Source organism: Hyaena hyaena, unplaced genomic scaffold (genome assembly GCF_003009895.1).
Source record: "Hyaena hyaena isolate Hyena2069 unplaced genomic scaffold, ASM300989v1 scaffold_971, whole genome shotgun sequence".
Classification (NCBI taxonomy): domain Eukaryota; kingdom Metazoa; phylum Chordata; class Mammalia; order Carnivora; family Hyaenidae; genus Hyaena; species Hyaena hyaena.
The window spans coordinates 507,519-579,607 of NW_024081604.1; the positions used below are offsets into that span (position 1 = coordinate 507,519).

At 39.5% G+C, this 72,089-nt stretch overlaps 1 protein-coding gene and 2 long non-coding RNA genes across 3 annotated transcripts; 2 read left to right on the forward strand and 1 right to left on the reverse strand.

Moving 5' to 3' along the window:
• Nucleotides 1-242: 242 nt before the first annotated feature.
• CDKN2B (cyclin dependent kinase inhibitor 2B) lies at nucleotides 243-4,989 on the reverse strand. The gene is made up of 2 exons (XM_039221260.1): nucleotides 4,593-4,989; nucleotides 243-2,261 (listed from the first exon to the last, which is right to left on the reverse strand). Exons 1-2 carry the CDS (start codon nucleotides 4,746-4,748, stop codon nucleotides 2,001-2,003), a joined length of 417 nt encoding a protein of 138 aa, XP_039077191.1. The 5' UTR covers nucleotides 4,749-4,989; the 3' UTR covers nucleotides 243-2,000.
• Nucleotides 4,796-31,108, forward strand: LOC120223239. The gene is made up of 3 exons (XR_005526244.1): nucleotides 4,796-4,869; nucleotides 30,318-30,361; nucleotides 31,003-31,108. It is a non-coding gene; the product is annotated as an uncharacterized LOC120223239 (long non-coding RNA).
• Nucleotides 31,109-46,398: 15,290 nt separating this feature from the next.
• Nucleotides 46,399-51,864, forward strand: LOC120223237. Its single transcript, XR_005526243.1, has 4 exons — nucleotides 46,399-46,523; nucleotides 46,946-47,109; nucleotides 48,568-48,739; nucleotides 51,825-51,864. It is a non-coding gene; the product is annotated as an uncharacterized LOC120223237 (long non-coding RNA).
• The last annotated feature ends 20,225 nt before the right edge of the window (nucleotides 51,865-72,089 follow it).

The following is a 72,089-nucleotide window of genomic DNA, read 5'->3' on the forward strand; positions in this document are numbered from 1 at the left end:
ATTTATATTCCTTTTCAGGTCACTAATTCTACTTGCTCTTCTTTTGGTTAAGTGCCAATGTCTTGAACATTGGAAAAATTATACCCTATTATAAAAAATATTTCTCTGTCTTGTTCTCATCTGGGAAATGGTACCTATCTCTCAGGTTTAAGTATTAAATGTACTTCAAAGCATGTCTGGCACAACTTACGTGTCAATAAGTGCTTACATATTATTCCTAGTAAGAAATGCTGATTCTCAACTAGCTTTCCCCAGTAATGTATTTATTGGAGGAATAAAGAATTGATGGGGAAGTTTTTAGCCAGTTCAAAGAAACCCCTTCTATTAGTCTCTCAAATTAGTTTTTTTCTTGTCTGTTTCTCTCATATACACACAGTGTATAAATTTTTTCCTAGTATGTGTAGCAGGTTTTTTAAAAAAAATAAATTGTTGGTATCACTTATCGATAATCATTACAGAGAGTGAGAGAAATGAACATCTTTGAGTCTTTAACACTTCTCAGGAGTTAGTGGTAAGTCCACGCTCATACATTTTTAAACCAAATTAGCCAGGTCTTTGAGTCCAATCTATTGGGGTTTTTTTCTTTATTAAAGCATTGAAGTATCAGTTACTCCAATGCTATAATGAATCAAGCAACACTGGAAATTGAATCCCCAAAGCAGTGCACCTTTAGTCTGTTCAGCAGATATTAAGACATTCCGTGAGCTATCATCATAAATTTTCAACAGTTTGGTACACCGTTTACTATTTCAGCAACTCTTAGGGAAATACCCCGAGATAATTTACTGAGTGGGTGCATCAGTTTCCTAAAAGACATTTGGAATATTTCATAGTTTGACCCCCGGGAAACTCTAGCAAAGGAAAGGGCCAGAAAACTTAAAGAAATAAATAGGTTAAGGACAAATGGGTCTAGGCTTTGGCACTGCGCCAGAGCTTCATTTCAAAGCTGCAGTTCTTCCTCATTTTTTTTTTTTTTTTACCAAGGAGCACGAGTTTCTTTCTTATTTAAAGCCTCCCAAGTAAGTTAAGAGTGTCACTGAAGAACAACTCGAAAGTTCAAAATATCTCGAAATCTTTTCGACTTCCAGGGTTTTTTTGTTTTTGTTTTTTTAACATCCCATCGTATATAGATGAAGCGAATGGTTGGTTAATGGGGACTGTTGCCCTCCCTGCAATCCATCACTTCATCCTGGGGGCTGACTTCTGGACCCCGCAAAGAGTCTCCCCTCCACCGAATAACAGATGGCAAGCGCCAGTCCTTTTCCGAGAGCTCTTCTGAGTCATCATGGCTCCGGGATTTCAGAACCTGTGGAAAAATTCACGGCGGCTCTCGCGTCGTCGTCCATTCCCCGTCAGTATCCGGCGCGCGTCTGCGGGGCTTCCGGGAGCAGCGCTTTCGCGGGTGACTTGCTTGCGGCGCAACAGTGTGGAAAGCCTCGGGCACCTGGTGACGCCCGTGTCTGCGGGCCTCGCAGTCGTCCTCGTCGGCTCTTCAGCCTTCCGGGCTTCCGTTACAGCGTCCGTGTGCCCCACGCCTTACAGTAAGGGCTTCCGGGGCGCTCCTTTAAGGTCAGTGGGGAGGACGGATCAGCCGCCTCCCTCGCAAATGCCAGTGGCCGCCGCCTGCCACTCTGCCACCGGCGTCTTTCCTGGGAGGTTTCGCAGGCACCAGGGATCACTGGAGACTTTACAGGCCACTTTTTTGCCAGAAAACTCTGAAAAGTAAGCAACACCTGGGAGCTTCATATTCAGCTCCTACGTCTCTCTGGAAGTCCGCTTGCACACGGTGAGTGTGAGGACCGGATCCAGAGAAGAAGACAAAAGGGAAAGAAAAAAAAGTTATTCACGGTCCGCTTCTCCTCCCCCACGCTGAGTCAAGTCTCCCGGAAGGCTTTCAGGCTTTCCGCCACTCCACATTTGTAGCCTTCCCTGAACTAAGCTGGGGGTGGGGCACAGGGGAGAAAAGAAATGTCCTGGTGGGCGGCTGGGTGGACCCGCCATCAATCTCCAGCCGCTGCGCGCAGGTACCGGACGACGTCGCGGTGGCCCCGCTCCTCAGCCAGGTCCACGGGCAGGCGGCCCCAGGCATCGCGCACATCCAGCCTCGCCCCGGCCCGGTGCAGCACCACCAGCGTGTCCAGGAACCCCTCCCGGGCGGCGTCGTGCACAGGTCGGGTGAGGGTGGCGGGATCGGCGCAGTTGGGGTCCGCGCCGTGGAGCAGGAGCAGCTCGGCCACGCGAGTGCTGCCCATCATCATGACCTGCGGGAGAGAGCAGAGGGGTCAGGGCGGCAGTGGAAGCGGCGAGACGCAGGCCTGGCCACCACAGGTAGAACCATTTCAAAGAAAATATCTATTCATGAAGTTTCTACCTAACACAAAGGCGCTACGAACCTCGGGTGAGTCTGGTTACGCTTAGCTTGCTGATGCACTCACCGCCCCCTACCCCCCTGCCCCGTTGTACTTTTTACTCAGCCCTAATTGAGTTCCATTTCATTTTTCAAACAAGTAGAGACGAGAGAGCTGATAATAAAGCGCTAATTGTCGTTGTGCGGAAAAAGAAAATTTTGATTTTCGTTGGAACATGGGAGTCTATTTTGTTAAATGATTTATGGGCAGAGTTAAGTGTAGAAGCCTTTAAAGTCTTAAATTATTTCCCTTGATGTCTTTCCTACCCCAGCCATAATCCACCTCTACAAATATTTATTAGGGAGTCAGCTGATATTTTTAGGAGGTAGAGTCATGCTAATTTAGAGGGGAAATAATGCTTTAAGTTGTTTAGTTGTCCTAGTAAAGCCCCTGTCTGAGGTTTTTACTTTTCACTGGCCTGCACGTCTGTGGTCATAAACTGAATATGGTCTGATAATTTGGGTCAATTTGGAGATAGAGAGAAAAAAGAAAATAAAATGATGAAAACAATTTTTTTAAACAAATGATTTACCAGTTTTAATATTTTAAGTTAACGTTATGGGTAAGGTATAAAGTTTAAAGGGTAATATACTTAATGTAACATAAGCATGTAAAATAAACACTATATTTACACTGTACAGGATTTTATAATGTAATAGGATTTTATAATGTTAGATGGTAAATAATTTGCTATATAAAAAGCTTGGATGTTAGTCAAATCAGAGCAATGCATAACTTAGAAAAAAGATGTTTTTAGAGCAATAATCCTGTAGCAGCCATTTGTGTATATGTACATTATGCAAGCATTTACTTTCTTATATGTTACCAATAAAACAGTTTTTTATAACTAAATATCCAAAATGGAGTTATTTGTTCTCGCAAGTTCATGTATTTTAAAATGTACCATGTAATGGAAAGATACTTGCTACAAGCATGCTTTTGTAATCCATTCTGTATGATAATTAAACAAAAATCTATAGAAGCACTTTTATTCTTATGTAATAGTCAGACACTTCTGACATAAAAGGAATTAAGTACTTTTTTTGTTTCATGAATATTAGAAGCATCCATTTCCTCCCTTAACAACCATGATATGTATTTCATACATAGAGGGGAAAAAAGTGGTTTTTGTTATCTCAGAAAATGGTGAATTAAAACTAGAATTAAAATCTTTTTACAATTATTAATATTATTTGAAGTCCAAGAACTACTTTACAATATTTTTGCTGCTTCTTATAACACTTATTCTAAGAATGCAAAAGGAACGAACACATATTTTCTTTAAAAGTCTATACAGTTAACAAGATTCCTTAATAATAGTTTGGTTCTAGAATGTGATATTGAGATGAATACTAATTGTGACCATTATAGTCAACAATAAAGCACAAAATATTACCTTGGGTTTTAAAGAAATTTAAAAAATATGTATGTATTCCTTAAAGCAGGATTAATAAACATAATGAACAAAAGGGTTTTGTCAATGAAGAGGATAATTATTTATGTAGACCCTCTGCCAATTAAAAAGGACCCAACAGTTGCTACGAGCATGCTTTTGTAATCCAATCATTCTGTATGATAATTAAACAAAAATCTATAGAAGCATTTTTTTCCTTATGTAATAGTCAGACACTCTGACATAAAAGGAATTACTTTGGTGGAGGAATGCTGATTTATCTCTTTGTATTCAATTTGCCTCTATGAGAAAAAAACACAAAGAATTTTATATCAACCTGGAAGTTCACGGTGAATTTTTTCATATACTGGTATTCTGCATGATTCCTGAAATTTAATACGGATTGTGTAACTTGTAATTTAATTATCTATCATTGAAAGTTGATCGATATTTGTTTAAAGACAAACAGACAAAAGTTTTTCTCCCCAAATAACCTCTCCTTTTCTTCCTAATTGAATCTATCCCTTGTATCTGTGATCATGAGACGGAAGAGGGAATACTGGCATTTTTTCCACCACTAAAAAGAAAACCAAACTGAAGTAATGTTTTTTTCCAATCCCGTTCTTTAGGATCTTTGGTGCGGGAGAACCTGTTTTACACCTAGGCTCCACACCTCCAGGAAGAGAGAAAAGGGATGTCGGTGAAGTTCTCTGTCCCAGCCGCGTCCCACGGAGGCCGCTCCCCTGCACTCATGCGCCCCCTGTCGGCGAGGCCCCAGGGCCCCAGCTAACCTGGATCGCGCGCCTCCCGAAGCGGTTGACTCCGTTCGGATCCGCACCGGCTTCCAAGAGCTGCTGCACAGTGTCTACTTGCCCCCGCGCGGAGGCGTTTGCCAGGCCCGCGCCGTCGCCGCCACCACGGAGCATGTCCTTGTCCTCCTCGCGCATTTCGCAGTCCGCAGACGCAGACTGGCCCGGATAATCCACCGCTGGCCGTGAGCTTCGCCACACTCCTCCCTTCTTCCCCCACCTCGCCCTGGCGCACTCTCCCCTACGTGGAAGGGCTCAGGTCAGCTTCAGCTCTCTTTCGCTGTGCTTCTGTGGCGTAGGAGGTCCGTGCAATGGCCGAGCCACTCGAAGCTAAAGCGGGCTTTTTCCAGCTCGTTCCCGGGAAAAACCGCTTCGCCTGGCTGCAGCGGTCCGCCTAGGTGGAGAGCCTGCAGGGAATGAATCCGTTTCCAGCTGGGAGGCCGGACAGGGTATTCCCCACCCCCTTAGGCTCCGCCCCCTGCCCGTCTGTCCGGCCCGGGCACGTCCCTACTTTGCTGGCTGGGAGGACCGGCCCTCCTATGACGTTACAGCTGAGGAGGTAGGGGCGGGGGTGGCGGTGGGGGGTGGGAAGCCAGTCAGATAGTGCTGGGACGCATGCGTCAGGCACCAAGCGCGGACAGCCTGTTGTCCTGTTCGCCTAGTGTCCTGCAAGGCCTTAGCTAAGGTTTTGGAAACTTTGAATCAGTGCGCTCAGCTCCTAATCCGCTTCCTCCAGCAGGCGGAGCAGAGGATTTCTATTGCTCAGTCCCGTGCCAGCTGCTTTCACTTTGGAGACGTTAGTCGCTCCTTGTGTAATTGAATGGCTGGCTAAGAAAAAGGCATTTAAAATAACTTCGGCTCTCCTAAGATTTCTGAAAGTGACAGCTTTGCACCTGTCATGCAGGTTAAATTCATCCCAGGCAGTACTTGAACTTCACTAGCTTTACATCTTGCACCAATCTTAGCAATTTTCTTTTGGGTGTGTCTTCCTATTTGAATCTGTCAAAAATCAGCCAATGAAAAATCCTGAGAATCCTGTTTTGAATGTGATTTTCTTTTCATCTTTGAATAATGGATACACAGACACACACACACACACACACACACACAGCTCCAAAAAGCAAACCGAGTTTAAGATTGACAATGGCAAAGTGGTGCACGTGAGACATTAAAAAATATATATATATTTTAAGAATCTGAAATTCCAGTTTCATCATATTTGAACAGTATTATTTTTGTTTGCACTCGTACCTATTTAAGCCCACTTCGCAAGTATTTGATTTTTATTTATCATGAGCAATAAAGGAAATTTATGCAGTAATAATGAAACATAATAAAACAGGGGTGTGGTGCTGGGCCTGTCATTAAACAGGCTGAACCTGTCATTAAATCCTCTTCTGAAGATTTAAAGGCCAGTTGCTTTTCTTTTCTTCCCCATCTTAGTAGGTGAGTTTGAATTAACATATGCATTGCTCTAAAGATTTAAGAAATTACAGCTGATGTTCAGTTGTAATAGGAAGAGAACACAAGTTATGTATCTGTTGTCTGAAAGCTTTGGTGAGGAACCACGTTACACTGAGCTTTTCCTAATATGGAACAGTTCTTATTTACAAGATCTTTTTATTTATTTATTTATTTATTTTGGTTCAGAGGAAGGCAGTTTTTAAGGGAAGGCAATTGCTTGCTTACTCACAAATGAGAGTTTGTTTCACATGTTTCTTCTAGCATACCTTAGCTTGGCTTCCCTTCCCCCCAATCCATTGTAGAGTAAAGAAGAGCTCTTTAAAGACAGGGGAGCCCACGGAAGTGGTAGTTAGGGATGAAGATCTACTAATTGAGACAAAGCTGAAATCCACCTGGATAGAGAAGGGGAGGGGACAGCATTAATAACCATTTTCCCCTCTCTTATCCAACCCCCATTTCTTAGTTTTCAGTCTCTTAATTTCTCTATCTTTTCCGCTTATTTGAACCTCCACACTTACCTGAAAAAGAAAAGTTCTTTTATTTGTTGATGGTGACTCCATTCCTTGGTCTGGCCAGAGGAATAGAAGTCTACTTCTGGATGAAAAAGCATAGATGAGCTTTTTCCCCCGCCAGTCTTTAGGGCCAGTCCCCACCCACAGTGTACTGGGGATTACAGATGTGTAGGTAGAATGGGAGAAGGAAGAGGAAATATGGACAGTGGGAAGTCAGAGTTTTTTCATAGTCACTCTGAGGAGCTGAGTCATCAGTTTCATATAGGTGGATGTGCTAGCAAATGTCTTCATCAGAATAGCCTAGCTACCCTGAAATTTAGTGCACAGCGAAAGGTAACAAGGCAGGTTGCCTTTTAAAGGAGTGTCAGATGTTTTCTCTAATGGATCCAGTAATTAGTTCAACAAAATTTAGCTCAGGGTATCCTATACTCCAGGAGTCCACAATTGAATAAGATATGGGTGCTAGATTTTAAGAAAGTCTCCCTGGTGGCGCTCAAAAGTAACAGAGTTTCAATTTAATGTGATTACTTCACTATGGATGTATACATAGGATATTTTGGGAGTAAGAAGTTGGGGGGGCTTAACTCAAGATGGAGATGCAGGGGATTTCTTAGAGGCATTGCCAGATGAAGAGTCTTTAGAGAATGCATCAGAAATTGTTTCCTGTGTTCTAGCTTTGAGCTTTGGATTTCTCTGAAAATTAACACAAAAAGGGTAGAAAAAGATGGCATGGCCAGTTGAGTCACCTTCTTAAGTGGTAAGCATGGCCAAAGTGAAAAATAAAAACTATTTAAAGTTGATAGGAAGATTGGAGAAAATTGTTTTTAGTCGAAGGGGACATAGATAAAGAGTGGTTAGATAGGGAAAAAGCCAATTAGCGGAATGACAGAATCTTCAGCGAGGCAGCTTTGTGAGATTCACCAAGTAAGTTGACAGGAAAAGAATTTTGGACGGGGGAAATGTTGCCAGCGATGCCTACGATTGCTAGCACCACGGACAGCGCTTTCCTAGTAAGCGTGTGTGGGTGGTCCTCACCCACTCCATAGTGAGAATTGCTGAGATTCACACTTGATCTTTCAAACCCTTTGTCTCCCCTGAAATTCAAAGAAAGCCACATGGAAACTTCATGAACTTCTTTACAAAACATCTTTACAATGAACTACTCAATCTGGTTTCCAAATATTACTGGATTATCTAATATTCTCTATGTAAAGAACATTAAGTATCCTCTATATTTAAAAGAAGAGAGGAGAAATCACAATGTTTGCCCTGTTCCACGTGCTTTACAAGAATTATTTCATTTACCTCTTGTAAAACCCCTATGCAAAATGCATTAGTTTCTCAATTTTACAGGCAAGACAAAAGGCTCAGGGAAAGTAACTTGGATACTAGCTAAGTGTTTTTGGAGGTAGGGCCTGACCTGTGTGGCTTCAGAGACTGTATCCATAACACTACATAGTGTTTTTAGCAGCTGTCATGGTAGGCTTAACTGGGAAAAAAAAGTGCAATTAACTGACTTATAATTATTTTCCAGTCTACATTGTGTTTTCCAGATGGTTCACCTCACAGCACACTCTTAATAGACTTCAAAGATGACATTTCACATGTAATACAATAGCACATTTGTCTTGGACAATAGGGTGAGATAATGAAGCATTTTACCTTTCCCCAAAATCCAGCTGTCTCTAGGATGAAACACAACCTATTGTTAATGCTTTAAACACATTTAGGAGATGAAGTGGATGGGAACATAGTGGGCAGCTGAAACTTAGAATTGTCACAGCTATGCCATTTAATAGGGTGGATAGTTTAAAAGTGAGAAAAGAGAAAGTAAATGGTAAATTGACATAGAATTTCAGAGGTAAATAGAAGGGAATAAGTAGAATCAGTTTCAATATTATAAATAATGTAAGTTTCTAGTGATAATGTTTATATTCTAGTTGGTGAAACTATATATGAATTCACTATGAAGGTGTAGATAGAATTGGTTGAGTGACAAAGAGAGAGAGATAGTAACATAACTTTGCATATGGTTGGATCCAAGCTTTCTAAGTGGAGGGAGAAGGGAATTCAAAATCATTTTGGGGGCTTTTTCAAACTATATATGACCCACCTCCCATCAGGAGGCTTGATTCTCTCCATTTCATCAGTTGAGATTTGTGCTTCAGGATTCATAGTATATCTCTTTCTATAATCCCATATATATTTCTTAACTTTTATTGAACAGTGGACATTTTAGCATCTGTATTAATTTTCCAAGGCTGCCATAGAAAAGTGCCACAGATTAGTTGGCTTAAACAATAGAAATTTATTTTCTCGCAGTTTTGGTCTCTCCTGAGGCATCTCTCCTTGCCTTGGAGGTGGTCACATTCCTGCTGCTTTTTCACATAGTCATCCTGTGCACACGTAAGCTCCTGGTCATCTCTTTTGTGTATTTGAATTCCCTCTTCTTATAAAGACACCAGTCAGATTGGATTAAGACCTAGCCCAAAAGCCTCATTTTAACTTACTCACTTCTTTAAATGCCCTGTCTACTGACATAGTCACAGTCTGAGATAGTGGGGGTTAAAGATTTAGCAATGAATTTTGGAGGGACACAATTCAGTCCATAATGGAATCTTTCTCAATTTTTACACATATCATTTTTGTTAATAATTTATTTATTTGAATAATGTTGAAAATAATATCAACACATTGAAATTTGTTGATATTGATACCAGTCTCTTGTGTCTCTTTTATTATTTATTTATTTATTGGATGATTTTATTTTATTTTATTTCTTAAAACGTTAATTTATTTATTTTGAGAGGGGTAAGGACAGGAAGGGCAGGAAGAGAAAGGGAGAGAGAATCCCAACCAGGGTCTGTGCTGTAAGTGCAGGGCTTGATCTCATGATCTCTTGAACAATGAGATAATGACCTGAGTGGAAATCAAGGGTAGGGTGCTTAACTGACTGAGCCATCCAGACTCCCCACGATTTTATTTTTAAGTAATCTCTACACCCAACATGGGGTCAGACTCACAACCCAGATATCGAAAGTCTCGTGCTTTTTTTACTAACTGAACCAGACTGGCACCCCAACTTTTAATCTTTTAATCTATAGATTCCCTTCTTCATTCCTTTTGTTTTTCTTTTCAATTTATTTGTTGCAGGAACTGGGTTGCTAGTTCTGTAGTTTTCTGAAGTCTGAACTTTGCAGAATGCTTCTTCATGATGACGTTTAACATTTTTCTCTGTCACCTATTTTTTTTTTTTTTTTTTGGTAACTTAGTATTTAGATCCAGAGTCTGGATGTGATTCAGGTTTGATATTTTGGCAAAAATACTTTATAAGTATCATATACCTCTACCAAAAGGCATATAATCTGCTTCTTTGTCTGTAACAGCCATTGATAATTATTTCTTTAATCTATTATTTCCTTAGGGGTTGCAAAATGGTGGCATTCTAATTCTACCTTCCCTTCGTTATTTACTAGCTGAAATATTTCTGTAAAGAGAAAGCTTTCTTTGTTACCTACCTGTTTGCCCTCAGGTACATACACAAAAGACAAGATGAGCACTTTATTTTCAAATGTTTTAAAAGTTTTAAAAATAATGATTTGCGCTTTCAGCATCTTCCAAAGGTGACTGATGATTTTTGAATTATTATGAACTTGTGGATTTGAACTTAATTGATGTGTTTTAATGCACTATAATTATCATTCCTATTGATGCTCAATCCCTGTCTTTGGCTAGTGAGAGCCTTGGCAAGTTGGTTCCTGAGTCTTTTTCACGTGACTCCAGCAGTCTTTGACAGAATCCTTGATTCCTAATGTGACGATGTATTCCAGTTTTTTAAGTGTTTGTTTATCTTTGAGGGGAAGGGGCAGAGAGAGAGGGGACAGAGCATCTGAAGCAGACTCCGCAATGACAGCAGAGAGCCCAATGTGGAGCTGGAACCCACAAACCACAAGATCATGACCTGAACCAAAGTCAGACGCTTAACCTACTAAGCCACCCAGGCACCCCATTCCAGTTTTATCTTGTATATTTCACATGCTATGTATAGTATCAACCATTTCTGAAAGCAGCACTGATTCTTTTAAGTGGGGAATGGTGTTTTAAAAGCACAACCTTGGTACTGGAGACCTTATTCCTACCCAGTTAGCCATTATATTTCTAGGCCTTCATGTTTACATATAAAACATAATTAGCTTCTTTGCTCAGAATATTTACACATATTTTCACCTACATGAATGTCCAGGGGGTTGTTGAAAATGCAGTGGTTTGGGCCTTTTGGCCTATGTTTGAGCCAAGTCAAAAAATGCCACTGAAAAACATCCAAAATACCCCATAGGATGACCCACTTAGAAAAATCACTGATTGGGGCACCAGGGTGGCTCAGTCGGTTAAGTATCTGACTTCAGCTCGGGTCATGATCTCGTGGTTTGTGAGTTTGAGCCCTGTGTGGGGCTCTGTGCTGATAGCTCAGAGCCTGGAGCCTGCTTCGGATTCTGTGTCTCCTCCCTCTCTTTCTGGCCCTCCCCTGCTCACACTGTTTCTCTCTGCCTCTCAAAAATGAATAAACGTTAAAATCGTTTTTTTTTTAAAGAAAAATCACTGATTTAAATGACACATGGATAGAAAGAGATGAGATAAAAGGGGTGATTTAATTATAAAATCAGAAAAAATTCTGCCTGTATGAAGTTCTACCTTCCTTCCATCCTTCTCCCCCACCCCAGCTAACTGAATAAGACTTCTATGTGCTAGGTAAGTTTGAACTTCTTCTGTGTGCACAAGAGGGAATACTGCACTCAGTTCAGGCATAAAATAGTTTATTTCCTCATTTTATCAACTTTTATCTTCCCACTGAAATTTTTTTTTTAAGTTATTTATTTGTTTGTTTGTTTTGAGAGAGAGAGAGAGGAGTAGGGGAGGGGCAGAGAGAGAGAGGGAGAAGGAAAGAATCCCAAACAGGCTCCACCATCTGCTGAGCCCAACACGGCCCAATGTCACGAACCATGAGATCATGACCTAGGCTGAAATCAAGAGTTGGATTCTCAATCGATTGAGCCACCCAGGCACCCCGAAGCTTGTTCTTGAATAAAGTTATCCTAGATTATTTAATCGTGGCAGAGGCCTCACTTAAAAACATTAGGCCAATCTTGGCTCGTGTACCTTATAAAACCAGTAATGTATAGTTCTTATTTGCCAGAATTTCACAATGAATAGCATAGCTAACTTATTAAGTTAATGGATTATACTGATATACTGGTATATCTTTAGCTTATAGGTATTTGTAAAAACAAAAGAGCCTTCTCAAGTTGAAGAGCAAGTTGAACAATCACATGCAAAGGGGGACTGCAGCAGTGTCCAAACTTTAGCTATTGCTGATGTGACTTTATGCTAAAGTTAGAACATGTTGAATAACTCAGTGACATAGTCAGTAATTATTTTTGCAACAACGTTGTGTGTCCAGACTTCTCTATCTCTCTCTCTCATTTTGGAGGTCTAATATTAATGTTGCAATCTAGTGCATCTCACAGTGCATTGTTACTACTGTTGTAGATGGAATAGTGAAGGGGGAGTGAGAGGTTGAGTTAGTTAAAAACATTTTCTCAAAATAGAGAGAGATGCAGGTGCTTCATATTTTGAAAATATGCTGAAAAAGATACAAATTGAGAATTGTACTTTATCTTAATTTTCTTTTGAAGATTGCTATTCAGCATACATTACACATTTAATTTGCTTTTCTCTCTCAGAAATGTGTTTTTTTTTCTGAACTAGGATGAATACTCCTTTATTAGAGATCATTGATACATTTCTGGTAAAGCATATTTTCTTTCCATGGGCTCTTGCATAAACCCATTCTATAAAATTTAGTGATTTTTGAGAGTGTTTTTTAATTTTAGGAGGCGTCTTTGTTAAAAAAAAGATGTATATTACATGCACAAACACATATACACAGAGCAGAATCAATTGGCTTGAAGATTTGATTAATCTAATATGCTGTGGATCCAGTCCTACATTCAACCTTTCATCATTATGAGCCATTGTGAATTAGAATCTGAATTTTTTTCTCATCTGAAATTGTTGCTTTTGTGTAGATATAATCACACACCCCAAACACAGTCAAATAATTGGCTTCTGCATGGCCAGAGAAACTGCATAATCAGAAGTTAAGATCCTTGGAAGAGGAATGTTATCTCTATTTCCATTGGCTCTTCAATCTTCTATAATCTGACTTTCATACAGAATTAGTAACCAATTTCACACAAAATCAAGTAACTGATTGCCAAGATGGCTTTCTTGCTGCTAAATCCAGTAATTTCAGCCATTATCTCCTTGCAGTTTCTTCAGGCCTGCTGAACCCCCCTTTTTTTCCCCTGCTGTTTTTTCACTTTCTTGCCTCTCATGAAGCCATCCTCTCATACATTACTGATGGCATATGCCATGTATGATATAAATAATACCAGCATTGTTACATGTTCCTAATAATATGTTCTTTTTTTAAAATATAATTTATTGTCAAGTTAGCTAACATACAGTGTACACAGTGTGTTCTTAGCTTCAGGAGTAGATTCCCGTGATTCATCGCTTATATACAACACCCAGTGCTCATCCCCATAAGTGTCCTCCTCAATGCTCATCACCCATTCCTACCCCTACATCAACCCTCAGTTTGTTCTATTTAAGAGTCTCTTATGGTTTTCCTCCCTCTCAGTTTGTAACTATTATTTTTTCCCCTTCCCTTTCCCCATGGTCTTCTGTTAACCTTCTTAACTCCACATATGAGTGAAAACATATATCTGTCTTTCTCTGGCTGACTTATTTCACTTAGCATAATACCCTCCAGGTCCATCCATATTGTTGCCAATGGCAAGATTTCATTCTTATTGCTGAGTAGCATTCCATTGTATATATAAACCACATCTTTATCCATTCATTAGTTGTTGGACATTTGGGCTCTTTCCATAATTTGGCTATTGTTGATAGCACTGCTATAAACATTGGGGTACATGTGCCTCTACAGGAATGTACAGCATTCCTGTATCCTTTGGATAAATTCCTAGTAGTGCTATTGCTGGCTTGAAGGGTAATTCTATTTTTAATTTTTGACAAACCTCCACACTTTTCCAGAGTGGCCACACCAATTTGCATTCCCACCAGCAGTGCAAGAGGGTTCCCGTTTCTCCACATCCTTTCCTAACATCCGTTGTTTCCTGAGTTGTTAATTTTAGCGACTCTGACTCTTGTGAGGTGGTATCTCAATGTGACTAAAAATACATTCTTAATCTGCATTTAGCTCATCCATGTTTCTGGTGACAATGCTAAAATAAGATCATATTATTATTACTATTAGCTAGTAAAATACTTATCCATTAAACAATTGGATATTGAGCTCCTTCTAAATATCAGATACTATCTGATAGGTACATGTGATGAGTAAGTCAGAAACTATCAATTACAAAACATAGTAACTGCCATAGAAATAAAGTCCTGGATGCTATGTGAACGCATAGTGAGGGGTCTGATCTAGTCTGGTATGGTCAAAGGTTTCAAGGGAGTTGAGAGCTGCAGGATTATGTTGGTGTTAACCAATCAAAGGTATGGGGCAGTGGTTGCAAGGAGGAACATTCCAGGTTGAAGAAACTGCATGTGGCAAGCTCTGAGGTAGGAGAAAGCATGGCCATACTAAAGGAATTATGGTTGGAGCATAGGGATAGAGTATGGCTGGCTATAGTTGGAGAAATAAGCACTACAAAATCTTGTAGGACTGTATAGCCCATTTTAAACATTTTTATCTTTATCTTAAAAAAAGAGAGAAGCTGGGGCACCTGGGTGGCTCAGTTGGTTGAGCGTCAGACTTTGGCTCAGGCCATGATCTTGCGGTTCATGAGTTTGAGCCCCATGTCAGGCTCTGTGCTGAGAACTCAGAGCCTGGAGTCTGCCTCAGATTCTGTGTCTCCCTCTCTCTCTCTGCCTCTCCCCTGCTGGCTCTGTCTTTCTCTCTCTCTCAAAAAATAAATAAACGTTAAAAAAGTATTAAAGAAAGAGAGAAGCCATTGATGGTTTAAGCAGAGAAGTGATATCATCAGGTCTTCAAACATTTAAAAATCACTTTACATTGTTTACAGCAGCACTATTGACAATAGCCAAAGTATAGAAAGAGCCCAAATGTTTATCGATGGATGAATAGATAAAGATGTGATGTGTATATATACAATGGAGTATTACTCAGCAATAAAAAAGAATGAAATCTTGCCATTTGCAACTATTTGGATGGAACTAGAGGGTATTACGCTAAGTGAAATTAGTCAGAGAAAAGCAAAAATCATATGACTTCACTCATATGAGAACTTGTAGATACAAAACAGATGAACATAAGGGAAGAGAAGCAGAAACAATATCAAAATAGGGAGGGGAACAAAACATAAATAGACTCTTAAATATGGAGAACAAACAGAGAGTTGCTAGAGGGATTGTAGAAGGGGGGATGGGCTAAATGAGTAAGGGGCATTAAGGAATCTACTCCTGAAATCATTGTTACACTATATGCTAAGTACCTTGGATGTAAATTAAAAATAAATTAATTTAAAAAGTTTTTTTAAGAAAGTAAGACAAAAAAAATCACTTTACATGCACTTTGGAGAATGGTTTGGAGGAGAAGCTGGAATGGATACTGGTGGACCGGTAGTTCAGAGGATAGATTATGGTAGTTTAGACCAAAGTATTTGCATCTAAGATGGGAAGAAGGAGAATCCTTTGAGATATATTTAAGAAATAATATCAACAGAGTTTAGCAATAAGCTTGAGATGGCAAATGAGGTAGAAGAAGGTGTTAGGCAGGTTTGTACAACTGGAGAGCTTGATAATTAATTATGGTCACAAAATAGGAAACACTGGATGAGGATGCAGTTTGAGATGAAGGTCATGAGTTCAGGTTCAGAGAGCTTGAACATGAGACATGGTGATATATCAAGATGGAGATGTAATATTGGAAAGATGGGTCTGTAGCTCAGAGAGGAGTGCATATTCCTAATTCAGACTAACTTATACTAATGAAGAAATGAAAATTTCTGGGACAAATTTTAGCGTAGAAGATTAGTTTGATTTTCAATTCTGAAAATTTTCTAGCAAAAAACATTTGATAATATATGTTGATACTGCCTCTTCTGTTTCTTAATTTGGTCAATCATTCTGAAGACATTTCTCATAATCCTTTACATTGTTAATCCTGTTTTATTTTAAAAATTGCAGGTTCATAAGTTTCTTTGATTACTCATATATAAGGACCAGTACCCAAGACATGAACATAATTCATATTCAAACTTAGAATAATCTACTGAAAAAAATTCAGAGAACTACACACACATACACACACACACACACACACACACACACACACACACGCAGAGACCACTAAGAAACAATGCCAGGAGAAGACATTTACTACATAATATTCCTTATAGGAATTTGTTATACGTTTTCTCTCTATATATTCATTCTTAATAAATGAAAAAAAGTGAAGAAAACAATATTATTAGAAAATCACCTAAAAATAACACCTTTTGAAAAACATTTTTAAAGTATTTATTATTGAGAGACAGAGCATGAACAGGGGAGGGGCAGAGAGAGAGGGAGGCACAGAATCTGAAGAAGTCTCCAGGCTCTATGCTCTCAGCACAGAGCCCAACATGGGGCTTGAACTCATAAACCGTTAGATCACGATCTGAGCTGAAGTTGGACACTCAACCAACTGAGCCACCCAGGTGCCCCCAAAATAACACCTTTTCAATGAAGAATTTTTTCATGGCTTTTCTTTTCTCTTACAAGTCTGTGTTGATTATTTCATTCATCTACTAGCCATTTGTCAAATATTTATTGAGCACCTGTTATGTGCCAGGCATTCTTCTAGACCCTTAAGATACATCAGAGACAAAACAGTAGAAGATACCTGTCTTCATGGCTCTTACATTGTAGCATGGGTGGCCATTTCTGTTATAAAGTTAATCATATTACAGACATATCACTTAAAAGAGTGCTTCATGTTTTTATACTACATCATCAAACATACAAGGTCTGACTTATAAGAAATCAATACCCACGTCACACAAGACTTCTAAACTAATTTTTGTTACATGAATGAATCAATGATAAAACCATTTCCTTAACAATCATAAACTGATTGCAAAGTGATTGGTTCATCTGACAGAAACCTTGGGAGAGTTAAAATAAAAGTTTCAAGAAACAGACTTTGGTACCAAAATCAGGCACATTACATTTAGATTTTTAATTTTGCTATTCTCATACTAAATGCATACTCATAATTCAATGCTGAAAAGCTAGACATGGTCATAAACCAAAGCACAGTTGAAATGAAAGTTTAGAAAAATTATCATAAGCCAAGATTTAGTATCATTATGATGACAGCTTCAGAATTTTAGTGTTGACACCCTAGTCTCAAATTGTATTTAATGTGGTCACAAACCTAGGCAGTGTTGAAATGAAAGTTTCAAAACAACGTAAAGAGTTAGGAAAAACGTAATCAATATAAATGCATTATGAGGGGCGCCTGGGTGGCTCAGTCGGTTAAGCGTCCGACTTTCGCTCGGGTCATGATCTCACGGTTCGTGGGTTCGGGCCCCGCGTCGGGCTCTGTGCTGACTGCCAGCTCAGAGCCTGGAGCCTGTTTCAGAGTTTGTATCTCCCTCTCTCTTTGACCCTCCCCTGCTCACGCTCTCTCTCTCTCTCTCTCTCTCTCTCCTAGAAATAAATAAAAAATAAAAATATTAAAAAAAAATAAATGCATTGTATTAATATTCCATGATTTAAATGAGCAAAAAGTTGCTTTTTGTTACAAAATGGATAGTAGATAGTCTGAGTACAGAAAGTAATATTTCCTATATGGGACCATTCCACTTTCTGCAATTCTATTGAATTATAGTGAGCTATAACCCTCACAGTCAGTTTTTTTTAAATAAATTTTTAGGTCTATTTTTCTGGATCTAAAGACATAAAGCTCAAAGCTCTTCTTGAAAGAGAATTAAACACATTTCAGTCACCCTTATCACCTGGAATATCTGGTTTCAGTCAAAACTTACATGTCATTCTGAAAAAAGCAAAAGTAAAGTATTGTCTTCTTTCGAGGAGAGACTGTGCTGTTAAACAGCTCACCGGGTGTTTAGAGCCCATGGGTAGTGCACTTCTTCTTTATGTATAGAATTGTCCTTGGCTAGGAGGTCATACAGGAGAAGTAGTGAGTGCCACATCTCTGCCTGGGAAGGAGCCCTTCCTTACCTTTCTGTTTGTTCCTTTGCCCCTGGGAATGAGTTGGGTGAGAGTTTGGGCCAGTAGGTAGTTGCTTCTATTATTCTGTTTAGTGTATATTTAGTGTCTGGGTATTTGGCACAAGGTGACTCATTCTCTGACCTTGTTTTCAATGCTCTGGTGTGGATGTATTTTCCTACGTTCCAGAGAAAAAAATATTGCAATGCACAAATGTAAAAATGTAAGAAGTAGAAAAGGGGAAGTGTGGGCGTAGTGAGTAGAAGTCCAGTCCTTTTAAACTTTACTGGCAGAGTAACATTAACATGGGCTTTGGAGTTAGATAAACCTGAGTTTAAATTCTAGCTCTGTTACTTTCCAGCTGAGTGATTTTGGCCAAGTTATTTAACCTCTTTAGGTTTCAGTTTCCTTATTTATAAGCTGTAACACGACCTTCCTCATAGGAGAAGTATTAATTGGAATAGTATATGTATATGTGGCATATATATACGGTAAGCCCCTAATAAATTCAAATTATTATTAATACATTGCCAGGAAAGAAAATGCATCAGGGAACAAATGATATAAATGTTGTATTAATACCATGGAAAGGATTCTTTGTGGGCAAAGCACTTAGGACTGGATTTTCAAGTGGTCCTCTCTTTCACCATTGTATTTAGGCTTACTCTGCTGGTAGTAAAGAATGTATCTGGTTTCCTTCTTAAACCAGAGTCATGGAGTGCAGGATTGGATGCATTTGTGGAGCATTTTACATTTTATGCAGTCATTTGTATGTCACCTTCATAATGTGTGCCCCATTCTTAGACCATCTATCATTATCTTCTTAATAGTTTTCTTCAAATTGACTCGCCTTTTACCCAGCTTCTTTGAAGTCTCATTTAAGCAACATCAGCTATAAAGTCATGCATTTTCTGTGCAAGTTATATTTTTCTAATGCACTCTAAAAACAAATATCTTAAAAAAGTTCCACCTCCAGTCCATACACCACCTAGAGACATCGGAAGTACTTCCTGCACTCTGTTACTGCATTTTGGAAAACACTGACACACAGGATATGCTTTGGCCCTCGTAATCATTATGTGAAATGAGCAGAGAAAACATAATTATCCCCATTTCAAAGATGAAGAAATGAGATTCACAGATAAAATCTTACATCCAGTATATTTCCGGAACTGGGCCTGGTACTCATGCTTTCTTCTTATCAACCTACTGCTTCTATACTACTGGCACTTCTAGGGAATGCAAATTTAGAACTAAAATAAACTTTTATCCATTTAGACCTGACTATTTTGAAGTTTTGTGGTAGTCTGAATAGAGATAAGACAGAAAAAAATTAGTAAACAAAGGAAAGGGGAGTAGATTGCCGAGTTGTGGCAGGCAGCCTCTGAGATAGTCCCTGGTTATCTTACCTTCCAGCATTCGTACCTTGTGTAATCCCCTCCACTTGTGAAACTACTTTCTAACCAATAGGATATGGCGGCTTAGAGGGGGTGACACTTCCTTGCTTAGTTTGCAAAGCATTGTGACTTCTGTCTTGCTAGAAGTCTCTCTCTCTCTCTCTCTCTCACTGATTTTGATGAAGTAAGCTGCCACTGGAGGGAGGCCCTCCCACCCTAGGAGAGAAGACCTGAGGGCAGCAGGGAACTGAAGCCCTCAGTTCCACATTCCTCAAGGAACTGAATCCTGCCCACTATCCCATGTGTTAGTTGGGAAGCAGGTCCTTCCCTAGACGAGCCTTCAGATGAGATCCAGACTTGATGGACGCCTTGCCTAGAGTCTTGTGGGAGACTATGAAGCAGAAGACCCAGTTAAGCCATCTCCAGAGCCGTGACCACAAGCATTTTAAGCTATTCATTTTTGGGGAGTGAGTTAATCTGTTATTCAGCAATATATAAGACAAGTCCACAGGACTCATTTCCAGAAGTGATTCAGCAGAAGTGGAACCAAATTATCATTGCTGTGCATGGGCCCCAAGTGTTTGCGGTTCTGATGAACTGTGATATCTAACACTGGAGACAGTTTTTCTTTCTCTCATTTTCCTATTCTTTCTTCCCCTCCTTCTCTCTTTCCCTTCATTTCTCCTACTCTTTCATACTTAAATTTTTTTAAATTTTTATTTATTTATTTTGAGAGAGAGAGAGAGGGATAGAGAGTGTATAGGGGAGGAACAGAGAGAGAGAGGGAGAAAGAGGATCCTAAGCAGGCTCTGCACTGTCAGTGCAGAGTCCCATGCAGGGCTCAAACCCATGAACCATGAGATCATGACCTGAGCTGAAACCAAGAGTCATACGCTTAACCCACTGAGCTACCCAGGCGCCCCCTTCATACTTTTAATTAACAGAGGAGTTGAAAACGTAAAAGTCAGTAGCAACACAAAAGAGAAGGCCTGCATCTGCAAAATGTTATTATTTACATCTTTCCACGATGCTCTGTGCCAGGCTTCATATGTAGGCTTCACAGTGCATATGTAGGAGTTACCTGACAAAGGTTCGGCTGTTGGTATTGTTGAGTCCCCATAGAGTTGATTCAGTGCTGTCCTTTCCATTTTGTTTTCATTTTTCCACTTGTGCCAATGTCTTTAATCTTTTATAGGCTTTGTGTACTCATGTTCTGTGTCTTTTCCTTTGTAGGCCACTTATAGCACTGATCTATCAGTGCCTCTCACTGACTTCGATGTGAAGATGGTTTTTCCTGCAGAAAACTACAGAATTAAAAACATAGAACATAAAGAAATAACATTCATGCTTTACACTGTCTTACAGATTTCCTCCAGTTTTTCTATCCACCACACTACCTGAAAAGATTTTCACTTTTGAGCAGTCTTTGCTTCTATTTGATATGCACGAATAGCTAGAGGGAATTAGGCAAGGACCATTCCAAGTGAGGTTATCTGTATGAAACCTTGAAAATAATTTGTAGCTAGCCTTGATAAATGGGGGAGGGGTGGGGCATGTGAAGGGATAGAGTAGGTGGTGGGGAGGTACATATGGACAAATTTGAATCACAGATTTCTTACTATATGCCAGCAACATTTAATAATAGCAGTCCTAAACACACACACACACACACACACACACACACACACACACAAATGAGTCACACTATAAAAACTTGTAACAAGTGCTGGCAAGTCAGATGGCAGACTCACCCCGAAACCTGTCTCTCCAATAAAAACCTCATAATTAAAAACAAGGCTGTCCATAAATCATAACATATAATAACAATTATGTGCAACTGGTACAAGACTTGATTAGAAAATTAACATTTAGCTTTCAGGTGAAAATTCTGAATTTCCCTCAGAGTGAAAATACCTCTATAGTATATGGCCAGCAGGTTATCACCTATACCTGAGCTGAGAAGTGCTTTTTTGTCCAACTGTTAATACCTACTGACCTTGGTCCAATAAAAGACCAAGGTGATGGATGCAGTCTTACTTGTCTTTTAAGAACAATACTAGCATTTGCCACATATTGAGAAAGTGCCTACAATGTGCTCAATACTTCGTTAGGCACTGGCTGTTCCATTTTCTCTTCTTTACACTCACGGAACAATGAACCATACTTTACTTCTATAAAACTGAGGCTTAAACTGGTTTTCTGACCTTCCCAAATTTATATAAATAGTAAGTGACCAAAACAGGATTTGAACCTGAATCAGCTGATTCACCTTTCTATTACAGGTGTGGCCTTGATAAAGGACAGGAACTTAATGTATACATCGAACCTGGTGAATAGGATACAGTGGTGGCTTTCAACTGGATTCTGTTGAATGTGTGGTAGAATGGATGAGAAGCCTCTTGTCTGTTGCTACTTCTTTAACCTGGGAGAAATCTGTCACCCAGCTTTGCTAGTTCTTGTTTTTTGTTGTTTGTGTTGCTGTTTGCTTGCTTTTAGTTGATAAACTGAATCATCTCAATTGGTTACTATCTGATGTGTCTTCTGTGTTAAAATTATATTATTCATCTGGTTTATATCAATCGGACAAATCTACACCAAGTAAACCCTAATATTTGTCACGTTTCCTTCAGATTTCCCCTATGGCATGTGAGCAGGGTCTGAAAATGGAATAGAAGCTCCATGAAGCCATAGAAACACTTTTTCATTGTGTTCTTCTCTCTCCTTTTCTCTTCTGTACATAGTTGGATGGGATGTCCTGTGAGAAGGTGAGCTAAGGAGAAGCTGGACTGAGAAGACAGGAATGAATTCATCAGTGAAATTCAGATTCTCTTTTTCCAGTACTCTTTCCCAACTAAATTTCTAGGGAGTAGAAGAAAGCTCTATGCAGAGGCGGAATGTCTTGGGTGTAGCTGTTCACAAAGAAATTAATGATTAATTGCAGTGAACACCTGCTTCTTAGAATTTCCTAATTCTTGGAAAATATTTTTTATAGTCAATGATTTAAAAATGCTTAATGGCACACTGAAGAACAGAGGTTGGCAAAGTTTTTCTCTAAAGGGCCTGGTAGTCAATTGTTTAGCTTTTGTGAACCATATGGTTTCTGTCACAACTACTTAACTCTGCCGTTCCAGCACCAAAGCAGCCACAGATGACACATACATGGAAGTGAATGTCTGAATCCCAGTGCAATTTTATTTACCAAAACAACCGGGAAGACGACTATGACACAAGGGTCGCAGTCTGCTGACCCCTGGTACAGTGGGAAAAATTCCGTTGGAGTTTGATTATGGCACTTTCACTCTAGCTGGGTGTTTTGGGAAAAGGTATTTATTTGAGATGGGATATAGTTTCATTATCTGTATAATGGGGATAATAGAACCCGCCTCACAAGACTGTTATGAAGATTAAGCCATGCAGCTAAAATATCGCAAACTGGCACCTAATGAGTGTTTGGTAAATGGTAACTGTAATTATTATTGTCATCATTACAACACTATTATTTTAATTTCTCTTAAGTTTTTTGGTAGGTTATTTAGTGTAACTAATGTATTTACAGTAAACCAAAAAGTGCTGTTGAGGGCAGTTGAAACTGTGTTTTGCTGGTTCATCACTGAAGATTGTTCTGCTGGGATTAGAAAATTGTTTTAGAGAGTGTTGGTGCTATTTCATACTTACTGAGCTAATACCACTCTCTTTTTGTGTTAGCTTTTGTATTTCAAGTCCTCTTTAAAAGAATTGTATAGGTATGGGTGCCTATGTTTGCTTTACTTCTTTATTTTCCTTGTTGGGCAATCATGCATATGTTGATTGGCATCAAACCTAGATCTCACCTATCCCCATGGCAATGAGCTTCTACTGACTTGAATTCAGACAAGCCCGGGTGGCCCCATGAGTGGGAGAGTCTGGGCATGTCCAGCTGTGGCACCAGGAGGGCGTGGATGCACCTGCTATGCTTGTGTAATGCTGGCATTACAATGTGGTGGTGCTTCTCTGTGTGTTTGTCTTCTTATGAAAGGTCACTGGCTGATTGGAGCAGTGGGCTGTGCCCCGCATCCTCAGCAGGCCACACAGGCTTTCTTTCTGTGACTTTCGGCCTCATTTCTAGAGGGGAGTTTGGCTTAAAGAAGGAAGACTCTGGCTTTTGTATTCGAAAATTTCCTTGTGGGAGGAAGCTATTGCCATGTCTAGAGGGCTTGAGTCATTGAAGAGAACTTACTCAAAGAGAATTTTTTACTAAGGGAAACAATGGTACAATCACAATAAAGCAGAAGCCACAGGGCCTGGATTATTGTCTTACCATAAACCTAAAGGTTACAGTTAACAGACGACTTTCAGTTCCTGCTGCCGGAAGGGGTGGTCAGTCCCTTTCGTGCTTTTACTGAGCCGCTTTCCAACTTTTCTCCTTTTCTTTTTCTTTTCTGAAAATGAAAAGTAATGAAGAGTAAAAGACGAATGATAACAGATATACCTTGGGCTGATATGGAGATAGGCTGTCAACTTAATAACAGATGTTGGGTCAAAATGTACTTCTCTCTCTTTGAATTGATACTGAAATGTGCATGGGCTATTTGGACTGAAGACTTTAAATATGTGTTAGCTTGCAAAAGTGGCTGTAGAGAAAGTGCCAAAACCTAGTAATATGTAGGGACAATATTAAAAACCTTCACAAACCTTCATCTATAAAAAGACAAAATGTTTTTTATAGGTACAATGACAATCCAAATACCAAAAAAAATTTTAAATAAAAAATTCACTTTAAATCATAATTCTGGAGGCATAACATAAAAGTGATAAGTAAAGAGTACATCATATTCATACTTTATTAACATGTTTGTGCCATTTTCTGCTTTTATTTAACCTTTAGAAAAAGTCTTTAAATTGTATCAAGTCACAAGGCAAGTTTATAGCCTAAATTGTCTCCTTCTGGCTGTTTTCTTTAATTTTTGTACATATGGAGATGTTTCTAGTCTAGAGCTACATCGTTTTAAAAAAAATTACTATATGAGATATTCTATGATTCATTTATACTCCTCTATTAATGATTATACTTATTTTACTTAGAAAGATTTAGGGTTGCATGCTCACGATAAAGTTAGGAATAATACGTTGATTTAATGGATGTTGTTTTCTTCTGTAACTCTTCTGGCTTCTTGCATACCTTTGGGAATGATCTTATGAAACAAGCCCACAATGCCTTTGGAAAGGCTTTTTAGGTGCTTATATCTCCTTGTTTCCAGGTCTATTTCCATGGCTTTAGCTGCATCAGAGTCCCAGAAGAACGGGTTTAATTAGAAATTCAGCAAAAACTACTGCTATGTTTGGATTCTGGTTAGACAAGTTGATACTAACCCAACTGTGGGATGGGACCTTCCATACTCTCACATCGGCATAAGAGTTTGGCCTTAGCTCCTTTTTTTTTTTTCCTCTCTCCCTTGATTAATCTCATATAATTATTTGTGTACATGTCTGAGGGCAGGGACCATGCCTTATTCATCTTTGTATTATTCAAGGGCCTGGCCCAGAGCTGTTGCTTAAGAAATGTGTGTTAGAGAAATATTTACAATAAGGTACAAATTCTCACTCAGATTCCAGTATCTGAACAAACTGGCTTTCAGCTTTGTGAATAGGGTAAAAAAGAAATATGGGCCTTACATATTATACCACCTTTTAAGAGCTGCAAGTTCAGAATCCCCTGTAACTGTCCAGTATTAACCTCATTTCTGTCAGTAGCCATGTCTCAATGCGAGGTACAATGCGACTCTTCTCCTGGCATGTTTTGGCAAGAAAGAACTCTTTACCTGGTTTGCCTAATCTACATTGGCTTCTAGTTCCAACAAGAATTGTTTACATGCATTTAATTTTAGCTCTTGGGCTATAACATGTCATTGTTCTTTTTACTCACCTCCTCCCCTTGCTTTTGGAAACAGGACAGGCACCTTCAATTCTTGTTGTTCCTGTTTGGTGCACCCTTTGGTGGATTTTAGCTTTGTCCTTCAGCTTTCATGGCACTCCAAGATATTTTCAGGTCATGTTTCCTGTATAAGAAAATATAGACTATATCATCACACAGGAACATGGGATTGGGGGGCATTATTTAAATCATTCAGGGAACTCATATCCTGACCTGAAGGAAAATTAAAGCAATGTATTTGGATTAATTTATCTCATTTGATTGTGCTTCTCTATTCAATTTACAGAATAATGCATTCAGCTCTGATTCAATTTTATCTGTCACTGTCACAATGAATCTAAAAGGGAAAAAATACATACTTGAGACTTAGTTTTAAAAAAGTAATTGTTAGGAGATTTACTCTAATTCTTCCTCATATTTAGAAGAGAATGAACATCCTAGGAAAATAACCAACTTTGGACAAAACAGTGTTTTCCTAAGAGTACGCCACAAAATGGAAAGTACTCACAGCAAGCTTGCAGAAGTGCTTTGAAAAGTCTATTGCACAATTCAGTTTCTTTAGAGTACTTACACAATCATATTTCTTAATGACTTTCTATAAACAAATTTTTGGACAAGAAGCATAAAGACGTAAAAATAAAGAGAAATAAAGAGATAACATTGGGAGAAAATACATTAGTGATTTCTTACTTTTTTACCATGACAGACATAGAATCATAGATTTTTTTAGTAAAATTTTTGTGTCAGTTATGGAAGACACAAGGAAACGCAATATACTGTAGGAAGTTTCAGTTCGCCACCTAGAGGATACATATGAAATTGAACTTTTTTCCCAAATAACTTCAGTAGAATTCATTCTTTCATTTATTCACTCACTCATTCATTCAATTATTTACTTTTTTAATTATAAAAATAATTAAGTACTTGTTAGGCTTAATTATTGTACCACTGCAGATTTGATCATCTATTCAAGGGCTGTGAGCTCAAAGAAAGCACAAGGTGTGTCTTAATTGCACAGTTGCCTTTCTTTAAAATCTTTTATTTAAAAAATTTTAAAATTATTTTTATTTATTTTTGAGAGAGAGAGAGAGACAGAGTGTGAATGGGAGCCCTCCACCACCTTTTGAGAGAGAGAGGGAGACACAGAATCTGAAGCAGGCTCTAGGCTCTTGGCTGTCAGCACAGATTCTGATGTGAGGCTGAAACTCACAAACATCGAGATCATGATCTGAGCCGAAGTTGGATGCTCAACCGACTGAGCCACCCAGGTATCCCCAAAATCATTTATTTTTAAAAGACTACAATTTAAATATCTGGACAATTCTAAGTATCCATATTTGTGATGTCTGTTACTTTTAACTCTTGGGCTGTAGTAAAGCTTTATTTTTTATTTTTTCTATCTCTTTACAATGTAGCTAGTGGTGTCTTCTCTGCACAAGTTAGGAAATGGAGTCTCAGAAATTAAATAAAAAGCTTAAGGTGTCACAGCTACTTCATTATAGTGCCAGTGTCTGAACCCAAGCCAGTCTAATACTGGAGCCATCACTCTACTCAGTTCTTGCCTAGTCCAGATGCTCACAAGAGCCAGACTGCAGCTGGGGGTGTGGACAGTACTTAGAGGTTGAAAGGAGATCAGGGCCAGCACCATGTCCATAAAGCAGGCTTGGGAGAAGCTTTATGAAGCGAACTTTCTGGACAGTGTCCACTAAAGATGGTAGGATTGTTCATATGTATAAATTCCTTGTACCCTGAGGAATGAACTGGAAAATTTCCCTGAGTTAGTCCAGTCCAAGCAAGAGTAAACATAGGGCTGGGGACAGTTGGTGCGCATGAGTGCCTCCTTTGCATCTGGGTGTATAACATCATCAACCACCACATCTCATGTGCTACGGAGACACACAATTTGTAATTTAATGCAACATAAAGCCCCTGCAGTCTGATTAAATTTTATTGTCAATTCTGTCAGGTAGGCAGGGCCATGATGAGCATGCTAATTATAACTTTTTAAAAGTAGGCTCTACACCCAGAGTGGAGTCCAACGTGGGGCTTGAACTCATGAGCCTGAGACCAAGACCTGAGCTGAGATCAAGAGTCAGATGGTTAACCAAATGAGCTACCAGGCACCCCACATGAGCATGCCAATTATGTAGATGAGGAAACTGAAATGCTCATGAAGTTCCCTGAATTCCAAGGCCAGGAAGTAATCCTTGGTGCCAGAACCAAAACCTAGGTTTTCTGATTTCTATCCAGCATTCTATGTATCATTTCTCACTGCCAGTAAAATCAGCTTTGCTCTCTGTGACTTTTCTAGTCACTCCTGCAGTTTTATACCACTCTCTCTCATTTAATAGCTCTCTGTCAAGGCAGAAATTCCCGTGAAAACAGAAAACAAATGTAACAGAGATGTTGATGGTATAAGAGATAAGATAGAGGTAAGAAAGGATGTTGCAAAGTTGTGTCCTTCAGTGCAAGAAAAAAGGGATATATTTGGAGGAAGGGAAGTGAGAGAAAATGAAAGGCAGTAGGTCAGTTCTGAGACAGCGAGGGGAATTAAGTGTTAACACGTGTACCTAACCCTCTTCAGTAGGCCTGGTCCTGAAGACTTGTGGGCAAAAGTGTGTAATGCCCTGCGGAAATCTTCTAGCTGTTGGGATCGTACTGTAAATCATTTTTTAAAGTGAAGAAAACTCTGATCAACCCCTAGTTTGCTTACGGAGAGGATTTTGCCCTGTACCCAGAAAGCTTGAGAATACCACACAAGCATATAACCCGGAGACCATTTTTCTTTGCTGGGAAAATTTGCTTAAAAAGGAATATTAAGATTTGTTTAATTCTACTGCATGGACAGGTGATAATGTGCCTGATGATCTTCTACTGTAAATTTGAAAGAATTAACCTTCCTGCATCTATTGCTGAGAGATAAAGGAGAACATTTTCTTAGGGTTTTGAACTACTTCAGTTGTTCAAATCTGACTGAAAAAGGCAGCACCAGGGACTGTATTTTACTTATTTTGTATCTTTCTCTGCATCTTTATTTGTTTTGAAGATTAATACAGGGTGCTGAATTTTATTTAGGTTTCAGATATTATTATTCAATAAATTTAAGTTATTTTAAAAGCATTTGAAAGAGAATTTACATTAAAAGTTGAATCAGTTTGACTTATATATCCCTTTAGTTGAAAACTCACAGACTCCTAGACAACTGGTTTCTTTTTTAAGAAAAAAAATTTTTTTTGAAGATCACACAGAAGTAACAGGGAGTGGTCCTGATCCCTGTGCTTTTATTTATGTATGGTTAAAGTTCAAATTTCTCAATATACCATAATCTCGTACTGGCCAAATTCCATGGTAGATAATTAGATCTCATGTACCAAGGCCAATTTGGATGCAGAGAGAGAGCAGGTACAGTGTACTTCTGGGAATCTGTTGGCCAGGTTGACTGGGTTTGACACATGACTGGTGGGGACTCACCTCGCTTGCTGACTGGACTGGCCCAGCAGGTTCTACAGGTGAGATCACTGTTTGGCTGTCTCACTGCCGGGCTTGGTAGGCAGAAGAAGCCATGAACAGATGGCTTGACTTTGGGTCTCAAAAGTTCTCTTTCTTTTTTTTTCTTCTTCTTATTTTTTAATGTTTTATTTATTTCTAGGAGAGAGAGAGAGACAGCGTGAGCAGGGGAAGGTCAGAGAGAGAGGGAGTCACAGACTGAAACAGGCTCCAGCCTCCGAGCTGGCAGTCAGCACAGAGCCCGACGCGGGGCTCAAACCCACGAACCGCGAGATCATGACCTAAGCGAAAGTCGGACGCTTAACCGACTAAGCCACCCAGGCGCCCCTCAAAAGTTCTCTTTCTTATTTCCTCTCCCAAACTTCTTCTGCCAGCTCTCTGGGGACTGAAGCATTCATTTATAAATTCATTCATTCAACAAATATTTAGTGAAGACCTATATTGTGTCAGGCACTGTCCTGGACTCTAGAAATATAAGAGGGAGCCAGACATTTTCTGCCTTCTAGAACTTATAAATGAATAATTAGAATACTCACTGGAAATTTTACTACTGACAGAGTTCAGTAATCTAAGTCTTTATTATTTCTGTCTTTAAAAAGCAGAAAGTGCACAAATGGTCTTTGGAAATATAGCATTGGAATGTATTTATAGATTTCAACACATAAAATTAATGGATCAATGAAGACAAGTTCATCGGTCATTGTGAGTTCAGAGTAGACCCCACCCTCCCTACTGTACCCTGACTCCACTGTGTACAATGGCCACCTTGCCATTATATGAACACACATGTACACACGGATACAGTTTCAATGATCTTCAAATCTATGCAGCATTCAGTTGTTGAGCACATATTACTATACTTACCTAGGTGGAGACTGAATTTCCCCTCAAGGAACTTATAATTTAGGAGGTAAAACATTTGCTTCTTTCAAAATGTAACACTACTTCTCCACTCCCTAGACTACTATCTTTCCAAACTTCAGCTGTTCATGTACCATTTCATAATTTTTGCTATATTCACATACCACCTATGCTGTTATGCCTCTGAAAATACACTACTATTTCAACTTAATTAAATTTGTTTAATAATAATACCTTTTAGGGTGCCTGGGTGGCTCAGTTGGTTAAGCATCTGGCTCTTGATTTTGGCTCAGGTCATGATCTCATGGTTCATGGGATCCAGCTCCATGTCGGGCTCTGCACTGATAGTGGAGAGCCTGCTTGGAGTTCTCTCTATCCCTCTTTCTGCCCCTCTCCCTCTTTCTGCCCCTCTCCTATTACACATGTTCTCTTTCAAAAAAATAAATGAACATTAAAAAGTAATATTTTTCAAATCACTAGGTTGATGTGCTAGCTATAAAATTTTCAAATATACTTTAATATAAGTATATGATTATTAAATTTTATATATATATATGGTTTTATCTGTATGCATCCCCAAATCTTCTCAAATGCTCTCAAGTACAACACATACACTTTGGGAAGCTTTACAAAAGTAGGGCCCACCTTTGAGAGTGAAGAATGGCAGGAAAAGTAAAATGCATAAGTAAGGATAATAATCCTAGCAATGGTCACTAAAGCTGTTATTTATTGAAGATTTTACGTGTGTCATTTAATTTTATCTTATTTAATTTTTGTTCTCTTGCAGGTATGCAAATAACAGAAATGTGAAGCAAAAGAGCAAGAAAAGAGGTAAGAGTGGAAGTGAAATTTCATCATACTTAGGGCAGCTACAACTAACACGGGTCAATGTTTTAGTTTTTGTTTTTTTGTTCAGTTGGCTGAGATTTCACATTTGATTACTTTTATGTAAATTAGAGTGTGATGGTGGCAGATTAAAAAACATTTTAATCAAATATATTTATTAATTAAATAATAATCCCCCAGAAATTATGTTAGTGTAATTGTACCCATCCTAGGAATGCAGGATCAATTGAGAGAAATCTGATTAAAACACATTTTCTTTTCTGTAGTTTTTGGTTTTCTGTTTCTCCAGTTGCTAATCAGCAATATCTTTGTCCTACTGAACTAAGGCATTTGTTGAAAAGCCTTTGTGTTCTCTGGTATAAGTGCCTAACTTGTTAAAGACAAAGTTCTCTTAGGTCTCTGCTAAAAAATAGTGAAATAAATATTTTCATAAACATATTATCGCAAAATATTAAGGCTGGAAGAGACCTACAGGACCTAAGATAGCTTCCTTACTTTACAGAGAGAAAAACGTTGAAACAGCAATGGTTGTGAAAATTTTTCCTGTGTTTTCATATCTGAAATTTTCATCATAAAGTTTATGAGATGCACTTGTTTTTATTTGCATGCCTGAATTTTGCTTCCAGTATATGATGAACTCCGAGGACAAACCATGCCTTGTTTGTTTCCTACCCTGCGATTTTGGCAGAGTGCCATGTACTTCCTCGGTACTGAGTAATCATTTTTCAACTAAATAAAGGTAAGATATACCCCATAAACCTGCCTTTTAATTCTTCTTTGACATAAACTTTCTAGATACTTAAACCTCATTTAGCATTCCATTACTCATCTTCCCTGTAAAACTGTCAGAAAGTGTATTTGAGACTCAAATAGCTGGAAGAGTATGCTTTCCATGGTCAGGTTATGTATCCTGGGCATGGACTCTATTTCAGAATGGGCAAACCTGAAAAGATGAAAAGCCTAAGGTTTGGGGACTATGCTCACTAAATATTTTAATTGGACATTTACATAAATGACAGGAGTTGTAAGAAAATTGATCAAGTTCAATTTACATCTTTCATCAATTGTAAGAGCCATTGATCCTTAGCAATTATTATGGGACAAATTAGCTAAAATTATAAGATGCTTAGAAAAAGATTAAACCATGCTAGCTATTTCATGTAATTAAATTATCAAACAATTACTCTGATTTTTTTTTCCCCTCAAGATTTCTTGAAATATAGGTATAAAGGGGTGCCTGGGTGGCTGAGTCAGTTACGCTTCTGACTTCGGCTCAGGTCATGATCTCAGGGTTCGTGGGTTCGAGCCACACGTCGGGCGCTGTGCTGACAGCTAGCTCAGAGCCTGGAGCTTGATTCTTTGGAATTCTTAGGATTCTGTGTTTCCCTCTCTCTCTGACCCTCCCCTGCTCATGCTGTCTCTATCTCTCTCTCAAAAATAAATAAAATGTTAAAAAAATAAAAAAAGAAATATAGGTATACAAAAACTGCACATAATTAATGTATACAATTTGATGATTCCGGACACGTGTGAACACTTGTGTAACCATACTCTGATCATTTTTCACAGCAGTCTAATTAAAGTACAGCTTTGGATTTGTTAGTATATTTGAACATGAATGTTTCGGAAGTTTTACCCCTGGCTTTCCCATGTAGGTTCAGGTAGTGTTTGTTATTACCCTGTAGATACTGAATTACAGCATAGCAGTTCATTAAAAAGCCGCTTTGATTGTTAACACTTTTTGGTATGGGGTATGCTTTAAGAATCGTACTATTTACAGGGCCCTGTTTTCACTTGTGAAGGTCAGTGCATCCTCCTTTTTAATTCTCAAGATTGGTGTTTTTATAGCTTGATGAGATATGACACATTGCTTCTTCCGGTACCTTTTTCCTCCCCCAGGTTTTCTTTTCTTTTTTTTTTTTTTTTTGCCTTCCTATTCCTCCTGGCATCTGGACTTCTTTTTCTGCCAAATGAGTCAGTTAGAGTGGAAATGTTGTGCCCACATTTTTTATCTTGTCTGGGAAAAGAGGTTTGGAGGCAAAAGGTGCCTGAATATGTTTCCTTTAAGTCCTCCCACAACCCTCCAGATCCTCTCCTGAGAAGAGCGCTCTGTATTCAAGGTCAAGATGCCAGGTGGTCCTCCACTGCACATACATTCCACAAACTCAATACTCAGGAAGTTGTTCTTTGATGAAAGAAATAGAAAAGTGTTATTATTTTTATATATTTAATATTATTTTTATATTTAAATACTATTTTTACTATTATTTATTTACTTGTGCATGTTTTTTTCTCAATACCTGCTCTCCTTCCACAAAAGATTTAAGTGGGTTTTACAAACATAAATAACACAATAGGATTAAGAGTGAAAGGAAAAAATGTAGATTTTTAAAAAAGGGGAAAGGAAAGAAGGGTAGACTTAGAAAGTGAAAATGAGTTTTTGTATTCGAAGCATTGAGTAACTACTGTATGGAGCATTTCTTATATATGAGACAAAACACTGAGCAAAACATCTAATCTAATTGAATGACCTCATCACCGTTTTGAATTTATTTAGATTTTGCAGTTGTAGAAATTGAGGCTTAGAGAGTTTAATTCATTCAACTCCACACTGCTAAATTAGTGGTGGGGTGGGATTTGAAACCTCTGGTGGTGTCACCCAGAGTCACTTTTATAACCTCTCTAGCTTGCTTTTTAGCACAAGTATTTATTATTAATGGTAATTCACAGTACTGTCCCAGCAAATGTACAGATAACTTAGCTTCATTACATTAGTCAATTATTTCTTTTCACCTGTCAATCCTTAATAAGTGAAAGAGGTTTGGGGAGCCGTAATTGTTGGGTTCTGGTGGTAGCTGTGGTTTTGATGGAGGAAGTAGTAAAATACACAGGCTCTTTGTCACAGTGCAGGTCAAAAAGGAGTTCGTTTAAAGTCTGAAGTTATTCTTGGAGGTTGTGTTCTTCACCAAGATCTTGGTGTTAAATAAGCCATATAGACTTAACAATATGTTATAAAAATGAAGATACAACAGTATAAAGTTCTATCATGATGTAAATTCCTCAAAATTGTGGTCCAAGCTCTTTCAAATCTTCATAAATCACCATGCACATGTATTTAACAATACTTTATATATACATGCAATAATCCGGTGCTATACTGAAGTATCACAAAATGAACCTAACATGATTTATAGACTATATTAAATATTAAATATGTAATAGGCTGAAATTTTGTTTGCCCTGGCCTTAGAACCTAGGAAATAGATTTGGGACAACTTAAAGCTCAAATCTCTTGAGAAAGTTCTCAGCTTCTTTGAACAGCTTCTTTTCTTCCAGATAAATTTCCCTGTAGCAAATAGGAGTCATCAGAATGATTCCCTTAAAGCTACTTCAAAGTGGAATTTATTGAGCTGGATCAGAGCAATAATTCAAGAAAAATGTACTGACTCTTACTATGCCTTAAGTACCATGCTAGGAGCTTTATGCCCAACATTTTGTTTCATTTTAATAGCAACTCCATGAGATAGCATCCCCATTTAAGAGACACAGAAAGAGAACCACAGAAAGATCAGAGAAGTAAAATAATTTGTGCTTCCAAGGCCACATCAATGATGGACCTGGGATTTGAACCCAGATGTGATATGAAAGTCCATGTGCTTAAACCGCTAGACTGCCTGCCCCTCAAGGAGCTGCCAAGGTTATCACGGAGACCTAACTCTGTATAGATAGTTGCTTCAACAGGAGGAAAAACATAGGAAGATCTGGTGCATAGGTTTCAAGTAGACATCTGTGCTCACTTAAAAGGTAGAACTATTGTATTCTATTTATCGAGTAGTGGTGTATCATGTTTGATGTATTTCTCCACTCCATTCACTGTTCAAGGTGATAAAGGTGTCTAAGAAGGGGAATTTGGAAATACCTACTATGTTGGGTCAAAGCCAAATCACAGGGCTAACATCTGTTTCTTCTTTCTCCTACATCCAGTCTCTCTTTTGATGAGAAGAAGAATAAGCCTCATTCTTGGTCAGTTGTAGAGATCAGTGAAAAGACTTCTGTCTTACTGGCATCAGAGATATGTTATCAGCATCTAAAGAATGGAAAGCCTACATCAAAGGAGGCTTCTCTTGGGAAGAGAAGTAATGAGATACAATGAAAGTGAATGGGTATTTTTAAAATCATAGAGACCGAGGACCAAATCCTGGAATTGACACTTTTTAGTTGTGTGGCCTATTTCACTATTTTGAGCACTAGTTTCTTCATCTGAGAAATGAAGGTGATTCAGATTACCTCCAGAGGTATCATACAGATAAAATGTAAGTAATGCAGGTAAATTTATCACACAAGCAGACATAAAATAAATTGAGTAAGAAAAGAATCTTTTTATCTCCTATTTTTTTTTTGCCCAAGCTCTTATTCCCTCCTGTTTTCTCCCCTCTCCTTTCCCCCTCTTCTCTTCCCTTTTCTTCTCTATTCCTCTTATTTTTTCTGTGCTAAAGTTTTGCACAAGCCCTACAGTTATGTATATGTGTTTGGTTGCAGCAACCATATATAAAGGAGACATTGAATGCTTACATTCATTTATACACTGCTATAAGTATTTCATTCTCACAAGTTTTAGAGGGAAAAGTCTGGCTGCTGGTGAATTGGTGAGAAAGAAGCAGTTATTGACTGCTTATTTGACTCCGGTATAAGAGAGACAGCCTTTCACCACTGTCGCAATTCCATGCTTCCAAGAACTGCTGAGATGAAGCACTTATCACGTGTGACAGATTAGCCAAGCACAAGTATGAAGTGAGCAGAGCATCTAGAACAGCTGCACCCACTGCATTACAGACGCTAAAATGTATCATAATGATTATTTATTATGATTCTTATAGCTCAGGTTAAATTGTACAAAATTCTCTATATCATTTTGTGATCCAGACTGTCTTCATCAAAGAAAGTATATTATAAAACCTAGCCAATTAGTAACAACAACAACAGAAAAGAAACGGGGTTATACTATATAACTTCCTCCTAAATATTTTCCCTTCAAGGAGATTTTGAGATCCAGCTTTTCTGTGCTTAGATACTAGATGAACAAATATTAAGTTGGAAACCCAAGTTTTGCTCATCTGTTCCCTCCTCTGACTTATAATCATGTGAGGTAGGTTTTATATTTCCTATGTTATAACTAAAGGAAGAGGGAACACAGAGAAGAAGCAAATTGATTGAGCCAAAGACCTTGCAGCTGATTAGGGATAGAGCTGGGGTGTTCCGACCCCTTGGCAATTTTTCTTCCTCCATAGTGCTCTGCAGACTGTGGAAGTGAACTGTACTCGAACTTGGCACCAATGGAATCCCAGCTGATAGGTAACCAAAAGAAACAGCGTGGCAGAAATCCAATTAAAAGTTAAACTCCCACTGGGCAATTTCTCCTTAACTGATGACAGGAATGGCTGTCACTGCCCTGTCTAGCCACTTTGCAAACAGCAGGGATGTTAGCAAGAGCTCGTGGTAAACAGCGAGTGCTTCCCAAGGAAGCAGTGATTGCTTTGGCTGGGTTCTGTTGTGGCTCTTTTTGGTGATGAAGAGGCTGTAGTCAGCCGATCAGGGGCGGTAGCCATTTTCTAATAACCACCTCAGGCTTTTGGCACCAAATTCTCTGGCACTGTCTAGGGAAGCTCTTTATGCTACTTCATGCTACTTGTCAAGTCAAGCTGCTTGTCTCGTTTTTCTGGGAAACCAGACACTGTCCATCAAATCCCCCACCTCAGTGGGATCCATCATGTGCCCTACAAGTACTCAAAAGAGGGTTCTGATCATCTCTGACACATTTTTAAAAATGACCGTTTGTATGGCTTTCCTATCCGTGGTCCCATGTTTGAAATCAGGAAGTGGTCCTGAGTTAATGACATAAGGAAACACTCTGATGCTTGTATTGCCTGCTTGGTTTTCTCGAACCTCACATGGACTGGCTTCATCCTGTCCGGGAGTCCATAGCTCTGCACCTTCCTTCTTTACTTCCTGTGCAGGCCTTCCTCTGGTTTGTGGGCTGTTATGATTCATCTTGTTCCTTCAAGGCTCACACTGAGCTGCTGGTCAGAGTTTTGGTGGGTGATTTCTGCTGCCTGCTTATCATCCAACCCCAGTCTCAGGTGATCTTTCCTAGTTTTTAGAGCTGAAATAGCTCTTTTACAGTTTGTCTATACCTTGCCCTTTCAACTCTCCCTCCTGCCTTCATAGTAAGTAAGAAGGAGTTACACTCCTTTTCCAAATCTTGATTTTTGCAATACTGTCATTTCTGCTGAATTGTGTTTATAAGACTAACCAAAGTATATCAAACTTGGTTTGATTTGATAACTTCATAAAGATTCTTTGCCAGATTGTGTGTGTGTGTGTGTGTGTGAAAGAGTCTGCTTAAAATCTTTGTTAATCTAGAGCTATCTCCTAAACGCAGTTACATATAAGGCCTCCTAAAACTAATTCTCTACATTTGTCATTTGGCAGCCTCCTGCCCTCCCTCTAGAGCATTAACAAATCTGAAGATTAGTCTCCATAATGGAAGCATGAAAGTTCTGATGTAGGTAAATACTACTTAAGGCTTTACATTTTGAAGAAGGTTGGAGATTTTTGCAGAGACCCTTAAAATGGTCTCTGCCAGTTACCACAGTGAACTTTCTCCTTCCAGTGTATATTATGCTTGCATTGAGTCATTCCATGCAGGTACCATATATGTTTCTGATCTGGGTGGATAAGCCAGATTTGTAGATTTAGAGGAGATTGTATCATCTGCTGCTGGGAAGTTTTTCTGGAGTTAGTTGAGAACCTGTGAAACTTAATCCTTGACATTTCAAGAGCTGCAGTTTATAATAAAATCAACTTCAGTCTAGACCATGGTTATATGGTCCTAATAACATGGTAGTAATAAAGGACAAGCCCTTATTCTGATTTCTGACATCCCTACAAATTCATATTGTGTCTTTAATTGAAAGACTTATTGCCTTTCCCAATAAAAATAATTATCAATTTTAACACTTTCCTCCAACCAAAAATAAAATGATAAGACTGTATAAGTTTTCCACTGCTCTTAAAGATTTCAAGATTGGTCTGGGGGCATGGACTGTGGTCTGATTCAGTTACTACTTTATACTCAGGGACTTAGATGGTACCTGGAACATATGGAAAGTGCCCAATGAATGAAATGAATGAATGTGAATGGAACCAGATAGAACCAGAGTCACCTTTTAGTGGCCTAGCCATATAATTTCCGGGTAATGTAGTATTTAAAAAGGGATAGTGATAACACATTTCTAAAAGGAGATGAATGGCATATTTAACACTTCCCAAGAAGAAGGAATGCAGCTTCTATCACTTGATCGAAGTCTTCGATTACAGTGGCATTGAGAATTCCCTGTGGCTGAACATGGGCAAAACTTTAAGGCAGGCTGAGGGCTCAGGCTGCCTGGTGGACATCAATACTCCCATGGAGCACTTTCCAAGAAGAAAAGTGTGGGCTTGCTGGCTTTTCATCAAAACTCCTAGAATTTGGCTGACTGCCTGGTTTATCCCAGGACATTAGTCAGCCCACAAATCCCACATTTGTTTATTCAGTCCAGAGCAAGTGAATACTCCCATTCTCCCATCTCCTTTGTTGGCAAATGCTTTGTTAACCTGAATTGAGCTCTGCAACACAAAATGAAGTGACTAATCTTTCGGGGGTTTCCCCCTCCCAGGTTCTCTTATGAGCAACTAAATTGATAAGCCACAAAGCCCCATACTGTCGTTTTCCCTCATGCTGCCCTTTTATTCTGATGGTTCCACATTGTACTTAAGGAAACCAATACCTTCCAGAGTGTGGTTGAAGTGGCGCCACCATTAAGAAAAGGAGGTTACTGAACTTTTTAGTCTTGTGAGAAAATGTTAGCAAGCAAAGGGGGTTGAGGTTGGTTATTTATACTTAGGCAGTCTACTACTGGGCATTGGCAATAAGTGTCACCTTGTACTCTCAGAAATTTTTCTGATGCTGAAAACATGAGTCTGAAAGCACAGGAAGTAGGAATCTTAATGCAAACAACCAATTTGGTTGATCACATAGTTCACATGTCATGGGTCTGGGATATAACTTAAAAAGGATGTATATCCTTAATCACTAGGCTATTTGCCTATTTTCAAAAGACCTGGAATTTTTAGCAAGTTTAAGGATCTGTGTTTCTGAATGGCTACTGACCACAAAAGAGCGATTAGTTTGGAAGACAGTTGAAGTACAACTGAGTACACAATAGAAGAGGGGATAAAGGGAATCATAATATTTAACATTCTTGCCATAAACCCCAGCCATTTTTACAGCATGCTGTACATAGCAGCTGGGCAGATGATTCTCAATAATCATAGGCCTGTGAAAATTCTATTTGGTTCATAAAGCTTTGATTCTGTGTTTACCATTGATAACCTGTTTTTTTCTCTCTTCTTCCTCCAACTCTTGGCCAGAGCTACCTTCCAGATGATTTCTTTCTACCACACTCTTCCTCCCCAGTGTAAGAGAATACAAGTACATGTTGCTGTTTGAAGCAAGAACATTCAAGAACTTCTGCCTGACTTTGAACCTAAGGCTTGGATTAGTATAGTCTTTCTAGTTTTTTAGTTTGAGGCTCAGAGATCAAAAAGGTTGTTTCATCCATGAGACTTGTGTGATTTTTTATTCTATTTTCATACCTGAGATCTGGAGGAAACCAAAATAACCTTTGGCTCAGGAGATATGTAACCAAAGCCTGTGGCAAGAGCTTTGCTTTCATTACCTTGTTTTTTGGTCAAGCAGTCTTAAAAACAATATTTTAAAAAAAACCTTAGTTTTCTGGGAATGATCACTCCCATTATTTTCCTATAGAGGGACAGGAAAATGTGTAAATAGTTCCCGGGCTTGAGTGCAGATGATGCATATGCTGGAAAACAGAAATCTAAAGTCATAAAAGGTTTTGTTCTTTGTAGATACTTCTCCAGACCTGAGTTATGCGTTTTTGGATTTGACTCACTGAAAATCTTCACTGAAGGTCACATGGGTGGCTCAGTTGGTTAAGCATCCAACTATTGGTTTAGACTCAGGTCATGATTTCATGGTCTGTGGGATTGAACCCCACCCCAAGCAAGTGGCTGTTGTTTTTTGTTACAGGCCTTATGGTAGTTAGATTTGCCTCCAAATGCACATGAATTGTTCAGACAAAAAGAAATATTAAATTTAAAAAATTTGATTTTCTGGAGATAGTCTCTTGATTCCTTTCCAGAAATCAATTCCTACGCTGTCCAGAAGAGCCTTGTTTTCTTCAGTTTGCACGTATGTTGGGATCCGTTTTTCCTGTCTTCCAAAAGAGTCTTCACATACTCTTGCCTTTCAGACTGAGCAGCTGTGGATTAGGTACTTATAATAGTGAAAATGACCATAATGATAAAAATGATAGTATTCCTACTACTAGTAGGACTCACCAGCATCTATTAAGCCCTGCCATGTACTGTAATAAGCACTGTACATTCACTGCTGGTTGAAACCTCATTCATTAAGTGGCCCTCTGCAGTGGATACTGTCATTGCCTTCATTTTAAACCTGCCGAAGTTCACACAGCTGGGAAGTGGCAGAGAACCAAGACATGAACTTACTTCTGCTAGACTCCAAAGCCCAGGCTTTTAACCAATAGCAATTTAGAATACTGCATCACTGAACAAAAGTAGTTGCAACTTCGAGTGCATAGAATATTTTGGCTGACTGCACTCAGGAAGACATAAAGATAGAGCCCTAGAAAGATGGTATAGAATAAAGAATATATCCTATTTACTTACCTTCTATAGGACTCAGGGTGTATTCTCACATAATTTTATTTTGGAGGGCTGCCCCAAAACTGCAATTCATTTCATTTTCTCCCCTAGCATTCATTCCTTTGCAGTCTCTCCAATGGACACCTTCACTGACATCAGAAGTATAAAGAGGGAAATCAGGGAGAAACATGAACATAATAAGAAAATAAAGGAAATTATTAGAAACAATTTCCAGGAGAGAACCATACTTTGCAGCCCTTTCAAATACACATTTCTTTTTGGATTTGATAGTGAGGGTACCATACAAGCATGAATGGAAACAGTAAGAGATTGAATGCGTCAATATAAGCCAGGTTATGCTATGGTAACAAGAACCTCAAAATCTGAGTAACTTAAAAAGCAAAGCATTATTCTCATTCATGAGACATGCTCATCCATGGTCACATCAATGGCTTCTTTTATTCAGCATCAGTTTGTACCCCTATCTCTTCATTCTGGTCATAGGCTCATTTTTTGGTCTTTATGTAGAAACTACCCCAGGGAAATTTCCTGAACACAGAGAAGTTTTCTGAACTATTGATTTTGTTTGAGGCTCTAAGTTCTTCCCTGCAAAGCTGATTACCCCCAGTGCCTTCTTTGCTGGATTTTGGACCATCTTCTGCTTGAAATAGTCTAATATGTATTTCTTGGAGATATCTTTGGCTCTGAGATTTCCTTCAAGTGAGACAGTATTTTCTAGTTTCAAGCAAGGGTTTTGGAAGCAGATGGGAGTCTGAGGTGGCTTTGTCATACTAGTTGTGTGACATTGTGCAATGTCTTAACCTCTTTTTCAGCTCTAATTTCCTTATTTGAACTAGGTTGTTGTTCATTATTTGAACAGGAGAAAGTAATTGGATTTGAGGGAAGGCAGGAGATAATATTACTAGAAATTGTTGATGAATTGGGTGAGGCAGAGGGAGGAGGCAAGGATGACTACCAGGTTTCTATCTCAAGAAACTGGGTGGTGATGCCTTTTATTGAGGAGGAGATAAGAGAATCGATTTGTGTGTGTGTGTGAGAGAGAGAGAGAGAGAGAGAGAGAGAGAGAACCACACAGAGAGAAGGACATACAGACAAAGAGATGTCAAATGTCAGTTTTGGACTTGAGGATTTGAGGTGCTTTGTTGATAAGTATATAAGTGGAAATGTTGAGGTGGAGTTTTATTATTTATTTATTTATTTATTTATTTATAATATTTCTTTATTTTTGAGGGAGAGGCAAAGTGCAAGCAGGGGGAGGAGCAGAGAGAGAGGCAGACACAGAATCTGAAGCAGGCTTCAGGCACTGAGCTGTCAGCACAGAGTCTGATGCAGGGCTCAAACTCACAACCATGAGATCATGACCTGGGCCAAAGTCGGACGCTATACCAACTGAGCCACCTAGGAGCCCCATGAAGTTTTAATGATACATAAGAGAGAAGTCTGGACTGATAATAGAGACATCAAAGTCCTTTGCATAAAAGAGATAATTGAAATTATAGGAGTTGATGAGATGTACTTCTGGAAATGAAGAGACAAGAGAGCCCAGGGTTAGGCTTGAGAAATTTTCTATTTAATAGTCTCATAGACAGGGGAGAAGACTCTTCAAAAAACAGTTTTCTCTTATGATACCACAATTTTCCTCTTACATTTCTGGACATCCTGTTTTTTCAGTGAAGAAAAACATTATGTTGTTGGCTTAGAATAGGGGGGCAGGCTCTGGTAGGGGTGCTCAATAGAGATAATAGAGATACCTAGGTTTAAAATAATGGCCAAGGAAAGTAGGAAAGACAGTTGATCAAGTGAAAGGATTGAGGAGATGTATTGAAGTTCTAAAGTCAGAGACCATATGTTTGTTATAACAGTAATCTGAGTGGTTATAACATTTTCTTTAGGAGTGCTCAGCTTCTATGTACCAGGATGACATTAACCCTATGCTGGGAGTTTGCTTGATAAATGCAATATAGGGAAATACATGCATGGATTTGAGGACACTCGTGGTGAGTAGTTTGTATACCCAACTGTTTGTAGTTTGTTTAGAGGAAGGCTAATAGGCAGTGGGGAAATGAAGACCCAGGAACTGAAGGACTCAGTGAGTTTGAGGACCAGGTGCATGCAAGGGAGGATCCTGAGAGCACAGGAGGAAAGGCATCTGGGTCAGAGAATACAATGTCTGCAGTTAAGATTTTAGGTGTGGAACCATTCTTGGTGATGACAAAGTTCAGGATGTTTCCCTGGCAGCGTGGGAGAGTCTAAGTTGAGTGAAAGTGAGATTTGTTATTGTGTATTTGAGGTCAAGGAACAGTAGATTGAAGGTGTTGAGTGGATTGCCTACAAAGATACTGAAGTTTTCTAGAGGTGGGTAGAAGTAGGGTTGAGGAAGAAAGGGGAGTTTCTTGTCCTGAAGAATGTAACCAGAAGGTCAGTAGATGATAGAAACATAGAATTGTACATGGTAGTATAATAGATGGCCTGGGTACCAGGGTGGAAGTCTGGTGGTTCTAAAGTAGATTAAAGAGCTCATAGCGGGGTGCCTGGGTGGCTTAGTTAGTTAAGCGTCCGACTTTCACTTAGGTCATGATCTCACGGTTCGTGGGTTCGAGCCCCGCGTCGGGCTCTGTGCTGACTGCCAGCTCAGAGCCTGGAGCCTGTTTCAGTCTGTGACTCCCTCTCTCTCTGACCCCTCCTGCTCACGCTGTCTCTCTCTCTGTCTCCTAGAAATAAATAAACATTAAAAAAAAAAAGAGCGCATAGCTTGTCACCCCTACCCTTAGTTCTATGGTAGGCGAACTACATAGCATAATGTGAGGAGATACTGTGCTTATAAGTTTTTTTTTTCTCTTACATAAAGAAAGGAGATTCCAGAAGACATAGTGGTTTGAAGAGAGAAGCCAGAGAGAAGGAGTATAGAAGTTAAGGGGTTAATAACAAGGGAGATAAACTGGCTTTCTTTTGGCCTAGGAGGATTATAGAAATGGAAACCTTAATTGAAATTAATTGACCACAGATATTCCAAAGACGGAGTGAGTCATTTGGTGACAAAGATGTCTGAAGGTCTGAGGTGGGATCTGGCCCAGTCATGTGTGGGTGGGCTCACTGTGTGGGAACTTGGGTCATGAAGGATCTGAGCATGGGCTGTCTCCTGTGTGCAGGGTGGAGGGATCAGGCCTCTTACCCCTGGGGTGGTCTCATGATGTGATGAGTGGCCACATGCAAGATAGTTTTCACTTAACATTTCATCTCTAGCCTCATGATACAGCTGAAAGGCAGCCACAGCAATAATGATCATGAAATATCTGCCTTTCTTCCATCCCTGCAGTGGAGAAGATTCAATGAAGTCATTTGTGGAAAAGCGCTTTAAAAACTATAATCGCTGTATGTATGTTGAGTTTTGTTGTTATCCACACCTTTGATGTGTTTCTCTGTGTGCTCATCTGTGTACGTGTAACACATTCCCTCAGTTAATAAGGGCTTCCCATTGACAAAGCCAAGATTCTTTATTTATAGTGTTAGGCTGGCACCTGGGCTGATTCTCTTCAGTGATTATGTAGTCTTGATGTGGACTGGCGTCTTTCCCTGGAGTTTGTCTCCCTCAGCAGTTCTCCTGGCCAGGAGCTCCATCTCTGTATCTTTCTATTACAAAGCCCGGACTCCCTTCTAGACCACCCACCAAGTTCCTTGCTTCAGACTTAAGGAGGCCTCCAGCTCCTGGCTCATGTGCAGAGCTGAGCCGATTGGCATGCCTTAAGCCAAGACTGCCAGGTTCTCCTGGATGAATTGACAGAAGACATCCTCAGGAAAGCGGTACTAGACTCAGAGAATTGCAGTTTTAAACTATCTAAAATCTTTCAAGGAGAGAGGTGGCTTTGATTCTAATAAAGAGTTCCCTTATTAATATTTCCTACCTCCCTTTGAAATTGAGCTGAGATTGTATTTGAATTTTTAGATGTTGGATATTCTTGGACGGGGATAGGAAGCCTCCATGATGGAATAGACTTTTAAAAGGGTAATTCCCAATCAAGTCCATTAGCTTTGTTCTATCATCACTTTCCTACAGATGGTGATTTTTTTTCCCCTTTCATGGCTTGGGACATAGAGACTTTCTGCAGAAACCACATGCCTTAGAGGAATGGGGTGCACCTATCTCCACCATTCAATGCAATACAGCAGACTTGGTAAATAATGAAGAATTGCCCCGATTATTTTTAGTAAAATGTGATTTTGTCTTGAGAGAAAAAGACTCGCTTATGTGTTCCCTTTGCTCTCTTAGCTTAAAGCATTATGTGATGTATTCTCTGCTGGGTCGGTTCATACCCCCGCCTCTTCATTCTGGGAATAAGGGCAGTTTTTGGTCTTCAGGTGGAAACTGCCTCGGAGAATTGCCTAGAGACAGAAGTTCTTTGAACCATCATTGATTTTGTTCAAGGCTTTGAATGGTTCCCTGGAAGGCTGATGACCTCCCAGTGCCTTCTTTTCTCAGACTGCTCACATTGACTTCTCTCCCCAAGTCCTGATTTTGTGCATTTGAGTCTCCCCTGACTTCCTTTACAGCACCACCTGGGTGATGAAGAGTTGAACTTTACTGGGTAAACATTAATGGGTTTAAAATTCTTATTCAACTTACATTGTCTGCCTTGGTAATGCTGCTTTCCTGGCTTCTTGAGAATTTCCAAAATCCTGTGCTTATGTTTAATCACATCACTCCAAACCGCATGGGGCACCCCCCTCAAAGCATAGGGATTTGGGAGGTGAGGAGTTAGAGTTTCCCTTTCTAGAATCAGGTTCTGGAAGAGAAAAGCCAATTGCCAAGGATAAACAAATCTTTTGATGATCCTCCTCTTTTGTGCAAGCCAGGGAAATTTTAACATGAGTGTTCTTTGGAGAATGGCACAGGCTGTTATATTCAGACAGATTGTAGTATGATTTTTCTTACTAGAAGCAGACAGATCTATATTGTGTCTTTTATTTGGGAGACTGGACTTAATCATTGCCATCTTCAGTACTTAGTGGTGCTGCCAAAATGGTGTGGTCAGAATGAGGGAGGGAATAAAGGAAGCTTCAGAGAAAACATGAGCCGAGTTGAGTCATGTAAGCAAGTATATCAACTTTCTCACCTAACACAGCACCAAAGTGTGTTCCTGTGATCACAGAATGCCTATTTAAAAAGAAACTGAGAAAGAGGCTCCTGGGTGGCTCAGCTGTTCATGCGCCTGACCCTTGGTTTCAGCTCAGGTCATGATCTCACAGTTTGTGAGTTTGGGCCCCACGTCGGGCCCCGTGCTGACAGTGTGGGGCCTGCTTAAGATTCTTTCTCTCCTTCTTTCGCTGCCCCTCCCCCACTCACTCTCTCTGTCTCTCTCTCAAAAATAAAGTTAAAAAATTAAATAAATAAATAAAAAGAAACTGAAAAGGATAAACATAGGCACAAGCAGCTCTGTGTCTAGGAAGGATGTGGAGATGTGAGATGAGAAGGCAGGGTGAAAGCATCTCTGGTGGCACAGTGCTGGCCACAGGAGTTCCATGATATGTATCGATTGCATTATTTTCTGAAAGCCTACAATGATCTATGGAGCAAGGAGCCTATGATGTCTTATACATCTTAACTAAGAAGAAACAGGCTTTTATGTTCCATATTCAGCTACAAAACACAAGTCCAAAAGCAGGCTCTATGTTGGGGTCCAGGTGAAGAAGGTAAAAGGAGTCAGTGGGGGTTGGCAAGTGTTCAGAATCTGTGTTTCCATTCTCCTTTTCTTCATTTGTCCCATATGGAATCAGACTGCTCCACGGTCCTGTTTTCTTGTTCGCAGTTGTGAAGACAGTAGGGTCCTGGCCCTCATGGACCTTACGGTCAGTCAAGGAAGGCAAACATTGAACAAATAGCTATAGGTGTGAAAAGGGCACGGGAAGGAAAGGTTCAGTATGCATGGGGTGTAATTGAATTCAAGAGGTCCCGGGAGGTATTCCTGAGGAACTGTGAGCTGAAGGATAAGAAAATTTGACCAAGTGACACTGGGGACAGTATACACAAGCTTGGATCTGAGCAAGGGTATGGTTCATTCAAAGAACCTGAAAGGTGGGCTTTTCATAGCATAATTGCATGTTTTAGGGACAACGTGGGGTCAATAATGTTCTAGTTTGGAGGAACTAAATTTCATTGATTCATTGATTCCTTGATTGAATCATTAGTATTTGTTGAATACTTGCTATGTTTCAGGCATTGCATTTGGCCCTGGGGACAAAAAGTTGACGAGGGTATGGTTCCTGCCTTCCTAATGCCAAAAATCCTTGGAGAAGATATGCAAACATGTGAACACTATACAATATGATATGCATGCCAGTCGAGGTAGGTGAGGAGGTTTAAGTACAATAGAGTGGTCAATTTCACTTGAGGGGAGGACTGTAATCAGGGAGGATTTCTCAGGGAAAAGGTTTGGTGCAGTGAGTAAATGTTTTTCGGAGAGATAGGAAGAATAAAGGCATCCAAGACAGAGGGAAGACTGTACAAAGATGGAGGGACCTGTGGCGGTGGAGTACAGGAAGGAAACTGCAGTTGGGCAGAACTGAAGTGGGGAGCACATGATGAAGGGCCTGTTATTTGTCATGGCAATGGCCTTGGGGGGTCTAAGTTTCCTCCAAACAGTTAACTTATTCTTATATCCTAAGATAGACATTAACAGAAGCTCATGGAACCAGAAATCAATGTGTATGTAAGTGACCTACAAGGTATTTTGTCCAGTGTATTTGTTGATTTTGCCTCACCCAAAGGACTTGAATTTGGGAGCATACAGGCCCAGAGTAGCTGACAGCCATCTTGTGACATGCAGGACCTGAAAGCAGAGCCAATCTATAGGAACAGAAGAGAGAGATGGGAGAAAATTAGATCCCGGTGCTGTTATTCAAGCCCCTGGATTAAGCCACACCTGAAACAGGTACATTTCTAAATTCTTCAGTTACAAGAGGTAAGTCAATTTGCATTTTTGCTTAAGTCAGTTTGATATATATGTATACACATATCATATATGATATATATATGTAAATATATATGCATGTATACATTTTTGGTCATTTGCAACCTAATAGATATACTTAGCTTCTTCATTTACAGTTCAGGAGCCTAATATTCAGTATGCTAAAGTGACTCACTATCAAGTGGTTAGTTAAAAACTGAGATTAAAACTCAGGTCTCTTGACTCAGAGGCCAGATTTAGGAATATCCAGATTTTGAAAAGCATCTGCATGTGAGGGCCTAAATATACACATATCTAGAGATCTGTTTTGTGGGAACCACATATTTGAGAGTGTGATTCAGTTTAGTTTTAAAATGACATTTCTGGGGTTCCTGGGTGGCTCAGTTGGTTAAGCATATGACTTTGGCTCAGGTCATGATCTCATGGTTCATGGGTTCGAGCACCATGTTGAGCTCTGTACTGACAGCTCAGAGCCTGGAGCCTCCTTCAGATTCTGTGTCTCCCTCTCTCTCTGCCCCTCCCCAACTAGCACTCTCACTCTGTCTCTCAAAAAAATAGAGGTAAAAAAATTTTTAAAAAATGACATTTCTAAGTGACAATATTGTAGAAAGAATATTAGACTGATAATGTGGCATTATTACTTCATGGCCCATTTGCCACCAATTATCATTGTGACCTTGGGCATATCTCTGGACCTGAGTTGCTCATGGGATGTAATTATCTCTAATTCCTCTTCCATTTCTATGATTTGCAGAAAAAATACACTCAGTGTTCATTTATCCATGGTGGATCTTACATATTTCTACATATCCTGGCCTAATCTTCCTTTTGGATTATTTTTGATGTTATTGGGTTCAATGCCACAAATATTTACTGACACCGATTATGGGCTAGGCATTGCAAAAGAGAATAGTTATTTCTAGTCAGTGTTACTTATATACTTTTGTATTCTCAGATGCAACTTGATGCTGTTTGTAGCCCCCAAGTATATTACACAATGCCTTCCAATCCAGGGAACATGTGATCCCAAACAAGAACAGGGTTAGAGAGAGGGGCGAGGCTGTCACTGTGCACCAAGAGGAGAGGTGAGGCTGTGGAGTCAGCCTCTGAGGGTGTAGACCAGAGTCCTGAGGAACTCAGACAGATTGGAAACCAAATGAGTGAACACACACACATTTCCGCTTGAGACAGAATTGGTTTTGAACCATAAGTCTTTAGAAGATCGGTGCCATACCTGTCACTGTAGATACCTTTGGGTCCTTAAAGAGTGGTTGTCTCCAAGTTCGGGAACAACTTACTAACATTTTTCTTCATATGATATTATAAGCACTTACTTGCTTGATGAACTCTTTTGGATAATTTTGGTTTTGTAATACAGCAATTAATGTGATTCACCAAAGTAATTTTTTTAGCTTGTAGTCTGTTTCTTAGCCTGTCCACCAACAGCTCTGTCGGCTGCAAAGTGACCCTGGAGCTCTGCAGCCTCACCGGAGTCTTGGGAAGAGGCAAAGACGCAGACTGTGCAGCTTGCTGGAGCCAGATGCTCTCTCCTCTCTAACCATGTTGGCCTGTGTGACCCTGCACACGTGATGTAAGTTCTTTAAGCCTTAGTTTTGTCATCAGTAAAATGGGAATGATGATCTCTCTCTCAAGGGATTGCCCAGCACAGTGATGATTTATAGCAGAGCCTAAATAAATGTTATCAGATAATTGTATTAGTGGGGTTTTATTTGAACTGTGTTCAAGTGATCTATTAGACTCTGGAAAAGCAAAATGACAAGAGCACAAGACAGCCCAACTTGTAAGGTCAACATGCAGAATGAAGACAGACCACAGTTTGATCATTTCATTTGGCCGGAGGATCAAAGTCCCAGGTTGTCCCAGGTTAATGTACTACTGTGCTGTGTAACTCTAGGAATATTATTTAACCTCTCTAGACTTCTATATCTTCATAGCTAGATTAAGTATAATATTGCAACCCTATTTTATAGAAACTAAAAAGAGATAGTGAAGGGTGAATATGAAAGTCTTTGTGAGAGAAAGTATGAATATGAAAGTTCATGTTAATATGGTACAATTAACCTTAAAAATTAATATGGTTATATACCTTTTTTTAAAAAAAATTTTTTTAAATGTTTATTTTTGAGAGGGAGGGAGAGAGAGAGAGAGAGAAAGAGCAGGGGAGGGGCAGAGAGAGGAGGAGAGAGAATCCGCAGCAGGTTCCAGGTTCTGAGCTGTCAGCACAGAGCCTGAAGCGGGGCTTGAACTCACAAACCTTGAGATCATGATCCGAGCTAAAGTTGGACGCTTAACCAACTGATCCACCCAGGTGTTCCTCCTTTTTTTTCTTTTCTTTTTCTTTTTTACACAGTACACATTATTTTATGTTCATAGGCCTGTACCACTTATTAAAATATTCTTTTCTCTGTTTATTAATTTCTGTGAGGCTAATACTGCCTTTGTACTTTATAAAAGGGTCCTATAAAAGCAGTATTTGTCAAATGTTTCCAGCAAAAGAGTTAGAAAAGAACCACTCTACCGTTGAAAAGAGATAACTATTGTCAATTTATTTTTTTCTACCAAGGAAATAATTGCTTCCTTCTAAGGAAGTATTATTTTTTAGGGCAATATTTTAACTATTCAAAAAGATTATCTGGGACGTGTGTCAAACCTTTACTTTCTTCTGCTGAATATTTCTAATAGCATCTGTGCATCTAAGCTGGGAAACTGCAAAAATCCCCTAACATTTTCAGATCAAGCCACGTGTATTTAATACATACCACCTCAAAGAGAAAAATTACCATAGCACTCTGTAGTGAGGAGAAAACTGAGAGATTTCTAAGAATATATGGGTGTAATTTTCTGTTAACTGTTCTTGGAAATTTGCCTCTAAAATAACCTGTTTGCAACCCCTTAGTTTTATTTGGTTTAAAGGAAACTGTTGTTTACCCATTTAGCTACCAGAAACTCTCTTTATCGTCTTAACTGCCTATGGATGTGTTAAATAAAGTTTATGTTTGGGGTGCCTGGGTGGCTCTGTCGATTAAACTGTCCAACTCTAGCTCAGGTCATGCTCTCATGGTTTGTGAGATCTGTGTTGACAGCTCAGAGCCTGGAGCCTGCTTTGCATCCTGTGTCTCCCTCTCTCTCTGCCCCTCCCCTCTCCCATCCTCCCTCTCTCTCTCTCTCTCAAAAATAAATATTTAAAAATTCAAAAAAATATGTTTATTTAATTTAGCTTTAAAAAAACGTTCTTTCTGTTTCAACTTGAGAGTTGACTGAAATAAGATGATGTATGTAAAACTAATCTGTAGTCTAGCTTTAAAGTCATTAAACACAACTAGGGGATTTTAATAAAATTTGAGGTTTTGGAATTTTAAGATCTTATTTCCAAAAGAAGGAATTTTGTCTCGTTTCATATGCTTTGCCACAGAGCAACTATATATATATTTTTAAAAATTTTTAATGTTTATTCATTTTTGAGAGAGAGACAGTGTGAGCAGAGGAATGTCAGAGAAAGAAGGAGACACAGAATCTGAAGCAGGCTCTAGGCTCTGAGCTATCAGCACAGAGCGCAACCCGGGGCTCCAGCCCATAAGCCTTGAGATCATGACCTGAGCCAAAGTCAGACGCTTAACCAACTGAGCCACCCACGCGCCCCAGAGCAACTATATTATACTGGCAAAAACAGTAGTCCCAAATAAGAAAGAAGACTTAGAAGAAAAAGCCAAGCCGAATGTATTTTATCTGCAGAACTTGGTTTAAAGGGGATTTTGAAATTATCACTAGACACTAGACACGATCTTTGATGTAAGAGGTTGGGGAGGGGGTAAGGCAACTGAGAGACCCATCTGGTCACTTTGGGGTACACCGCACACCCTAAGTAAACTTCAGACTTTATATACTTGTTTTCTTTTGCCTCCCCGCTATAGTCTTCGTTCATCCCAAGACTCTTAATATGTTGCTCATGCAGATGCTACTGCTGGAAGCTGGGAGTGGAGTGTGTGTGTGTGTGTGTGTGTGTGTGTGTGTGTGTGTGTGTGTTGGAGGGGATGAGTTTGAGGGATTGATTTTGCTTTTCTTGGGCTTTGCTGGATATGTGTGCTTCCCTACCCCCTGTCTCACCGCCCCCCACCCCCCATCATCCTCAGCTCTACGTCCAGAGAGAAGATCTGTATTACATGTGGGCTGTGTTTCAAAGAAAGCCTTATCTGGTGTCCTAAACCATATGGATCAGTTCACCATGAGATTTCATAGGCTCAAGTCCACACATTGGACTCTCATCTGGTCTGCCACTGACAGTCTAGACCATTGTTCCTCTGTTTCATGGGCACACTGTTGGTGAAAGAGAAGATTTTATGTTTTTATTTTTATTTTTTCAATATTTATTTATTTTTGGGAGACAGAGACAGACAGAGCATGAGCAGGGGAGGGGCAGAGAGAGAGGGAGACACAGAATTGGAAGCAGGCTCCAGACTCTGAGCTGTCAGCAGAGAGCCTGACATGGGGCTCTAACTCACGGACTATGAGATCATAACCTGAGCCAAAGTCAGATGCTTAACCAACTAAGCCACCCAGTCACCCCTAAAAGAGAGGATTTTAGATGCTACATGGACAAATATTTTATTTTGATTGTTATATATTTTAAAACAATTTTTAATGTTTTATTTTACTAGAGACAGAGCGTGAGCAGGAGAGAGGAGACAGAACTCAAAGTAGGCTCCAGGCTCCGAGCTTCCGACACAGAGCCTGATCTGGGGCTTGAACTCACAAACACGAGATCGTGACTTGAGCCGAAGTCATAAGCTGAACTGATTGAGCCATCCAGGAGCCCCTTGATTGTGATGTATTTTTAATGCTTAGGAAAAACATTCGTTTCCATTGATGCAATTATATAAAGTTTCTGTAATTTCTTTAATTCTTCTTCATTAAAAATTTATTTTTTATTTTAGAGAGAGAGAGAGAGCACAAGCAGGGGAGAGGGGCAGAGGGAGGGAGAGAGAATCCCAAGCAGACCCCACAATTAGCATGGAGCCTGATGTGGGGTTCAACCCCATGACCCTGGGATCATGACATGATCCAAAATTGAGAGTTGGATGCTTAATGGCCTGAGCCACCCAGGCACCCCTACTTCTTCTTTTAAATGCGTTTGTTTAAATTAAAAGTTTGTGTTGATTTAAAGACAAATATTAAAAGAGTTCTGGAAGATCTCAGTGTGGCAGAAAATACGAAGGTGGCATGTGAATGACTGAGGTTAGGGAAGCACTGAGTAGACTCTAGGCCAGCTCCTTGCTTCTACCCAGGCCCACACACTAGTTGGACTCAAGAGTCAGGATGCCCTTTGCATGTTGGTCTTTACCTTAAGAATGTCAGGCAATGATGGGGGAATGCACCTTAGCAGGTTCTAGGAGACCTTTAACCTAAAGAGTGGTGAAGACTATCAAACGAGGAGGCACAGGAAGTGACTGAAATAGAGAAAAGTACGTTTTGACTTAACAGTTGGATTTGTGAAGGTTTCCTGAAAGAGAGAAGCCTTCATTGACATTAGCAGGAACTAGCCAGGTGGAGAAGAGAAAAGAAATGATGTATTCTACTCTCATTTCTTAAGCCACAAACCCAAATTTTGAGCTTTTGGTTAACTTGAGAGAGATGGGAAGGGCCAGGCTATCTGTGATTTCATCCCTGACACAGGCTTTCGAGTGTATGCAGTTTGGTATATACCTCTTTTCCTGAGAAGGACAGAAGGAACAGGGTAATGGTCTTTGTGACATCAGCCCCATCAAAGGGGAAATAGGGCAACAGCAAAATAAGGCAACCACCTGAAGGACAATCATTTGCCTGAAACAAGAGCAGAAAAGAGGAGGGATTTCTTCTTGTATTTAATATGTTCTGGAAATGTCACATTTCATTGTCTGGAAGTGTCTTCAAGCAGGGAAACTGCATTTCTAAGAATGAGGCTCTGCTTAAACCTTGAGTGGTGTGGGGAGAGAACGATGCAGGGGATCTTGCTCTTCTTGGCAGTTTTTATCTTTCCTTCTTTTTGAAAAAAGTTTTAAAAAGTTTATTTATTTTGAGAGAGAACACGATTGGGGTAGGGACAGAGAGAGAGGGAGAGAGAATACCAAACAGACCATCCTGACAGTGCAGAGCCAGACACGTGTGGGGCTCGAACTCATGAACCTCGGGATTATGATCTGAGCCAAGATTAAAAGTCAGATGCTTAATTGACTGAGCCACCCAGGTGCCCTTTATCTTTCCCCTTTTTTAAAATTATTTTTTAAAATGTTTATTTATTTTAGAGAGAGAGAGACAGAGTGTGAGCAGGGGAGGGGCAGAGAGAGAGGAAGACACAAAATCCAAAATAGGCTCCAGGCTCCAGCTGACAGCTCTGTGCTGACAGCTCAGAGCCAGATGCAGGGCTTGAACCCACAGACTGTGAGATCATGACCTGAGCCAAAGGCAGACACTTAACCAACTGAGCCACCCAGGAACCTCTGTATTTCCTTCTTAAGTCAGGCATGCTTGATAGAAAAGTCAACTACAGGCAGCCTCAGCTTGGAGAGGTTTGAGTTCTTTTTTGAACATAAAAAAAGAAATTAAAATAATATGCTCTTTCGGAGTAATATAGAACAGGCATGTCTAATAGAAATATAAAATGAGCCACATTCATCCTTAAAATTGTTTCTAAATGTTTTTGTTTTTTGTTTTTTGTTTTTTGAGACAGAGCATGAGCAGGGGAGGGGCAGAGAGAGAGAGAGGGAGAAATAGAATCCAAAGCAGGATCCGGGCTCTGAGCTGTCAGCACAAAGCCTCACGTGGGGCTTGAACACATGAACTGTGAGATCATGATCTGAGCTGAAGTTGGACACATAACCGACTGAGCCACCCAGGCACCCCTACATTTATCATTTTGAACAGACACATCACAAAAATAAAAAGAAATAGGAAATTAATTTTAATAATATATGTTATTTAACTCAATATATCTAAAATATTGTAATATGTAATTAATATACAAAATAATGAAATATTTGTCATTTTTTTCATGAAAATAATTTGATATTGGCAGCATATTTTCCACGTATAGCATGTGTTAATTAAGATGTTTAATTGTCACTGGAAATAATGTTTAAGTTTTCTAACATATGCAGTTGAAAAAGTAGACATATATCTAAAATGTGCCAAATATACTTAAAAATTTTCCAATAACTGAATCAAATATTAGTTTAATATAAATAAATATATTTATTATTTCAATTAGGTTAAATGAAAATAAAATTATATTTCTTCATTTCCACTAGCTATGGTTCAGGTGCTCAGTACTACATGAGACTGAGTGACAACTGGACTGGACCATAGGATAGGAGAAAAAAAATAATTTGGAGAGGTCATTTTTAGTGCCTTTTCTTCTGTAATGATTACCAAGGTAGGAATTTCATAAGAAACTGGGTGATGAAAGCATATTGGACAAAGCTCAGAAAACCTCATTCTAGACCAAGATCCATCATTAACCATGTTTTCCTTTCCTGTAATTCAAGGAGAATGGCACCTTTTCTTCTACTTTGTTGGTTTTTGCAGAAGATACTTTAAAGAGTCATTGAGAGCCATAAATAATGGGTTTATGGGATTTGAATGGTCCTCAAATATCTTAACCAATGGTTCTCAAATGCTTGTCCACAGACCAAACATGTGCTTTCCACACAACATTCCCTTATATTCCCTTATGAACCTTTTCACCAAATCTTTAAAAAAAATTTTTTTTAATGCTTTATTTATTCTTGAGAGAGAGCATGCACGTGCAAACCAGTGGGGGAGGGGCAGAGCGAGAGAGGGACACAGAATCTGAGGCAGGCTCCCGGCTCTGAGCTGTCAGGACAGAGCCAGATGCGGGTTCGAAATCACAAGCCTTGAGATCATGACCTGAGCCGAAGTCCGTCGTTCCACCCACTGAGCCACCCAGGCGCCCCTCACCTGATCTTTTTGTAACTGGGTTCAACAGCTCCAGTTCCTCCAAAAACAATCCCCACCAGCATCCCAGGTCAAGACTTCAATTTCATTACCCTGGACCCTCTCTCCAGAACACGTTCTTGTTTGTGTTTATCCTTAATTATGATGGCTTGAGATTAATATACTTAAGAGAAGACTCGGTCAGTATGAGGCACGGTAGGGCGGTCATCCTCCCGATCTGGATTACCATGCTTCTATTAATGCAGCCTCTTGCTTTTGTTATTTGCTTGCTTTTCAATTTTTTTGAAACCACAGTCTCTTGACTCATACCAAGCTTATCAGAAACTGAAACCCCCGTTTTCCTTCTTCCTGTACCTGTTTAATTTTGTTTTACTTCTTGAAATGCTTCAACTTATTTTGTTGTTTTTTAATTAAAAGAAAAAAAAAAAGAAAGTTGATCATGTCTCTGTACTATTTGAGGCAGTTAGATTTCTTTTTACCCATCCAACATTTTAAACTACATTGTATCCCATTTGAACAGAGGGTGTGTGTGTGAGGGGGGGTGCTAAGGGTCTTAGGTAAGTACCTCTCAAACTTTAATGAATACACATCTACACTGTAGCTCTGGTTAAAATGCAAATTCTGATCCAGTAGATCTGGAGTAATACCCAAGATTTTACATGAACAAGCTCCCATGGACTACATTTTACGTAACAAATTCTTAGGGTATCTGAAGTTTTTTTTTTTTTTTTTTTTTAATAACCAGTCCTCCTTCCACATTTTCTTCATTATCACATGAATATACATTTTCTCACTGTAAAACAGCTCTCTGAGATCCTTTAAAATCTTAGCTGGGACTTATGTATGTAGAATTTTGAAATTCTCAGTTCCTTAAGGGAAGAGGAACCATGCATACTCTTGGGTTTCCTCATAGTCTGATAAAATGAAGACTGTTGACCACGGTGTTCATTTTTATGGAGTTTGTTTGGCTCCACCACAAGAGCTAGGGAAGACTATAATCATGGAGGCCTTACCAAGGAGGCGGTGTGAACCAAGTCAGTTGTCAATCTCTGGAAAATATTTTTCCAACTGGTCTTGTATCGTATTTTAAATTTATTTTCATCAGCTCTGATTCATTTTGTCAAAATTAAAAAGAAATCAATGCAAAACGTAAAATGTGTGAGATTGTTTAATTTCACTGGAAGCTGGAAGAGAGAGGAAGGCTGAGAGAGGGTGTGGTGGGTCCTGTCCTAGGTGACGAAACAATTTGTGAAATAAATTTAGTCCTGTTGGAGGGTTTGGGGCCCCTCAGTGCCCCTTATACCCCCAGATACAGACCCCAAAGTGAGGTAAAATTGAGGTGCTGCTTTTATTTTTTGAGAATAGAAATTTGCTCCAGGTTTTTTGTTTTGTTTCTCTTCTCTTGACGTCTTTTTCATGCTTCAATCCATATTCCCCTTAGATGTCTCTTTCCCTCCTCTACTGTTACAGCATTTTTCCTTCTTAATCTTCATGGGTTCATCTGGCTTCATATTGTACTTGCCACACTTTTTGAGATTTTATGTTTGTTGAAGTGTCTTTCTAGTAATCCAGATAGCCCTCAGTTGAGACCTTTAATGTGGTTTCAGTACAGTCATATGGAACAGCATTGCTTTACAGAAATGAATTTGACTGAATCTGCCTGTTCTCCAAAGCAGGGCTGACAGGAGGTAGAAAAAAACCCAAGTGTGTTTCAAACTTACAGTCTGAAAGTGTTGTAGTATTTTGTGCTCTTCCCTAAATCTCAGAGGTAGTGCTGAGTGATAATCATGGAAGGTAGCAGATGTTAAGGAGTCCCAGTTTGACTGGCTTTGTGCAGTCAAATGCAACCAGCCCTGTTTGTGTGAAAGGGGCTGGGCTTTCCCCAAGCTGTTGTTAATGATGCAAGAACAGACTTTCCCCTGTCTGGATCCCTGGAGTAAAATGACTGCCAAGATATTTTACAACAGAACTTGAAAAGCATGTACCAATCACTGGAACATTGTAACAAGAGTCCTTTGATATTTTTGTGTTCATTGTGACTGAGCTGGCATCTCTTTCCTCTTAGGTAAGGATTCTGAGGTATCCCTCCTTGATCTAAGCTTGTGACCTGGCTACTTCCATTCTGAATACACTATGGTGGGGGGTGGCCCTATTTGGATTATAGAATCCTTCAGGAGCAGCAGTTTACAGATGAGTTCTAGTGGAGCCCATCAGGGAGAGGAAAGAAACCAAACACAACTGGGAATGTTTGACAATTGAAACCAGCCCTTGCTTGTGTGGTCATGTATTTCACCACATTGCTCTGTGAAAATGGACTGCTGAGAGGAAACCTGAATTTCTGATAGTTTATGAAGCCAAAAACCTGTTGGTGGCTTTTTATAAGGTACAGGAGAAAATGGCAAAACCCTCAAAACTTCAGGGAAGTTCCTTAATAGCTTTGATTACCACAGGCCACCGGGCTATTGGGTCATGGGATCATGGCTACATGATGATGAAACTGGGAGGGTGGGCTGAGCCAGACTCAGAAACAATTCCAGAATGCACAAGGGCTTTCCAGGAGGTTAGTTCTTTATATGTATATTTTTTAATAAAGTGGGCTTTTTAAAATTGAGAATTTAATTTAATTGAGAATTAACTTATGCTCGTTAAAAATATAAAATGTCAACAAGCAGAAAAATAAAAATGCTTCCACTGCCTAGGATCAACCCCTCCTTTCTAACTGTGGTGCATTCTTTTTGTTGTTGTTTTGTTTCCTAGGCTTTGAACAAAAGCATAATTATGTCCATATGGTAGATATCATTTTGACCCCCTTTTAAACTTTAGCTTATATTCTAAGTTTGTTTCAAAGTCGTCCTGTACATTTTGTCATGTAGGTTTTAATGGCTGTTTTGTAGATTTACGCCCCAAATTACTTATTCCTCCTTGTGTTGTTGGGCTTTTTTTTTTCTTTCTTTTTCCTGTTTTTTTTTGGGGGGTTATAACTAAGGCCATGTGTGAATGCCCTGGACTAATTCTCCAGAATTGATTCTCAGGGAGATTATTTACTTGTACATAATAGGCAGAATCTCGTGGATTTATGAGTGACCTCTTGTGTGATTTAAAAGGATAGTGTTGTCTAAGCCAGTATCTGAGACTGTATTGCCAACCCAGAGTTGGGACTTGAAATTCTGAAGTCATTCTCTGCTCCAGCCTCACCTGCCGCCAGCAGGCTTGGCCCCGTCTGACTTGAACCAAACTCATATGTAGAGTTTAAGAAACAAAACAGGTGAACATAAAGGAAGAAGAAAATAGGAGAGAGAGAGGGAAGCAAACCATAAAAGACTCTTAACAATAGAGAACAAACTGAGGGTTGTTGGAAGGAGATGGTCAGGGGATGGGCTAAATGGTGATGGGCATTAAAGAAGGCACTTGTGATGAGAACTGGGTATTATATGTAAGCGATGAATGACTAAATTCTACACCTGAAACCAATTTTACAGTATATGTAAACTAAGTAGAGTTTAAATAAAAAAGGGGGGGGGATCCTAGGGATTAAAGAAACAGGCACTAATTGCTCTTCTGAGCACAGTGTGCAAATTGATTCGCAAGGGCCCCTGGGACCCGCCTGTGCTCAGTGAGCTAAAATGTCTCCTTCAAGAGTTTTTATGACTGGGCTCCTGTGAGAGGTGGGGTGGGGTTTGGGACAGGTTTTGTTTTACTAGTTGTGTAATCTTGTACAAGTCTCTTACCTCTGAGACTCAGTTTTTCCATCTGGCACTCAACCTCTTGTATGGTTGTTGTGACAGTTAGAGAAAATGTTTGTAAAAGAATTAACATAGCATCACATCCATAATGGATACTCAATAAAAGTCAGCTATCATCACCATTATCATTACCTTTTGTGTGTGTTGTACTAATTTCTTTTCCCAAGGGCTTCACTCTGCTTCCCCTTGCCCTTTAGATACCCCCAGTCACAGGCCAGGGTCCAGCTTCAACCACAATGTACCTTTCTGAAATCAAGATGTTTCAGCCTTGATAAAGAATAAATAATGGCACTCTTGCTGATCTGACCACCAGACTCACCCACCACCAGAAAATGACATCTCTCCAGACTGGTCCCCTTTACTTGAGCTTCTACCTTCTTTACATCTATCTTTACTTCTACATGGCCTTAAACTTTAGGTATTGGCTAAGGCAAGAATCACTCAGAACTTTTTGTTTGGAGAAGAGTGTATAATTATGTATACCATATATCTGTGGTAAATTGGGTGCTATACAAAACTATAGAGCATTGTGGTCATTATTCATTTAGAGTCAGGACACTTCACTCTGGTTAGTTGGTAGTTTTTAACTTTAACAGGGGAAATTGGTAGACTTTAACAGGGGAAGATCCAAATCACAGACTAGATCTTCCCATTGGCTGAACCACATAATCCGGACAGGTCTCAAGTGTGAGCCACGGGAGGAAATCTGGAAAGAAGTACAATGTCACAAGATGCTTCATGACTGCTTGTAATTGGAGGTCTAGCCTGGAGAAAGGAAATTGGAGTCAAGAAGTTCTAACTGTGGGATTTGCTCCCTGAAGAAGAGCCTGGAAGCAGGAGGAGTACATGAAACAGAAGTTACATGATTAGATTTATGTCATAACAAAGATAATAATTATAATTCTAATGGCTTGCTATATGCCAGTCCCTGTACTAAGAACTTTACATGTTAGGGGCGCCTGGGTGGCTTAGTCGGTTAAGCGTCCGACTTTCGCTTAGGTCATGATCTCGCGGTTCGTGGGTTCGAGCCGCGCGTCGGGCTCTGTGCTGACTGCCAGCTCGGAGCCTGGAGCCTGTTTCAGTCTGTGACTCCCTCTCTCTCTGACCCTCCCCTGCTCACGCTGTCTCTTCTCTCTCTCTCCTAGAAATAAATAAAACATTAAAAAATTAAAAAAAAAGAACTTTACATGTTTAATTAATTTAATCTCATTTATTTAAAATTTAAAAAAAATTATGTTTATATATTTATTTTTTGAGAGAGAGAGAGCACGCACGAGAGCAAGCTGGGGAGGGAGAGAGAAAGAGGAAGAGAGAGAATCCTAAGCTGACAGCACAGAGCCTGAAGCAGTGTTCCAACACACAAACTGTGAGATCATTACCTGAGCTGAAACCAAGAGTCAGACGCTTAACTGACTGAGCCACCCAGGCGCTCTTAATCTCCTTTAATAGGTATTAGTATCATCCTCATTTTTCTAATGAGAAAATGGAGTCTTAGAGTGATGAATTGTTCTTGCTCAAGATTATAGGCCTGTTAATTAGTAGTGCAAGGATTTGAATTTAGATCTGTTCTTCTCAAAAGCTTAGGTGCAGATAAATAACTCTTGCAGCACTAAGGATAGACTGAATGTGGCAAGGGCCAAGGGTACTAGATACAAGGTGACCACTAATAGAGTGATTTCAGTATTCAAGAGAGACATGAGGGTCTGTACCTGTGAGGAAGGTACAGACATGAGACCTGGTTAGCAGGTACACTATAGCAATGGCTCCTAAATCTCCACGAACATCAGATTCTCTGTGAAGTCTTGTTTGCTTGTTTGTGTGTTCGTTCGTTCATTCATTCATTCATTCATTCATTCATTCATTCATTCAAGTAAACTCTACTCCTGATATGGAGCTTGAACTCACAACCCCAAGATCAAGTGCCGTATGCTCTATTGACTGAGCCCGCTAGGCTCCCCTGTTTATTTATTTTTGAATGCAGATTCCCACGACATACCTCAGGCCTTCTGAATCAAAATCTCTGTGGTAGGCTTGGTATTTTTACAAAACACCCTAGTTCTGAAACCCTGCCAGGTTCAAGAACCACAGCTCTATTGATCTTGATCTAGATGTTTAGGGTGGAACACGAGAGAGGGAGGATTTTAGGATAACAGCCAGATTTCTGAATTATGTGACTAAGTGAATTATGAGTACCCTCTGCTAAGTTAGGAAATAACAATAGTCTTAAAGGTCCTGTGGGAAGTTGGATTTCAGAGTCTAAAGCTTAGAGTAGAGGTCAAAGCTGCAGATTACAACGTGGAGATCATTTGGTATTTGGAGAGTGGTTGCTCTATGTTTTACATGGAATTTTAAAAATACCCAAACCTTCTATTTTCTCTCTATAGTCAAATAATCACTCTATATCTTAAGTGCATTTTATTTCTTTAAAAAAAATTATTTCTGGGGCGCCTGGGTGGCTTAGTCGGTTAAGCGTCCGACTTTCGCTTAGGTCATGATCTCGCGGTTCGTGGGTTCGAGCCCCGCGTTGGGCTCTGTGCTGACGGCCAGCTCAGAGCCTGGAGCCTGTTTCAGCCTGTGACTCCCTCTCTCTCTGACCCTCCCCTGCTCATGCTGTCTCTCTCTCTCTTAGAAATAAATAAAAAAATATTAAAAATTATTTCTAAGTTTATTTATTTTGAGAGAGAGAGAGAGAGCGAGAGAGCATGAGTGGGGTAGGGGCAGAGAGAGAGGAGAGAGAGAGAATCCCAAACAGACTCCACATTGCTAGCACAGAGCCAGATGTGGGGCTCAAACCCATGAACCATGAGATCATGACTTGAGCAGAAGCCAAGAGTCAGATGCTTACCTGACTGAGCCACCCAGGCATCCATGCATTTCCTTTCTGAGCCTTGACTGAGTCTATTGCTTTTTAAATTTGTTGCCATTTCTTTATAGTCCTTAAGGGTCATGCACTATTATAACTATTTATTTGTACCATTTTGTTGGAGTCAAACCAACAACTTGTTGAAATAAAATTTATTATCTTTATGTGTTAGATGAAAAGATCTAGGGGGGTTTTGGCACTTGACCAAATGGTTGAGCCAGGACTTGAACCCAAGACTTTCTGACTCCAGACTCAGAGCTTTTGGTCAGGCAGACAGTCTTCATATTATCTTTGTAAAAGAAGTGACACAATCTACTACCAGTAACTTTTGCATGCTAATTCCAAGTATGCTTTTTAAAAATCTTTAAATGTATGTGTTTTTATTACCCAGGGTTTATGCAACCTGGTCATTCTCAACATGTATGGAAACATTACTGTATGGAATCAAGAAAACTACTGGTTGTTTGTAATATTTCATCTTCTAGAACTGAAGGCTTTGGTTGGAATCTCCATTGTAGGTTGTTTTTCTGACTCACAGCATTTGGTCCAGCCTGTGTATTTACATATTCCTAGGCCATCATCATTTTGAACATTGCCTTATCACTAGTATGATACCTAAACTTAGATCTCTAAAGCACATTTTTGATCTGGGTTTTTTTTTTAAATATAATTTATTGTCAAATTGGTTTCCATACAACACCCAGTGCTCATCCCAACAAGTGCTCTCCTCAATGCCCCTCACCCACTTTCCCCTCTTCCCCACTCCTCATCAACCCTCAGTTTGTTCTCAGTATTTAAGAGTCTCTTATGGTTTGCCTCCTTCCCTCTCTGTAATTTTTTTCCCCTTCTCCTCCCCAATGGTCTTCTGTTAAGTTTCTCAAGATCCACATATGAGTGAGAAAATATGGTATCTGTATTTTTCTGACTGACTTATTTCACTTAGCATTATACCCTCCAGTTCCATCCACATTGCTACAAATGGCCAGATTTCATTCTTTCTCATTTCCAAGTAGTATTCCATTGTATGTATATAACACACCTTCTTTATCCATTTGCCAGTTGATGGACATTTAAGCTCTTTCCATGATTTGGCTATTGTTGAAAGTGCTGCTATGAACATTGGGGTACATATACCCCTATGCATCAGCACTCCTGTATCCCTTGAGTAAATGCCCAGCAGTGCTATTGCTGAGTCATAAAAAATTTTTAATTTTTTGAGGGACCTCCACACTGTTTTCCAGAGCAGCTGCACCAGTTTGCATTCCCACCAACAGTGAAAGAGGGTTCCTGTTTCTCCACATCCTCGCCAGCATCTATAGTCTCCTGATTTGTTCATTTTAGCCATTCTGACTGGTGTGAGGTGGTATCTCAGTGTGGTTTTGATTTGTATTTCCTTGATGATGAGTGACATTGAACATCTTTTTATGTGTCTGTTGGCCATCTGGATGTCTTCTTTGGAAAAGTGTCTATTCATTGTCTCCTACCCATTTCTTCACTGGATTATTTGTTTTTCAACTGTGGAGTTTGGTGAGTTCCTTTTAGATTTTGGATACTAGCCCTTTATCTGATATGTCATTTGCAACTATCTTTTCCTATTCTGTCTGTTGCCTTTTAGTTTTGTTGATTAATTCCTTTGCAGTGTAGAAGCTTTTATCTTGATGAGGTCCCAATAGTTCATTTTTGCTTTTAATTCTCTTGCTTCAGTGATGTGTTGAGTAAGAAATTTCTGTGGCTGAGATCAAAGAGGTTGTTGCCTGCTTTCTTTCTAGGGTTTTGATGGTTTCCTATCTCACATTCAGGTCCTTTATCCATTTTGAGTTTTTTTTGTGTGTGTATGGTGTAAAAAAGTGGTCTAGTTTCACTTTTCTGCATGTTGCTATCCAGTTATCTGTCTTTTTTCCATTGGGTACCCTTTCCTGCTTTGTCAAAGATTAGTTGGTCATACACCTGTGGGTCCAATTCTGGGTTCTCTATTCTATTCCAATGGTCTATGTGTCTGGTTTTGTGCCCGTACCGTACTGTCTTGATTATTACAGCTTTGTAGTAGAGGCTAACGTCTGGGACTGTGATGCCTCCCGTTTTGGTTTTCTTCTTCAATATTACTTTGGCTATTTGGGGTCTTTTGTGGTTCCATACAAATTTTAGGATTGTTTGTTCTAGCCTTGAGAAGAATGCTGGTGCAATTTTGATTGGGATTGCATTGCATGTGTAGATTGCTTTGGGTAGTATCGACATTTTAACAATATTTATTCTTCTGATCCATGAGCCTGGAATGTTTTTCCATTTCTTTGTGTCTTCTTCAATTTCCTTCATAAGTTTTCTATAGTTTTCATCATACAGATCTTTTATATCTCTGGTTAGGTTTATTCCTAGGTATTTTATGGTTCTTGGTGCACTTGTGAATGGGATCAGTTTCTTGATTTCTCTTTCTGTTGCTTCATTATTGGTGTATGAAAATGCAACCAATTTCTGTATGTTGATTTTGTACCCTGTGACTTTGCTGAATTCCTGAATCAGTTCTAGCAGATTACTGGTGGAGTCTGTTGGGTTTTCCATGTAGAGTATCATGTTATCTGCGAAAAGTGAAAGTTTGACTTCCTCTACCAATTCTGATGATTTTTATTTCCTTTTGTTGTCTGATTGCTGATGCTAGGACTTCCAACACTATGTTAAACAACAGTGATGAGAGTGGACATCACTGTCGTGTTCCTGATCTCAGGGAGAAAGCTCTCAGTTTTCCCCATTGAGGATGATATTAGCTGTGGGCTTTTCATAAGTGGTTTTATGTTTAAGTATGTTCCTTCTATCCTGACTTTCTTGAGGATGCTGTAATTTGTCAATTGCTTTTTCTGCATCTATTGACAGGATCATATGGCTCTTATCTTTCCTTTTGTTAATGTGATGTATTACATTGATTGATTTGCGAGTATTGAACCAGCCCTGCCACCCAAGAATGAATCCCACTTGATCATGGTGAATAATTCTTTTTATATGCTGTATCTTGATGAGAATTTTTGCACCCATATTCATCAGGGATATTGGCCTCTAGTTTTCCTTTTTTTGCTGGGTCCCTATGTAGTTTGGGAATCAAAGTGATGCTGGCTTCATAGAATGAGTCTGGGAGTTTTCCTTCCATCTTTATATTTTGGAATAGCTTGAGAGGATAGGTACTAACTCTGTTTCAAATGTCTGGTAGAGTTCCCCAGGGAAACCATCTGGTCCAGGACTCTTATTTGTTGGGAGATTTTTGATAATTGATTCAATTTCTTCACTAGTTACGGGTCTGTTTAAATTTTCTATTTCTTCCCATTTGAGTTTTGGTAGTGTGTGAGTGTTTAGGAATTTGTCCATTTCTCCCAGATTGTCCAGTTTGTTGGCATATAATTTTTCATGGTATTCCCTGATAATTGCTTCTATTTCTGAGGGATTGGTTGTAATAAATCCATTTTCACTCATGATTTTATCTATTTGGGTCCTCTCTCTTTTCTTTTTGAGAAGCCTGTCTAGAGGTTTATCGATTTGTATATTTTTTTTAAAAAACCGACTCTCGGTTTCATTGATCTGTTCTACTGTTCTTTTTTTTTTTTTTTGGATTCAATATTGTTTATTTCTGCTCTGATCTTTATTATTTCTCTTCTTCTGCTGGGTTTGGAGGGTGTCTTTGCTGTCTGGCTTCTAGTTCTTTGAGGTGTGCTGTTAGATTTTGTATTTAGAATTTTTCTTCTTTCTTGAGATAGGCCTGGATTGCAATGTATTTTCCTCTTAGGGGTGCCTTTGTTGCATCCCAAAAGGTTTGTAGTGTTGTATTTTTATCTTCATTTGTTTCCATATAATTTTTAAATTTCTTGTCTAATTCCCTGTTTGACCCATTTGTTCTTTAGTAGGATGTTCTTTGATCTCTATGCTTTTGGAGGTTTTCCAGACTTTTTCCTGTGGTTGATTTCAAGTTTCTTAGCATTGTGATCTGAAAGTGTGCATGATATGATCTCAATTCTTTTATATTTATTGATGGCTGCTTTGTGACCCAGTATGTGATCCATCTTGGAGAATGTACCATGTGCATTTGAGAAGAACGTGTGTTCCACTGCTTTGGGATGTAGAGTTCTAAATATGTCAAGTCCATTGTGTCCAATGTATTGTTCAGGGCCATGGTTTCTTTATTGATTCTCTGTCTAGATGATCTATCCATTGCTGTAAGTGGAGAATTAAAGTCCCCTGCAATTAGCACATTCTTATCAATAAAATTGCCTATGTTTGTGATTAATTGTTTTATATATTTGGGTGCTGCCGAATTCGGTGTGTAGACATTTTTAATTGTTAGCTCTTCCTGATGGATAGACCCTGTAATTATTATATAATGCCCTTCTTCATCTCTTGTTATAGCCTTTAATTTAAAGTCATTTGTCTGATATAAGTATGGCTACTCCAGTTTTATTTTGACTTTCAGTTGCATGGTAAATAGTTCTCCATCCCCTCACTTTCAATCTGAAGGTGTCCTCAGGTCTAAAATGAGTCTCTTGTAGACAGCCAATGGATGGGTCTTGTTTCTTTCTTTTTTAATCCATTCTGATGCCCTATGTTTTTTGATTGGGGCATTTAGTCCATTTACACTCAGTGTTATTATTGAAAAATACGGGTTTAGAGTTATTGTGTTCTCTGTTAGATTCATGCTTGTAGTGATGTCTCTGATACTTTGCGTACCTTGCAACATTTCATTCACAGAGTCCCCCTTAGGATCTCTTGTAGGGCTGGTTTGGCAGTGATTAATTCCTTCAGTTTTCATTTGTTTGGGAAGACCTATATCTCTCCTTCTATTCTGAATGACAGGCTTGCTGGATAAAGGATTCTTGGCTGCATATTTTTCCTGTTCATCACATTGAAGATTTCCTGACATTCCTTTCTGGTCTGCCAAGTTTCTGTGGATAGGTCTGCTACTACCCTTATGTGTCTGTCTTTGTATGTTAAGGCCTATTTATCCCTAGCTGCTTTCAGAATTCTCTCTTTATCCTTGTATTTTGCCAGTTTCACTATGATATATTGTGCAGAAGATCAATTCAAGTTACGTCTGAGGGGAGTTCTCTGTGCCTCTTGGATTTCAATGTCTTCTTTCTCCAGGTTGGGAAAGTTCTCAGCTATGATTGTTCAAGTACCCCTTCAGCTCCTTTCCCTCTCTGCTTCTGGAATTTCTATGATACAGATATTGTTTGATTACATCACTTAGTTCTCTAATTCTCCTTTCATGATCTTGGATCAATTTATCTCTCCTTTTCTCAGCTTCCTCTTTTGCCATAATTCCCCCCCCCCCATAATTTTATTTTCTAATTCACCTCTTCTCCCCTCTGCCTCTTCAATCCATTCTGTGGCTGCCTCCATTTTATTTTGCACCTCATTTATAGCATTTTTTAATTCATCATGACTATTTTTAAGATCTTTGATCTCTGCAGCAACAGAGTCCCTGCTGTCTTCTATGCTTTTTTCAAGCCCAGTGATTAATTTTATGACGATTATTCTAAATTCTTATTTAGTTATTTGCTTATATCTGTTTTGATTAATTCTTTAGCTGTCACTCCTTTATGGAATTTCTTTTGGGGATAATTCTCCCATTTTGTCATTTTGGCTAGTTTTCTGTCCCTTGTAAGTTGTAAAAGCTTGTTACGTGCTCTGCAACTGTGAGCACTGCTATATTAAAGGGGGTCATACACTGTCCAGGGCCTGGATGTTCAGGAAGTGTTTTTTGGAGAGTGTTACTTGCTCTCTGTTGTTATGACTTTGGCTATTTTATTTACCTACTCATAGTGATGTTTTGGACCCTCCACCAAGTGTGCTTTGATTTGTACCATGAAGTAGCCCTGGAAAGAAAAACAAAAAAACAAACAGGAAACAAAAACATGCAAACCCACAAATAAAACAAATAAGCAAACAAACAAAAACAAAACACAAAAAATAATCTAAAAGCAAAAAACCAGAAAGACTAGCTACAAGTAAAGAACAGGGTGGAGGCAGTGCTGTTGGAAAAGCATATACAAACAGAGAAATGACAGGGATGGGGAAAAAGAAAAAATGAATATTGAGAGACTAGGCAGAGAGACTAAGAGGCTTAATCCAGAGAGTGAGAAAAGAGAATAAGGAAAGAGGTGAAAAAAAAAAAAAACGAAGATAAAGTTACCCAGAGAAACTATATGGCCTGATTATTCCAGAGAGAGAGAAAGGAAAGAAGGAGGTGTAGAATATACGTCAAGAGAATGGATTAAATATGTCTGTTTAAGCAAACCAAAACCAGAGTTACCAGCCTAGAGGAGGGAAGAGAAGGAGAAAAGGGAGAACAAATCTAAATAACAGGAATTGTCCTAGAATTAATCCAGGCAATGCAGCAGTGCTGGGCCAGAGGAGGGGGCTGTCTGGTTCCAAGCGACCATTCAGTTCCGCTAGATACGTAATTCCCCAGGGCAGGGGGGCGTGGTTTGGTGTAGGCAGGTCCCGCCTCCACTGTTAGCCGTTGGATCCCTGAGGCCCCGCCTTGGTGGTTGTGGGGAGAAAAATGGCGACTCCTCAGTCCAGTCTTCACTGACCAGGTGTCCCAAGTCGTTCTTTTGGATCCGTCCTCACTCTCCCGCGGGTGCAGACGCGGTGGTCTGTCTTGCTCTGCGTCTCTTGTGACCGTGCTTAGCTGGGTTTTAAACTCCCGCTCAGTGTGCATGGTCCACCGGCTGTGCCGCAGCACTTCAGGGGGTGAGGACCGGTCGCTCCTGCTGCAGACCGGGCCCCTGACCTCCTACCAAGCCCAGGGGCTGACTCTCTCCTCCTCAGGTGCGCAAACAGGGCTGCTGCCCCAGGCAGAAAAAAGCCCTGCAGTTAGAGATGGGATCCTTCTCCCTCTCGTCTGAGTTTTTCTATTGTCCAGATACAGCCCTTTCCCAGCCGCTCTTTCTCTTCCCTTTGTCCCTCTGCAGAAGCGGATCCCTCCCCTCCGTGCTTACGCGGCCTGTTTTATCACCCGCAGTTTGCTACCACCCACCTATGAGGCTGTCTGGTTTTCCCGTTTTCTCCTTGGTAGACTCTGTCTCTTTTCCTCCCAGACTCTTGGGGTTCAAAATCCTTTGGTTTCAGCCCTTTGTTTGAAAGATGCGGGAAGTTCGGAGCCCCCTACTTCTCCGCCAGGTTGGCCCCAATCTGAATTGAGATGGCAGGAAAGGGAAGATACTGCTACATTTGTACCCTTTAAGTTCAATACCACAGCATCGTTCCTCAGGTCCCAAGGTTCCTAGCTGGTCTGCCTTCTTCTCTGATCCTTTCAGGCTCTTTATATTTATTTTATGTATAATGCATAGAAGTTTTTGCTGTATTTAGTAGGAGTAATAGGGAGAAATGAGTCCACTCCGTTTTGACCTTGTTGAGACCCTTTGGAGAGGGAGAAATGCCGTCACACCAGTGAGAAGTACAGTAAAATCATCGGTGTGCCGGGTAGTGATGGCCAAAGTATGGATGTGGTTAATGCAAGTGGCGAGATCCTGAGCGGTTGGAGTCACCCTACGCTCCAGAGTCGGCGGCCAGACCACAGGTAAGCCAACGCTCAAAAAAATCCAAAGTATGTTTAAATACTGAAAAATTCATTTAGAAAAATGAGTCTAGTGGTTTTTGAGAAATGTGATGCTTACTAAATTATATTTAGTGAGGTGAATTTATGTACACTCCCAGAGATCAGCAAGATTAGACTGTTCAAAGTACCTTTTCACCTTTGACCAATAGCATGTGGAGTAGTCTGCATTTTCTGTACTTTCAGAGAGTGAAAGGGGTGAGTAGGGGTGTGGCATTGGTTTTCTGTTGGGAAATTCTGTGGCATCATCTGGCCCCCTGGGATTTTCCCAACTTGCTTTCCGGGGTGCAGGGTATATCCAGCTTTGGGTTGAAACTAGATGGGCTTTTGGTAAGTCCAGGTCAAAAATATGTCCTAGCACTAGTGTTGTTTTCCTTTAGGTTTTGATAAATACAGATATCTGCCAAGTCTTTTTGGAAGCACTGGTAAGTATGAAAAGGGCTAATGAAAAATATGCAGGCCATTATGAAGATTGGCAGGTTAAAATTGATACACTAAAAGAAATAGCCTTCTTTTCCACAAATGAGTCATAAGGCTGAAACTATGTGGTATTATTCAGACTGACAATTGTGATAATGATAGTTAATCTCTTTAAGTGACAGATATCTGGATAACACTGACACTCAAATGAAAATTCAGGCAACAATGCCCGACTTTTTGTTATGTGAACAGAAGAAATGCTAAAATCATTTTCTCGGAGGGATTTCAAATATGGGAACACTATCATAGCTTTAATAATTTCTGCTACATTGTGATTACTAAAATTTATGATAAAAATAACTTTTACCAATGTGTAAAACATGGAAATATTGGGGCTGTGATCTAGGAGGAAAAGTCTGTCAGTTAATTTAGAGTTAGGTAGCTAGACTTTGCCCCCAGATCCATAGAAGTGCAAAGTAAGGGAAATCTTCCCTAGTGGTGAAAAGGCAACCTTACCATAAAGTAGGTTTCCCCAAACCCCACCCTGCAAAGTTCATTCCTTATTCCCCAGGTGTGCCTGTTTATCCCCAAGCCCCACCCACACCTACTCCCTGTTCTGGCCCCACACCAAAGAACATATAAAAAGCCCCTCCCTTTAGATCTCAGAGTATCTTAGAGTCACTATTGATTCTTGACTCCTTCCCTTCCCCCACCATGTCTAGTCTCTTTTCTAGACCATGTTTGGCATACAGTAGGTGTTAAATATCTATTTGTTGCCTAGATTTGTTCTTGACCTTTGTTTTCCTATTTCTCCATATCTTTTAACTTCTTCTTTTGATCCCACTTTATAACCTCTTGATTTTGTCCTTTGTTATTTGGCTGTACCAATGCAGGATAGTTCAATGGAAATAATATGGGATCTGGGTTCAGGAAGACCTGAGTTCAAATCTTTGTTCCACTATTTACTAGCTTTGTAAACTCTAGCAAATGACTCCCTTTCTTTGGCCCTCAATTTTATGTCTTTAAAATTGGACAAAATTGTCTGTATTACAGAGTTATTTTTGAGTCAGAGTAAATAAAAAGACTTGACATTGCCTGACATGCTCAAGCAATATCTCAATATTTGCCAGATGGCCTTTCCTGTCTCCTCATGGCTCCGTCCAGACCCTAATTCAGTCATTTCTATAATTCCGTTCATTCTAGAGTGGGATATAAAGCCAAGAATTATGGTTAGAAAGCATTTAAAACACAAATAACCTGAGAGAGGTGAGTTGGAGGTTTATATCCTACTTCATTTACTCACTAAAATTACCTGTCAGGGCAGATTAAAACATCTATAAGTTCTATGCACAGGTGAGATAAAGATGCCCATTGACATTCCACATGTAAGTGAATTTCTTTTAAAAATGGAAAGATACAACAAAGTCCAATAATGTTCTTATCTTTTTCCCATGATAAGCATTGTGCAGCTTTAAAAAATAGATCAAATTTGGGGCGCCTGGGTAGCTTAGTTGGTTAAGTGTCCGACTTCGGCTCAGGTCATGATCTCACAGTTCATGGGTTCGAGCCCCGCGTCGGGCTCTGTGCTGACAGCTAGCTCAGAGCCAGAAGCCTGCTTCAGATTCTGTGTCTCCCTCTCTCTCTGACCCTCCCCTGTTCATGCTGTCTCTCTCTCTCAGAAATAAATAAAAAACATTAAAAAATATAAAATAAAAAATAGATCAAATTCTTAAAAAGAACAAAAATAACCACTTTTTTTGCTGTGGGATTGCCCTTGCATATCTTTTTTCTGCTCACAGTATCTGAGGGGGTTTCGATAGGGGAGAGGGATTATCGACTAATCAGTGTTTTTTAAACCCCTAAGGTTATTTTTTTTTTGAGAGTTTACTCTATATGGACCCTGAAAAAAAGTATCATTTTCTGCTTTCCAGAATACCATCTTCTGTGTGTATTTTGATGGCCCAGATTTCTAATACTCCTTTGTGACACTGAAATAAGATTTTTCTCCAATGTTAACTTTTAACCTTTTTGCACCCCTCAGACTTGTTAAAATCTTGTATTAATGCAAGCTCATGGAAAACAATGTAGATCGTGTACCCAACAGCTATTCCCTTCATACTTTCTTGCAAGAGAACCCCAATATTATTCTGTTATTGGGCCTAGTATTTTCATTAGTCCCTTTGGTGGGCAAATGGGGATTAGGCTAAGGCTATCATGGTGGTTTCTTTTTCTTGGCGATGTTATTTAGCTATAGGCACAAGGTACAACCTTGCTTATGAAATGTGAAGGAAAATATGGGAAACTTTTGGGTAAGTTTCCTTTGCTCTTGAAAGGGCCAAAAGACAGTGGTTCA

What these genes read in the sequence shown, in the direction of transcription:
- CDKN2B (XM_039221260.1), bottom strand. Translation starts at nt 4,748, where the DNA reads ATGCGCGAGGAGGACAAGGACATGCTCCGTGGTGGCGGCGACGGCGCG. An exon ending in TCGGGAGGCGCGCGATCCAG is followed by an intron (nt 2,262 to 4,592) that starts GTTAGCTGGGGC and finishes TCTCTCCCGCAG; the next exon opens with GTCATGATGATGGGCAGCAC.